This window comes from Triticum urartu, chromosome 7A (assembly GCF_056163025.1).
Source record: "Triticum urartu cultivar PI428250 chromosome 7A, HENAU_Tu73, whole genome shotgun sequence".
Taxonomy (NCBI): domain Eukaryota; kingdom Viridiplantae; phylum Streptophyta; class Magnoliopsida; order Poales; family Poaceae; genus Triticum; species Triticum urartu.
The window spans coordinates 10,338,836-10,410,924 of NC_141879.1; the positions used below are offsets into that span (position 1 = coordinate 10,338,836).

At 43.4% G+C, this 72,089-nt stretch overlaps 5 protein-coding genes and 2 pseudogenes across 7 annotated transcripts in view; 4 read left to right on the forward strand and 3 right to left on the reverse strand.

Moving 5' to 3' along the window:
• Positions 1–917, forward strand: part of LOC147956871 (uncharacterized) — a 1,617-nt gene extending 700 nt beyond the window's left edge. The window contains exon 1 of the mRNA XM_087531497.1: positions 1–917. This exon is cut by the window's left edge and continues 700 nt beyond it. Coding sequence (XP_087387623.1) covers positions 1–917 — 917 coding nt within the window.
• A 16,858-nt stretch (positions 918–17,775) lies between these two features.
• Positions 17,776–22,486, reverse strand: LOC125524905 (putative disease resistance protein RGA4; annotated as a pseudogene). The gene is made up of 3 exons (XR_015610244.1): positions 22,258–22,486; positions 22,057–22,142; positions 17,776–21,695 (listed from the first exon to the last, which is right to left on the reverse strand). The product of XR_015610244.1 is annotated as a putative disease resistance protein RGA4 (transcript).
• A 10,504-nt stretch (positions 22,487–32,990) lies between these two features.
• LOC125518086 (uncharacterized) lies at positions 32,991–41,718 on the reverse strand (annotated as a pseudogene). The gene is made up of 7 exons (XR_015609664.1): positions 41,437–41,718; positions 40,757–40,998; positions 40,415–40,648; positions 34,842–34,993; positions 33,826–34,308; positions 33,633–33,733; positions 32,991–33,553 (listed from the first exon to the last, which is right to left on the reverse strand). The product of XR_015609664.1 is annotated as an uncharacterized LOC125518086 (transcript).
• Positions 34,833–40,392, forward strand: LOC125525077 (uncharacterized). The gene is made up of 2 exons (XM_087535019.1): positions 34,833–36,063; positions 40,025–40,392. The coding sequence occupies exons 1-2, from the start codon at positions 34,893–34,895 to the stop codon at positions 40,048–40,050; spliced, it is 1,197 nt and encodes a 398-aa protein (XP_087391145.1). The 5' UTR covers positions 34,833–34,892; the 3' UTR covers positions 40,051–40,392.
• Positions 41,719–47,224: 5,506 nt separating the features above from the next.
• LOC147956872 (uncharacterized) lies at positions 47,225–48,454 on the reverse strand. Its single transcript, XM_087531501.1, has one exon. It carries the CDS (start codon positions 48,452–48,454, stop codon positions 47,225–47,227), a length of 1,230 nt encoding a protein of 409 aa, XP_087387627.1.
• A 657-nt stretch (positions 48,455–49,111) lies between these two features.
• Positions 49,112–49,480, forward strand: LOC147956873 (ethylene-responsive transcription factor ERF109-like). Its single transcript, XM_087531502.1, has one exon. It carries the CDS (start codon positions 49,112–49,114, stop codon positions 49,478–49,480), a length of 369 nt encoding a protein of 122 aa, XP_087387628.1.
• Positions 49,481–69,833: 20,353 nt separating this feature from the next.
• Positions 69,834–70,449, forward strand: LOC147956874 (uncharacterized). Its single transcript, XM_087537232.1, has 2 exons — positions 69,834–70,295; positions 70,403–70,449. The coding sequence occupies exons 1-2, from the start codon at positions 69,875–69,877 to the stop codon at positions 70,447–70,449; spliced, it is 468 nt and encodes a 155-aa protein (XP_087393358.1). The 5' UTR covers positions 69,834–69,874.
• Positions 70,450–72,089: the final 1,640 nt, after the last annotated feature.

Here is a 72,089-nt window from a genome sequence, read left to right on the forward strand (position 1 = left end):
GTGTCAGGAACTTGTTGTTCCAAGGGATATGGACAATTCTCAAGAAAGCCTTCCCACCACCACAAGAAATATTAGCTGACAAGGTGACCGGCAAGGTGTCCGCTTATCCATCCGGTGACAGTCCTCCACTTCCACCGCCTGTTGAGGCTCGTAAGGCGTTCGTCAATCCAGAGGCGGGCCAAGCGAGACAGTCGGAATTAGGCGACGCTCTTGATATCGGCCCTGAGTTCCAAGAGGTAGTCCTCAGGTGGCACATCGCAACCGACATCTTCCTCTTGTGCAGGCAAAGCTCAACAGCATCCGGCAGCTGCAACTCCTACAAATATGTCAAGGCCATACAAGGGCTATCAAATTATATGATGTTCCTCGTCGCCGTACGCCCCGGCATGGTACCGGGCCTTTACCTTCGCAGCATGCACGATGCAACAAGAGAGGCATTAGACAAAATTTGCTGTCGAGACCATGCCATGCCTGATCACCAACGAACTTGCACTTCTAGTCCAAGAGATGAGATGGAGTTTGCAGAAATCCTTAAAGCCATGAAACCGATAGAAGGCTCTACGCCACTTATTCTATCGGAGGGAAGGCTCTATGCCAAGTTAATGCTCAGTCGGGTGAACCCCAATGAGATGGATCCGGATGACAAGACGGATATTACGAAGGCCCTTGATCTACTTAAGAATTTAATGCCCGAATTGTGGTGGTTGGAGAAGGACACAGTGGGAGATTGGTCGCTGCCGATGGATAACATGTTGAAACAAATCTTGGGTGGATGGGTGCGTTTGCTCCTACATGCGTCCACACGGTGCAGCCGTGGTTCCCATGCCAAGCAGCTTGGCCGTGGCGGAGACCTCACCACTGTTGTGTGGATGCTCGCTGAACATGCCGGCCTATTTCGCATCCCGCCAGACAACTAATGGTGATCAGCTAGCAAGCTATTTATAGCCACCCCTGCATGCTACCTATGTGTGTGACCAGTTTAATTGTTGCTTCTTTTGCTTGGGAATGTATCTTACGTGTTCTTGTGAGAATTGGCCGTATGTAATGGTATTTGGTTGTTGGCCGTATGTAATGGTATTTGGTTGTATGGAACATGAACATTTTGGATTAATAATACAAAAAATGAAACTAAAAAAACCATATGATTTATTGTATATGATTACTGTGTTGTTATAAAATATTTATTGAATGTAAATAGCAGTATCGAGTGAAACCACATGCTAACAGAAATAGAATGAAACTTGTGAACTGACCAGTTCCCATTATATTATTGCCTGCAAAAACATAATGGAAACTGCTGAAATGGCATGTCTGCATGTTAAGAGAAATGGATTATTATTGATCGCCTCTTTAGTTATATAGGATTACACCAGTCTAGCTATTTATTACAAAAAGTTAGCAATCTCCTTCCCTTCCCTATACCTAGTCACTACAATTAGACTCTGCTTTGGAGGCCGTCTTTCTCTATTGTAATAGGCATATTCGCAGGATAGCTATAGTGGGTGGGTAGGTGGTGCATGCTCTTAATTATTTAAGCAACCTTTTCAAAAGTGAAAGTTAATTCTGATTAAGTACGAGGATGATGAAGACTGTTGTAGCATCAAGCCTAGGTAATAACCTTGTGGCACCTAACCAGGGGCGGAGCTTTGTTGGGGCCCGCCCAGGTTTTTTACACTTTTGATTTTACCTATGCATCGAAGGAAAGCCCACCTTCAGCCTAGTAAGGATACGATCGATCCAAAGCACTCGAGGTCTCTCGCTCGCAAGTCCCAGCTTTCTCGCAAGCAGCCGCTCCTGCTGTTTCTCACGGCCGCATCAGGCAGGAGACAGAGACATCGGCCAATCAAGCAACCACTCCATCTAATTTCCCTGTAATTACGATTCAGCAAGAGATCACAGCTAATCTAATTTGTTTTCCCAAATTCTGAGTTCAACGACGTAGTTAGATACAGACTGTCCATATGCTTATTTTGTCCATGATATAGTCCTGGTTGTTCCACTCAACTGAGGGACATGGATTAGATGCAAATAGTACTACACTGTACATCTAATTTTCCTGCAATTGCTTCATTAGATATCCTGATCTTCCACTCAGTTGTTCTTTGCATTTTACATGTCACAGCATATGTTGGGTAGCCATAAGCAATGGTAAACAAGCTCACTCACACGGTCACACCTAGAGAAGAATTGATTTGGTTTTCAAAAGAAAAAAAGATCATTTCAAAATTCAATTGATATATACATATATTCTCACTCCACCTGTATTAGAGACTAAATGCATATATATGACCCAGAATTTCAAAAAAAAATCGGTGCTCTCCCTTTGTCTGGCCCGTCCAACATTTTCTTTGAAGCTCCGCCACTGCACCTAACCTTCATGATACGCAGGCCCGTCGATGAGGGGGGCCAAAGTGGCCGACCGCACAGGGCCCCCAAATCTTGGGGCCTCCGACTGGAGAAAAAAACGGAGTTGAACCACCTGTTACAGCCTGAACCCTAGCGCCGTGACCCTTCCCAGTCCTCTGACCACGCATATTGCGCCGCCTCTGGCCATCTTGCATACTCGCCTGCGACAAATTCGACAACTGCTGGTCTGTTGCATACCGAGTTACCGACGCCAGCGGCCGCTCACCCTCTGTCTAGCCCCGCCTAGTATCTGCTCCGCGCTAGTGCCAATCGCATGGTTTCCGGCAGTGCTCCCCATCCTCTACACGGCCGCTGCAGCCGTGGTGCTGCTGCCACTGGGTCCTGACCATACCTAGCCACGCCCAAAACTGGCAGTGAGTCCAAATCTGAGAAACGTCGGCACTGCTCGCAGCCTCGGCCACTGACCAGTGAGTAATTTCTTTGATTGAGACAGGCAAACAACAATACAAGATGTATTTGAACTGACATGATGTATGTGTTCATTTCAAGATTAGTGAATTTGAACATTTAACTGATATTGAATTGAAAAAGAACTGTATGCGTGTATGGATTAAATGCAAAATGATGCATATTTATATCAATTTTATTTGCTATTGCAGAAAAATAAGAAACAAATATATTTTCACCGGTTGCATGCAACAATAGTAAAGAGGAGTGTCTACAAATATGTCATATGGGAGGAATGGATAAAGCAAACTATTGATTTGGTATTCTCTTGTATCTCTTATTACAATTTGTTTTTTTTTGTCATGTTTTATATGTTTCTTTGATCATTGAGTATTGAGTTTAAATTCTCTATATATTGTGGGGTTGAGATAATTTTTGTATGCTTTCACATGAGGTATTTCCTGGATAGCTATGAGGTATTTTCTGGATAGTTCTTCAGTATACAAAATTTCAAAATTTATGACCCCATTTTGCATTTCGTCCCGGGCCCCCAAATTCCTGGAAACGGCCCTGATGATACGTACGCATGCAGGTTCCGATAAATTTGAGGCAAGGACACAAATTCATGTATAGGACCTACCCGATGCAAAGCAACCTGCAAACAACAACTAGGGACCACCAAGTGTTACCAAGGTGAGAGAAGTATAGAAGAGACTACAGCTTTGCCGACATGCATTTTACTATACTACCCCTAAATACACTAATGCCCTCTAGGACGGGTTAGTCATTTCCTAGAAAATACCTTGAGAATATGCCCTGGGTCTTGTGCGGTATTGAACCACTTGGTGTGACGCGCAAACTTCTCGCTGATGCAAAGCACATTCCTAAGCTGGAGTTGGCGGCATTCCACAAGGTCGAGTAGTGTTTTCCCAAGGTACAGAGTTGGCAAAACTTCACGAAGTGTTGTGTCGGCATCCCTAGGGTGCGGAGTTTGCATTGGCAAAACTTCAGAAAATGCTTAAATTGGGACTTCTCTGAGGTGCCATACTTCACGAATTTCTCGACTCGGTGTGTTCCCAAGGTGTGGAAGTTGGCGGCTCTTCAGGAAGTGTAGAGTTGATGCTTTCCCTGGGTCCGGAGTTGGTGGCTCTTTAGATGCTGAAGTGGCATAGCACAACATTTCCACCCACAACCGTGAGATGACTCCCAACGCCATCCCCAATGTGGCCCCTCCTCGCACCTGTGCAGCAATGTTTTCGCAATTGTACTAGGGGTCATAAATTTTGAAATTACCTCATAGCTCGATGTCCAAAAACTAGATGGTGCCTTGACTCAACAACATACAAACACTAGTACATGGTACGTGCCATTCACGTGTGGATTTAGGGATTATTAGTGAAGAGAATGGAAAAACCTGGATCTATCTATAACAGAAGGTAATAGCTATTTAATTACAACACATATTAAGCTTTCACTTTATTTGTATTTGTAATCTGATAACCAGGCGGACCAATGATTTGAAAAAAAGAAGCTAATAAACCTGCACATACTCTTTATTGCAGTGGCAGTCTGTCAGCGAAGGATGTGCACACCGTGAATCCCTCCACTGTGGGCCGTCTGATCACTCCATCTAACGGTCTATATGTGGCCACACAGTCCTCTATCTAAACCAATTGAGTGTGAGCCGTCGGATTACAAAGATCCAACGGCCGGCCTATATCCCTTCATATTGGAGTATAGATATGGCACTGAGTAGACCCTAGACTTTGTCCATCTCTAGAGCATATCAAGTTGGACTGGGTTCCTCTACACAGTTTACACCGGATCAGTGAACTTAATGTATTGGATTAATCCTTGTGTTGAAAGGCCTCCAGTGATGTCCAATACCCATGGCTGAAGAGATGTAGGACGTCTGCCATAGAATGCCTCTTAAAAACATAGGTAAACTGTACTAGGGTCTTCTTTTCGAGGATGTTACCATGCTAGCGGTTGCATTATATACATCTTCTTCTAGCTTGGACAATCGCACCTTATATGCCTTCACTCCTTACAATAATAGCAGCATTGCCCCCCCCCCCCCCCCCCCCCCTCCCCCCTTTCTTTTTTATTCTCCCTCTTCCCAATTTTGGTTTTACTATACCATCAGGCCCACACCTTCACTGATTCCAACAACCACTGCAACACTTTCTTGTTACATTGATCGTATGCTAACAGTTCCACAATAACCTTGCTTACTGTGACAATAGTATTGAGGTACACTAGTAGAAAACGGACCTATTGTCACGGTTCATAAGGGCCTTTTGTCCCGGTTCCTGAACCGGGACTAAAGGGTCGTTACTAATGCCCTGACCCTTTAGTCCCGGTTCAAACCAGAACCGGGACAGATGGGCCTCCACGTGGCCTGCGCCCTGAGCCCAGGCAGGAGGGCCTTTGGTCCCGGTTGGTGGCACCAACCGGGACCAATAGGCATCCATGCGTCAGCATTTCTGTGGCTGGAGTTTTTGTTTTTGTTTTTTTTGAAGGGGGATGGTTGGGGGTTTTGGGGGGTTAATTTAGGTATTTCATATATTGTGTTAGCTAGCTAATTAATAGAGATAAGTGTCTTCTCTTATGTTCGTGCTTGGTGCACGCTACGTACTATACATATGTATAGAGAGGACTAGACACGCTAGCTAGCTAGTAAGCAAAGGAAGGAAACAGAAGATCGTCATGAACATATATGCATACAGAGAGAAGTGATATCGACCACCTCTCCTTCTCCGAGAGATTGGTCGAATAACAAGTTCTCGTATATCTATCCGACACTACCGGCTACATATATACAATAATTATCTCTTACAAATATAATCTCCTAAACTACGGACGCATGGTCCAAATAGTATTCTCCGTCTTCAGCGATCACGTGGTCAAGAAAGAATGCCGCCAATTCCTCTTGAATTGCTCGCATGCGATTTGGTGCTAGGAGTTCATCCCGCATCCGAAACATCTAATTTGAAGAAGGGGGTCAATACATACATATATATATATATATATATATATATATATATATATATATATATATATATGAATGAATGAAACTCAACACAAATGATGGCAATAAAATAAAATTGTGAATATTGTTATTTACGCACTTCATATTGTTCGTCAGAGTAGCCCCGCTCACAGGTCGTGTGGCGGATGGACTCACAAATGTAGTATCCACAGAAATTATTCCCTTGTTCCTGCCACAACCACTTTACAAAAAATAGAGGTCAATCAAACAGATAAGCAAGAATGCCAAATGGTATTGATGAAACTAGCGCTTGAATCAATAGCTAGGAGATGCGCGGAACATGCTACGTACTATAGTACTTACTTTCGGGTGTCTAAATTCCAGCTTCTTCGACAGTCCCGGAGCTTTTTTGGTGAATTTTCTCCAAACTCTGCCAGACAAAGAAAACAATTACTTGATATCAGAAATGAACAAAGTTGCTGATATGGTGGATAATGATCGATTTAACTTACTTCTCGAGTATTTGAGTCATGTCCGCATACTCCTGGGGATCTTTTCGTTTAGAGTCCAAGACAGTTACTACTCCCTGCTCAAGCCTAATCTGTAGGAGAATATAGTGGTACCTGCGCATGCATGCATAACTCATCAATTACATTACTATAACCTAGACTAATATACAAGGGAAACCGAATATGCACAAGACAGTAACACTCACTTGAAGTTGTAAGGAAAGAGTATTATATCTTTGTTTTCATTTATTTTGAATGATCGTAGCAAGTTGGCCTCGGTATTTGCGGCATGAAATTTAACCTCAGTTGCATCTATGAGATATTTGTTAATGAACCCAATATCACCGACTTGTCTTTTCTTCAATTCGACGGTCTTCAATCTGCATAATATAGTGAGGATAATTATAAATATATGCAATAAAAGAGTTGAGCTATATAGAGAGACTTAATGACAGAAATAGTACTACTTACAGACAGTAGCAGGTGACCGTTGCTTTATCGAGGGCCAATTGATTGAAAAACTGATAGAACTCCTCAAATGGAATAGGCAACAGATCAATTCCAACGAGGTCAGGCTCCTTTTTAACTCTCACATACAAAGTACTCCTCCCCCCAGACTCTCTGCAGATTTTCAAGTACCAATCATGCAATCCTCGCATCATCGTTGATAGAGATCTTTCATCTTTGACGAGAGACTTCCCGTACTCGTATCTGTGTATCTGCACGTCCATGAAATCATAAGGTACATCGTCGGGCAGGTAATCTCCAAGATTGCTATAACCGGGCACCATCTTCGGATCGACGATGTCGCTAGGCACCTTGAGCGGGGGGCACGATTGATTCCCTTGTTCGCCGAGCTGGGCAATTTGTTTCCCAGCTCGTCGTTCTTTCATCCTTTGATCACTGACTGTACTTCCCGACCGCTCCACTTCGACAAATGCCTTTCCAATAATGTGCTCATAGTTGCCTTTCGGCGGAGACTTGGGTGGTTTTGTCAGGGCAGCCAGGGTGCGCTTCGCTTTCACCGGATCTACCTTCTCCTCCGGAGGTGGATGTCTATGTGCTTTCAACCCTTCAAACCAGTCCTTCACTTCGGTTCGCGCGATCTTCGCGTTCTCCTCCGGGGTCATCTCGTATGGTAACTTCTCTGGAGTCTTCAGAGAAGGACCGAATCTGTATTTCCTCCCGCCTCTGGCTGTACTGCTAGACGCCGGCAGAGCAGACGGAGTGGTTGTCTTCTTTACTTGCTTACGAGGCAGAGGAGAAGGACTACGATGCGCCGGAGCAGCCGGGGCGGCGGAGGGTCTCTTCCGCCCTTGCTGACGAGGCGGAGAAGGAGGAGGCTGGCTGCTCGGGCGCGCCGGCGCAGGCGGAGAAGGAGGCGGAGTGCCGCCACGCACCGAAGAAGGAGCCGGGCGAGTGCCCTGATCATCACTCGTCGGAGGAGGAGGCGGAGTGCCCTGACTCGCCGGAGGAGGAGGAGGAGGAGGAGGCGGAGGCATACAGTTCGGAAGGTTGATGAGCTCCTTCCGCCATAGGCATGGAGTCTTCAGAGCAGAACCCAGCCGATTCTCCCCTTCACCGGTAGGGTGGTCAAGCGGGAGGTCCTCAAATCCCTCTGTTATTTCATCCACCATCACCCCTAGCATATCCTTCTGGAATCGTCCGGCAGTGAGAAGTTGCGCCGGGTTCAGTAGGATAAACAGAGCCAACAGCCGCCTTGACCTTCATATTAATCCATTGCGTCATAAGGTGGCAATTTTGAGATTCCGTGATAGCATCCACGGGATAGCTGGTAGGAGCCGTCAAGACATGCTCCGGCTGAAGCAGCTCGGTGGAAGCCACGCTGCTTCTCCGCTGAGATGGCGGGGTAGCTTCGGGGGAAGCTTCGACAGTTCGTTTGCTGCAATTTGCTTCTCGTTCCTCTATCCCTTGTACCCTTGCTTTAAGCGCCTGCAGTTCGGTCTGCTGCACTTTCTTCCTCCTCTCCTGGCATTTGTAACCGCCTGCGTCCGGAAACCCAGCCTTCCACGGAATGGAGCCTGGCGTGCCTCGTGTCCGTCCAGGGTGCTCAGGATTCCCGAGGGCCATTGTGAGCTTGTCGTTCTCTCTGTCTGGAACGAACGTCCCTTGCTGCGCTGCATCGATATAGTGCTGAAGCCTCGTGACTGGTATTTCCAATTGATCGTCCGTCCAAATGCACTTCCCTGTTACAGGGTCCAAGGTTCCGCCAGCCCCGAAGAACCAAGTCCGGCAACGGTCTGGCCAGTTCATTGTGTCTGGTTCGATCCCTTTTTCAACCAGATCATTCTCAGCATTGGCCCACTTAGGCCGGGCTACGAGGTAGCCACCTGACCCCGTGCGATGGCGAAGCTTCTTCTTCGCAGCATTTTTCTTGTTTGTCGCCGACATCTTCTTACTCTTTTCCGATGTCTTGTGGGCCACAAATGCGGGCCAGTGATCTCTGATCTTCTCATATCTGCCCTTGAATTCTGGTGTCTCTTTTTTATCGACAAACCTATTCAGCTCTTTCTTCCACCTCCTGAATAGGTCTGCCATCCTCTTAAGAGCAAAAGACTTGATTAATTCCTCTTTAACTGGCTTCTCCGGATCATCCTCTGGCGGTAGGGTGAAATTTGACTTCAGCTCAGTCCAAAGATCATTTTTCTGCATATCATTGACATGAGACACCTCAGGGTCTTCTGTAGCCGGCTTTAACCATTGCTGGATGCTAATCGGGATCTTGTCCCTAACCAGAACCCCGCACTGAGCAACAAATGCGTTCTTTGTTTGGATGGGTTCAATCGGTTGGCCGTCGGGCGCGATTGCTATGATCTCAAACCTTTCATCCGAGCTCAACTTTTTCTTCGGGCCTCGTCTCTTTACCGAAGTTGTGCTCGATCCGGAGGGCTAGAAAAAAGAACAAAGACTTAATTAATATGTGTACATACCAAAACAATGAATGCATCAATTAGCTAGTCAGCACAGGCTTAACTAATATATATACCTGGCCGGACTCGGTTCGGTCACCGGAGCCGTCATCACGGTCTCCTTCTTGCACCGGCATTGGGTCACCGGAGCCGTCCTCACGTTCTCCTTCTTGCACCGGCATTAGGTCACCGGAGCCAACTTCTTCACCCTCTCCTTCCAGACCATCGGTGTCGTTGAGCCACAACGAGCAGACGGCATCACTTCCAAGTGCGATTATGTCCCTCAACAACACTTCTTTTGCTTCGTCTCGGGCCGTGTCCATAGTTTCTACAAATATTTACAACATGGCAATTATTATTCAAACATGACAGATGGATATATTAGTGGCAAACATAGAACTAGCTAGCTAATCACAGTAAGGAATCATATTAATTAGTGGCCTCGACACTGCTTCTCTAGGGTTTGGGGTGGCCTCGACAACGCTTCAATGGTTTGGGGTGGCCTCGAGAGAGTTTGTCGGGTAGGGGCGCGGCGGGAGGGGGTAGGAGACCAACATCGTTTTTTCTAGGGTTTGGGTGTCCTCGAGAGTTTTGGTCGAGCGAGAGGGTCGGGGGGGGGGGGTGCTCCCGCGGTATAAGTTATCATAGTCGAGAGGGGGTATATATATCGACCGCCCCTCATGTCGAAGTTATCCGGGAGGGGGTAATATCGACAACGACGACATACATACACGGGAAAATAATGTTATCGGGGAGGGGGTATATCGACCCCCCCCCACGTGTTGAAGTTATCGGGAGGGGGTTATATCGAGAACGATGACATACGTACATGGGAAAATAATATTATCGGGGAGGGGGTATATCGACCCCCCCTCGTGTTGAAGTTATCGGGAGGGGTATATCGACGACGACAGACCCGATAAAATATAAGAAAACGAAGAAGAAATAAAAAGAGGAGAAAAAGAAAGGAATAGAGGAGAAGATCGAAGAAAAAAAAAGGAGAAGAAGAAAGGAATAGAGGAGAAGAAGAAAAAATAGAAATTTTTTCTATTTTTTCTTCTTCTCCTCTATTCCTTTCTTCTTCTCCTCTTCTTTTTCTTCTTTTTTCCTCTTCTTATTTATTTCTCCTCTTCTTCCTCTCCTCTTCTTCTTTCTTCCCCTTCTTATTTTCTTCTTTCATATCCTTCTTTTTCTTCTAAATTTTAACATATTCTAAATTTTCTTCTAACTTTCTATATATGAACAAAAAACTATCTATTAACAAAAAACTTTATATATATATATATGAACAAAATTTCTATGAACAAAAAAATTAAACTAACATACACATATACATTATACATTTTATATATATATGAACATTATACATACACATATACATTATACAAAATTTCTATGAACATATACATACATATAGCCACATACATACACATATACATTATATATATATATGAAAAAAATTAAACTAAAAAAATGAAGGGCAGGGGCGGCGCGGCGCGCGGCGGGGCGGCGTGCGGCGGCAGCGAAGGGCAGGGGCGGCTTGCGGCGGCCGCGCAGGGCAGGGGCGGCACGAGGCGGCAGCGAAGGGTAGGGGCGGCGGCGCGATGGCAGCGCGCGGCGGCGACGGCGGCCAGTATAGGGGGAGGAGCAGGGGAACGGGGCGGCGCTCACCGCGAGGTGGCGTCGGCGACGAGGAAGGCTCGGGGACGGTGGAGGCGCGCTCGGGGGCGAGGGCAGGGGCGCGCGGGCTCGGGGACGACGTCGGCGACGGCGACGGAGACGGCGACGGCGAGGCACGGGCGACAGTGACGGCGCGGTCGGGGGCGACGGCAGGGGCGGCGGACGGCGTCGGGGCAGCCTGGCGGCGTCGGCGTCGGGGCGGCAACTGCGAGAGATGAGAGTGAAATTTCCTAAGTATGGACTTATATAGCAAAGCCTTTAGTCCCGGTTCGTGGCACAAACCGGGACTAAAGGAGGGCATTAGTCCCGGTTAGTGCCACCAACCGGGACCAAAGGCCGCCGCTTCCCGCCCTTTGGGCTGCTGAAAAAGGCCTTTGGTCCCGGTTGGTGGCACCAACCGGGACTAAAGGGGGGCATTGGTCCCGGTTGGTGCCACGAACCGGGACCAATGCCCCCCTATGGTCCCGGTTCGTGCGTCTAACCGGGACCAATGGCCTGCGCCGCGATGCGGTGCGGTGCTGTGGGATTTTTAGTCCCACCTCGCTAGCTGAAGAGCTCACGCACCTGTTTATAAGCACTGCTCTGTGTTCTCTTTCGAACTCCTCTGAACTGCAGGCTTACGGGCCTAATGGCACACCGCAATGCCTGTGGGCCTACTGGGCCTGCTGCGGGCCTGAATCCTGGCACATGGTTGGGTTTCTAGTCGTATTCAGGCCGTGCTGGCCCAGTAGGTGGCATTTTTTTTTCTTTTTGCTATTTATTTTTTTCATTTCTAGTTAGAACTAAATACTTATAGTTTTTTAGTGATTTCTTTTTTCTTTTAGGTCACAAAAATTATAAACTTTCTGTTAGTGCCATTAGTTTTAAAATTTGAATAGTTTAAATTTGAATTTTTTAAAATTTGTGTGAATCACTAGTTTATGAATAACTTTACTATAAAAATTGATTTTTGAGTCATTCTTTTTCCTGCTATTTAATATTACTGTGTTTTATCATTATACTCAATTTGGTAATTCTAGTTAGTCATAACAAATATTATAGGCATTTTTTTTGCTATTTATTTTTTCATTTCTACTTACAACTAAATACTTATAGTTTTTTAGTGATTTCTTTTTTCTTTTAGGTCACAAAAATTATAAACTTTCTGTTAGTGCCATTAGTTTTAAAATTTGAATAGTTTAAATTTGAATTTTTTAAAATTTGTGTGAATCACAAGTTTGTGATTAACTTTACTAAAAAATAAACATAGATGCACCTATAGAGAAAATTCGACCTAAATTCATAATCAATTTCTATGAATTTCAGAGAAATTCATTATGAATTTAGGTCAAATTTCCTGTATAGGGGCATCTATTTTCACTTTGAGAGGAGCTCAACAAGGCAGAAAGGGACGGGCTTATAAACCGGTGTGGGCGCCCTTCGGTTGCCGAGGTGGGACTAAACTCTGGGTGCCACGAAGGCCAACCCTTTAGTCCTGGTTTGTGGCACAAACCGGGACTAATGGTCTTAGGTACACATCAATGTCGTTGTCGGGTTGCTTAGGGCCTTGGATGAGAACTGGCATCATAATGAACTTCCGCTTCATGCACATCCAAGGAGGAAGATTATACATACATAGAGTCACGGGTCAGGTGCTGTGATTGCTGCTCTACTCCCCGAAAGGATTAATGCCATCCGCGCTTAAAGCAAACCATGCGTTCCTTGGGTCCTTTGCAAACTCATCCTAGTACTTTCTCTCGATTTTTCTCCACTGCGACCCGTCAGCGGGTGCTCTCAACTTTCCGTCTTTCTTACGGTCCTCACTGTGCCATCGTATCGACTTGGCATGCTCTCCGTTTCTGAACAGACGTTTCAACCGTGGTATTATAGGAGCATATCACATCACCTTCGCAGGAACCCTCTTCCTGGGGGCTTGCCGTGAACATCACCAGGGTCATCTCGTCTGATCTTATACCGCAATGCACCGCATACCGGGCATGCGTTCAGATCCTTGTATGCACCGCGGTACAGGATGCAGTCATTAGGGCATGCATGTATCTTCTCCACCTCCAATCCTAGAGGGCATACGACCTTCTTTGCTGCGTATGTACTGTCGGGCAATTCGTTATCCTTTGGAAGCTTCTTCTTCAATATTTTCAGTAGCTTCTCAAATCCTTTGTCAGGCACAGCATTCTCTGCCTTCCACTGCAGCAATTCCAGTACGGTACCGAGCTTTGTGTTGCCATCTTCGCAATTGGGGTACAACCCTTTTTTGTGATCCTCTAACATGCGATCGAACTTCAGCTTCTTCTTTTGACTTTCGCATTGCGTCCTTTCATCGACAATGACCCGGCGAAGATCATCATCATCGGGCATATCGTCTGGTTCCTCTTGATCTTCAGCAGCTTCACCCGTTGCAGCATCATTTGGCACATCGTCTGGTTCCTCTTGATCTTCACCAGCTCTCCCCGTTGCAGCATCACCGTATTCAGGGGGCACATAGTTGTCATCGTACTCTTCTTCTTCGCCGTCTTCCATCATAACCCCTATTTCTCCATGCCTCGTCCAAACATTATAGTGTGGCATGAAACCCTTGTAAAGCAGGTGTGTGGCTCGGGCATTCCATCGAACACCTTGTGTCCATAGGAGGTGAGCTAGAGCACCACCAAGCCCTCTCCCCCTCGGCCAGAAAAAACAGAGCAGTGTGCTCTGCTCTTGCGCGAGGGGGTATATATAGGCACCCCCATTGGTCCCGGTTGGTGGCATGAACCGGGACTAAAGGGGAGCCTTTGGTCCCGGTTCAAGCCACCAATCGGGACCAATAGTGGTGGGCCAGGAGCGAGGCCCATTGGTCCCGGTTCGTCCCACCAACCGGGACCAAAGGTCCAGACGAACCGGGACCAATGGCCCACGTGGCCCGGCCGGCCCCCTGGGCTCACGAACCGGGTCCAATGCCCCCATTGGTCCCGGTTCTGGACTGAACCGGGACTAATGGGCTGACCCGGCCTGGACCTTTGCCCCCTTTTCTACTAGTGGTAATTCATAGTACACTACAACCTGACATATTTATCAAGGCGTTGATGGCTACAACACCTATAGTTGGTAACAAATTGTTGCCCCCCATATGCAAGGGTTTATAGAAACCGGTAAGTTGCCCATTAGGTGGATTACTAATGTATAAATCCTTGGAGATAGTGCCAAGTTATCCTCTCCCTCGAGTGGCACTTGAATAGAATAAAGGAGCCACTTGTGTCTCCAATAGTCCTAGTGTGGTTGTTGATCACATTAATCTTGATAGTTGCAATAGATAATGAGTAGATAATGGTATAGAAAGTATTTTATTTATTTTTGGAATAAATAGTATATGAGACTAGTAGTGCAAGTACACATGTGATCTTAGAGGTTTTCTTATAGAGAAAATTGGATCTGGGTTCATAGTTTTGCTAGTTGCATCTCTTGTATTCACGATGTCACATAATATAAGCATATGCATGTGAAATGAATAATCATACAATCATCGTATGATATAGCATCAGTTGGGATCATGTTATATATGCGGCACATCCATAAATCCAAAACACCAACATCTATTACAAATAATGTTATATACTCCACACAAAGTGACCAGAACCCCATCTGCATGCAAGTAATCTATACCTCTATATACCTAATAATAAAGGAAGGCGTGTTTCTCCGATTTTTTGGTTCGTCCACCATATAGAATTATTTTTGCCCGTGATGAATACATGTCCGACGTGGTACTAAAATAATGACGTGTCCTATTTTAAATTTTTGTCCATCCACACACTAGGTTGAAAGATAGCGCTTCGTAAATTTCATCATGATTTGTTTTTTACATGTCCAAAGTGGTACTAAAATAATGTATATGTCCTTTTTAATTTTTCTTCTGTCCACACGCTAGGTTGAAAGATAACACTTCGTAAATTTCGTCACGATTTGCGTCTGGGTGGATCAAACTCAGGACCTCGCCTCCCACCCATAAGGTGGCCACCAGTTTTTTTTAAACACCTGTAGTTTTATTCATACTCATAACAATTAAAAGTACACATATTTGTATCTAAAATTCAGGAAAATACAAAGTAACTCCTCTGATTAAGAATTACAATGAAATCTCTTGGAAACACCTTTTCATGGTATCAATCTTTGTTGGAAGAAATACTATAAAGACTTCGGTAAAGAGGCAACGATTGGACTGGAGCAACAGTGTTGTCACTCTTTCATCCGCGTGAACATTATCAATAATGGTTTTTGAAAGCGCATTGATTCACCCATTCAAAATGATGAGAAGCCTTGATTGATGAGCGTACTTGGGCCGGGGATGGTCCCCTTGAAGTGTAAGCCGTCGGATCATAATATCTTCACCATGATGTCCATGAAAGATTTCAACTCCACAAAGAATCAAACCGTATTCAATATCATTTTTTTGTTATTAGTTGCCCATAATAATCCTATTCCATTTGGTTGTGAGTTGTCACTAAGTACCTTGTTCCGATAGTAGTGGTATCAGAATGGTAAATTTGACACGGTGATCACTGTTTAATTATATGTTTGGCTACACCTAAGATAGACAATGTTGCACTCTAGAAATCTCTATCAAGTTATCATTGCATTATTATAATATGAAACAATAAGGTGTCTAGCTATGTAGTCAGTGGATACATAGGCTGTACAAAGCCAGGGAAACCGTCCAGCCACACAGACATAGCAAGTGCCTTTCAGACTGTAACCAAGGGCCCCCGGATTAGGCTAGCAACAACAGTTTCAAAACTCTGAGATAGTAGCAGCTGTATAAGCAACAACAAAGCATTCTTCGGGTATTGGTAATTCGGCCCCTAGCAAGATTAGCTGCACTCTTCATGGCATTAACAACACATGCCTTGGGATAAGTCCTTGAGCCAGCTTCTGCGGTTTCCCAGCTGCCATCATCCATGATCCATCAGTGTATCCCATAATTTGCTCCAGATTGTTCATACACATTTCACTGACAACACCAGCAAAACAGAGCATGGCATAAAAAGGCGAAACAGCAAAACAACAGTTATCTGCTAGAGTAGGAGTAGGTGCGCACATCAGTCATGATGAATTGATACTGTCTCGAGAAACCATCATCATATATAGTACATCGCACAAGCCAATACAATTGAAGTGTTCATTCATAGTACATGAGAAAAATAAACAGAGTAGGGAACGACCATTTTTATCCTCTCAAGAATCTGAATGCGTGACCTTCCATACAAATAAACAGAGCAGGGAATCAGCAGTTTTATCCTCTCAAGAATCTGAATGTGCGACCTTGAAGACAAATTAACAGAGCAGAGAATCATATGCTTCAGGTATTTACTTTTTTCCCCTTTGTATTAAAATCGTGTAGTGTTACAGTAAACTGGAATAGCAATATTCAAATGAAATATATTTTTATATCAGTGTCCAATCATGTATTGTTCAAGTTCTTGTCAGTTTCTAGCTCCTCGAAGTTCAGCAATAGTGATTGGAGCAACGTGGAGAGTTAGATCTATGTGTCTATTGCAAAAAGAAGTATTCTCTGAAACTTTAGTCCTATACTCACACTATGCTCTGCTTATTACAGTACGAACTTGCGGCAAACAGAGTATGTTTACAAATTCAACTGTGTTTCATTCGCAGAGAACCCTTGAGGAACTGATCGGAGTTAGGAGATGCCGGCGGCCGCGGCAACGAGGTACGTCCACAGGAAGCACCGAGGAACTTAAGTACAACGGCTGCCCCATAGCCCCGATATTCATGGCGGGTGGCAGAGCGGACTGCATTATAATGGCGTAGCACGGTACAGCGGGTCTGCGAGGTTGGAACTTGACGCCCTGCGTTGCGCACCATGGTACCGGCTTCGCCACACACGTATGCACACGATCGACGCGTGCTGCAGCACCAACTTCCATACCGCTGCAGATCGAATGATCAGGTTGAGTAGAGTCAAATGTATTCTGTCACGAGATGATCTGTCTAAATAGTGATTGTGTCCAACTAATGGTGGCAGCACCCTACCGTGTGTCAGGATTCCTCCCAGGATGAAGGTGATGAAGGGGGTCGTGTCGTGCCATTGCTGCCATGGAAAGAGATCAAACACAGGACACGGTGTAACTGAATCAGGTGTTTCTAGTGACATACATGCATGTGTTACCCTTGAATTTCCAGGAGCAAAAGGCACAAGCTGAAGAAGCGCCAAAAGATTTTCAGGAGCTGTCCAACAAAGTAGTCAGAGGTGAGAGGTGAGTCTTGCAGGTTCCCAGATGCAGTCATCCATCACTTTCTCACACAAAAATGTTCAGAATTATTCATAGACATTTCTTAAAAAGGGAAACCAGCGAGATAACAGTTATCTGCTAGAGTGCACGCATAAAAGGTGCCATCTGTATTAAATGCAACATCAAATTGTACACACACACACACACACACACACACACAATTAAAGTGCTCATTCATAATACATGAGATAAATAAACAGAGCAGGGAATGGTCATTTTTATATTCCAACTGGCCAGCCAGCCACTTTCACAATAACATCGACAAATTAAGGGCATAGGAATAATTAAGCAACTAGAAAGACCAGCGGAGACCAAAGCACATCATCATCTTCCTCAACTGACATTATCATGTGAATTAGGAGACAGTGTCGCACTGTAAGGTGAGCCAGCATCAGGCTCTACACCTCATAACAGGTTGCTGGAGGCACACATCTTGGGCCTGCTGTTAATTTGTGGTAAACACATGAACGAAACTTTGAATTTAATAGAGTACTTGAAACTTAAAAAACATCAATGAAAGATGGCCAACGGGGGCTAATTTACCTTTCTGTTTATTTGTAGGCGGAATTCTAAATCACACTTTAATTTATGTACTTCCAGCGGATATGAGCGATCTTTGCCCAGTTTTCTCCATCAGGTGCTCGGCAGCTCTCTTTCAAGAGTTCCGAACAACCCTCCATGTGTATCTTCTGGAGGGAGGATGGCAGATCTGGTAAAGATGATATGTTGGGGCATTCACATATGTAGAGATTCTTCAGACTGGAGAAGCACTTCAAATTTGTTGGCAAGGAAATCATTTGACAGCCAGAGAATTCCAGGACCTTGACAGATGTGAAATTTGTGGATTCTTTGAGTGAGACGAATGGCTCTTTGCATCCTAGAAGAGTGAGAGATTCTGGAACTGTGAAATCTTCAGCCGAGAGCATATTGTTCATTATTACAGGACTGCTAACAGTGAGGAATCCTTGGATTCGAAGCTGTAAGATACACTCAGGGGTGAGTTTCGGAACATCAATCAAATATACGTTGCGAAGTTGCAGACAAGACAATCCTTCGACCGTACATAAATCTGGCAATTTCTGCAATGAGAATGATTTAACAGAGGTGAGACTATCAACAGACAAGCATGCAGTGCTTCTGCAACAGCTTATGTCAAAATCATACATGTGTGGCCAGTCAGTACCGAGGAAGTCAGCTGTAAGCACACAACCGTATATACAGAGCCTCTCAAGGGATAATGGCAAGCATTCTGCTCCACATGCCAACTCTAAAGAAGGGCAGGAAATCAATGTAACAATTGAAAGAGAGGTAGCAGCTTGTAAGCCCCCTAATGACCTGAGACACCAGCAATATCTGATGGATAACTCCTTAAGTTCTGTCAAATGTTGGAGCACCTCTTCGGAAGGAAGTGTAGTTAAAGTCATAAGATCTTTTAAGTCCAACATTGTCAGTGAAACCAAGCCATCAAGGCAAGCAGCTAAAGCTCCATCTGTAACACTGCATGAGGAAAGAATAAGTTGACAAAGTCCTGATGGTGGAACCAACGGCATCCCACTTCTCCTTCCATAGATGAGTCTCATCCTTTGCTGGTGACAGCATATCCATGCCTTGATTATATCCTCTTTTACCAATACTTTATATTTCTCCCTTTTTAGAGCAGATCCAAGGTTTTGAACTTGTGACACATCAGCATGCATCAATGTCATCTGCTGCTCCAGAAATGAATGCTCCCATGAGATTACTCTCCTAATATCTGATCCTGAATCAACCGCCCAGATTAAACAAAGTTGTGATGCCAAGTGGTCCATCTTCATGAAATTCTCTCTCAGATCATCCTGTTCCATCTCATCATTGGAAATAAATACAAGCAGTGGGCATTTGTCTACTCGTAACATTTGAAGACCTGGTGGAAGACAAGGTAATGTCTTCAGGTTTGGCACATCGCCGAGGACAAGTGAAGTGCAATTCCCAAACATCTCAATATTAGATGGTAGACTTTGTAATGCACTGCAATGCTCGAAGCTTAAAGATTCCAAGTTCTCAAAATATGAATTATCAAGTAACCAGCCTGGATATTTTGAAGATTTGTAACCTTCAATTTTAAGATCTCCAAGTTGAGGTGGTGGCATCAAACCTTCTAGAATCTCCAAATGTGAACTATCTTCTCCATTTGTTTTATTCTTGCAACTCCAGGCAAGTCGCAAGATGCGAAGATGCCTTTTCTGATGCAGCTTTGATTCTAAGGCTTCATCCTTCCCAGTGACATTCTCAAGATTGGTGACATGTAAACTGTCACGAATCTCATTCATGTCCATCAGCTGTTGCAACTCATATCCCTTTTTCTTTTGCACAGAAAATTCCTCAAATTGTTGAAGCAAAGTTAGCTTGCCAATGTTAGGAATTTGAGGCAGTCTCGCACTGTTCAAGCCGCCTATTCTTTCACCAACCCGTTTAAGATGCGTTAACTTCCTTAAATTGCAGAGTTTCTTGGGGAAACTCTCGACTTTGGCACTAAACAGCAGTAACTGCAAGTGGTAAAGAGTACACAGTGATTTTGGCAATTCAGAAATCAGTGTACTTATGATGTTCAAATACCGAAGGTGCTTCAACTCACCAACAGATTCTGGCAACTTATTACTGTTGTAAGATTTCAAACATAGTACACGCAACTTCTTTAAATTCCGTAGTATCTGATTAAAAAGATCACTGACATCATCCATCAGGGGGTATATGCAGATAACAGTGCGTAAATGATGTAGCTTGCAGATACTTTGCTTGTGTTGCTTCATACTTTCAACACAAAAAGATATGTGTCGAACAGTAGATGGTATTTCTGTCACCTTATCATCTTCCAATCTGAAGTAGTCATTTTTAGAGAGTGATTCTGCCAGATCATGAAGGAGATCATGCATAACATAGTACGTGGGAAAGATATCAGGGAATTCATTGTAATCGGGTTGAAAGAATGATACAGAGATCATCTCCTTGAAGCAATCCTTTCCAATATCTTCCACACTCTTGTTTCGGTTGCATGAATCAACAAGGCCCTCTGCCATCCAAAGATAAACCAACTCCTCAGTGTCATATATATGGCCTTTTGGAAACAAGCTGCAATAGAGGAAGCACCTCTGCAGACGTGGATCTAAGTTCTCATAACTCCACAATAGAGCTCTCATGGGCTCACTTAACTTTTCAATGTTTATAGTTAAAGCATGCTTCCATACAGTGATGTCTGTTTTTCCTTTCAACTGGGAACCCACAACTTTTGCCGCCAAAGGAGATTGTCCAAGCCTCTTTGCAATCTTCTCTGCAAAATCTTCGAGCCTTTCACACGGTAGTGGATTTCTGATTTGTGGTCCAGAGAATGCATGGTGTTTGAAGAGTGCCAAGAAGTGAGCATCCTCCATGTTTTCCAGAGGACAAACTTCACAACAGAGAGTGGCTGGAAATGTATCCCGTCAAGAAGTTACCAAAACTTTGCTTCCTGTCTGTTGGGAAACTAGAGGAGCTAACAGTTGATCCCATTCTCTCTCACTGCTAGCTTCAAACCAAATATCATCCAACACAAGCAGGAATTTCTTTGATTCTTGCAGTATGTCTATCAACTTGCGCTGCAGAGTATCAAGGTTATCAATGCGTGGGCATTCCCCCTGAGAGGCAGCCTCGATGATCTCTCGTGTATGACGGCGGACATCAAGTTTGAGTGAGATGCTTACCCACATTGTCACATCAAAATATTCTTTTACCCTCTTGTCATTGTAAACAAGTTGTGCTAATGTAGACTTTCCCATGCCTCCAGCTCCAACAATGGCCAAACCTGAGTACATAGTATATGATCCCGATCTATTATATGATCGGTAGTGGCAGTTGTCTTGGTAAGAAGATCTATTATATGATCCCGATCCTTGTCACGACCAATCACTTTCAAAGGCGGTAGTGATGTGGTCTCAGGAACAGCAGCTGATGATATGATGGGTCTCTCTGCATTATAACCAGATGGTAAGCAGAGCAGTTCACGGAAGTCCTTGGCTTTCGCCAGGGTAGCCTTCAGTTCATTCAGCTGTTGAATCAGCTTTCTGTTCTCAGAGCTCAGATTGGACAACCTGCTTGATGCAGCATGCAGAGGCTTCATAAAAGTGCTTTTGATGGAAGCATTGGCTGACAAGGAATATTTCCCCTTTGCTTGGAGCTTAAGGAGGTTGTACTCATGCTCGTTCAGCAAGTCTTCGGCCAGATAGAATGCTTGTCCAACTTGGGCCTGTGGTTTCCCTTATCTGCTGCTTCAATCAATAGCTCGAACTGCGGCAAGACTGTGGTCTCCAGTTCATGGAGCTCACGCGCCATGTCCACTCCAAGATATGTTGAAGCATTAGCATGGAGCTTCTTCAAGACCGGCAATGCAGCCAATCTTAAGCCAGCTATAGCTAAGGCCACTTCCGCCATCGGATTGTAATTGTAGGACTGTTCCTCTTCTGCCGAGGGCACTATTCTGAAAGAGAGTTTAAGAGGTTGTTTATAGAGGACAGTAAGAGAACAAATTCTATCCATAAAGATACATAATGATGAAACACCTAGTATGGAGATGACCAAGTAAAATGGGAAAATAGGAGCGAAAGCTATAAAGAAAAATTTCCCCTCTTCTCCTTGTTTTTTCTTGGTGTGGACTGTGGAATGGCTTGAATAAATCTAAAGACGAGCACTGGAATTGTTGGACGTGATTGATGAAAAACATGTTGGAGTGCAAAATGAGGAGATAAATTAGTCGACTGCAATGGAGATAGGGAAACCTACTGGCAGATTCGTAGACAATGGAACAAACTAAGAATACTACTTTTAGCATGGGAAATTACCTGAATAAATGATAGACGAGCAATGAAAGTGCTTCTAGATTGGAGGTAGTAGAAACAACCAGTGAATATAACAGTGGATAGAAAACCTGTTGGAGTAGAAAATCACGGACTAAATTAGCCGGTTGCAGCAACAGAGAAAATAAACAGAACCCTACATCCAGATTTGATGAGGAAAACAGAGGAGCATAGTGGTGAGCTTACACAGTTCAAGGAATGAGGGACAGCTTTGTAGGAGCGATGAGTCAAGGTTCAGCGAGAGGCAGATAGTAGGTGTGATCCAGCTACTTGAGAGGATGCTGAAATTCCCACCAAGCAGCTCAGCGAGGCAATAGTAGGTCAGATCCAGCTACCTGCCCATTTTTAAAGCTTAGGTGACTGGACTTGCTAATAAATTAACCAGTAACCAATGTGGACATAGCTCACTGATCGATAATTTAAGTACATAAAGTAAGCTAGGCATTATAAGATATCATGCAATAGAATATTCTGCATCAAAAGCTTCAGATCAGTAGTAGAGGGCTCTGCACATACAACTCCATCGTGTAACAGTCCATAGTTGGCGAACCGGTGTGTGCTTCTCATTTTGTTCTCCTCCTAGTACTTCCTGGACTAGCATTTTTTTCTTGCCATCGACAAGCAGCTATTGTATCGATCTCATGTCTGACAATTGTGGACAATAACACTTTCCTGTCCTTCCCTGCTTTGCCCACCAAATTACTGCCTGTCCTGCACTGCACACCGAGAAGCAGAAAACAGGAAACCATGCCTCTTTAAGTCAAATACACCATAATATAACCAATATATCAGAAATTTCTTTACAGCGAGAATATGATATGCCAGAAGCAAATTCGGGTATCACTAATTGGTGGTATAAGCTAAGCAGGGACAGCGTCTGTTTGCGGGAATCCATCGATAACGTGAATAGATCTGCTAATTAACGCAGGCGAGAACGAATAAACCCACTGGGGCAAGGACAAGGCGGGTGAGAAGTAGATCTTGTCTATCACATGGGAGATATATGCCCAACGAGGCAGGAATAATAGATCTGATCCAGCTACTTGCCCTTTTAAAAGGTTCAGCTGATCTGGACTTGCTAATAAACTAACCAAAGTGGAGACAGCTCACTAAACGATAATTAAAGTACATGAAGTAGGCTAGACGCATCTTTTCACATTTTGAGACATCACAAAGTAGAGTATTCTGTATGAAAAGCTTCAGCAGTGGACACATAAATCTATGCAATCAGAACACTAGTAGAGGACTCCGCAAATACAGCACCTACGCCGCTGTGTGACTAAATACAAATGGCCAGTTTGTAACCCCTGAAGCATCACGAGTTAGAATCGCGTTCTTCTCCTTAGCATGCATGTGTGCGGAAGTGGAGAACTATTCTCATGGTGGTGGTCTGGTGGACATGGTGCTTGCCCATCAAAATCATTTTTTCTTTCCATCACCATTGCTGGCCCTCGTGGTTTCCATGAACCACCCACACAGATCTGAAAGCTGTGTCCAAGAATAAAATATGACCCCATTGGTGTCCAACCTGCAGGGAAAAATCATCACAAAATAGAATTGCAAAGAATTAACATATTTCCTTCAATTGCATTCGTACAGCCTAATTACTTTTGAATTACTGTAGAAATGTATGTGCAGAATCTGACGGAGTGCATTCTTGTAGGTCTTGAACTGGTGTATATCACTAAATACTCATCATTGATATAACAACCATCTTTGAAAAGAATGTGCATACCTTTCAGCCAGCACACATCTCTTGATTCATATGGCAGATAGTCTTGGCTGCCTTTCCAAACTTGTTAGCGCTCTTCCATGGTTTCCAATGTAGGCACACAGTCCAAGTTGAAAATTCATATAAAATCCTGCAGCGGCAGGTTGATTGGGCAAGCTTTTTTTAGACCGCTGTAAACGGAACCAGCAAAATGGGCAAGGCTATGGCTAGCACCATTCTGATCAGGCACGACTTTCAGAATGACAAAATCCCTTTCACCTGACATTGTTAACAAACTAATGCCTCTAACTCAATCTGCATACCAAGGCCGATCTAGTTGAGCAGAACCGAAATTACAAATTGCTTTGGCGCAGGCTGGTCCAAGAATGACAAGGAGAGTAGGAGACTCGTTCATCCGACATCCAGATCTTCCTGGACCTGTTGAAAATCTGTAGCCCCTTGAGATTCTGTGCCTCCTCAGCATGCATATCATATCCGTCGTAACTCCTCCACTATCTGAATTTTCAGGAAACACAGTTGATGGCTGTCACTGATGGTCAAATAAAAGTGTTTGCCTTCTCTGTTATGCCTTATGCTCACACGCCCTAGCTCGGATGCAGTATGGTTCACCTTTGGATATCTCCACTGCATAAGTTTTTAGTAAAAAAAACATTTGCGACTGTCGATGCCTGAAATTCACGTATTGGTATACATAGTGGATTTCGCAGATTCGGTGGCGAGGTCCAGTAATTAATTGGACCGAGCTCTAGTAACAACAACACTGAGCATACATGGAACGAACAAGGAAAGCAGAGAAGGAAACTAAATGAATGATGATCAGCAGGCAACTCAGATTCAGAACTATAAATTAGTCCTATGGCGGACTGAGCTTCGCCGGTTTTAGAGAATCGCAGAGAAACTGAAGCTATTGTGGACTGAGGTCCAGTAATTTTGCTGCCTAAGATCTACACTGAAGGAGAGGAGATGTGCAAGGAAAAAAAAAGTGCACCTTGTTCGCTGTGTGGAACAGCTCGGCTCACGCGGTGGCTCAGGCTCGCACAGGCTCAAATGGTGGCCCGCCGTGGCGGCCTCTACGACCAGCCGCGGCCGGCGGAGGCCACCCAACATGAGCGCCGGCGAGGACTGCATCCCGACCACCACCACCATCGTAGATTGGCGGCGCATATGAGAACGGCGTGTAGATGGCCTAATTACTTTTGTACAGCCTAATTACTTTTGAATTACTATAGAAGTGTACATGCAGGATTTGACAGAGTGCTTGCCTCTACTTCTTCCAAAAAAATGTAGCAAATTTCTAGCTGTATATCATAAAATATATAGTACTCATCACTGATATATCAGTTGAGTTATCTGCATGACACCAAGAAACGTCTCCCGTTTCTACACCTTATCAAATCTCTTACTGCTGTTCCGTGGTCTCCAATGTAGCCAGACAGTCCACCCTTGGTGACTACAATAAGAACCTGATGAACTAGCGTGTGTGCTTCTCATTTTCTTCTTCTCCTAGTGCTTACCTGTCCAGCATTCCTTTGGTTTGGTATCCATTTTGTGAATTCCTTTGGTTTGGTTTGGTGCGTTTGGTCTGCATCTAGTGTATCGATCTCAACTCTGAAAAATGTGGACAATAGTACATTCCTATCATTCCTTGCTTTACACACTGAATTACTGGCTATCCAGCACACCTAGAAGCAGTGAACAGGAAACCATGCCTCTGTAAGTCAAGCCACCATATATAATCCAGATATCAAAAATTCCTTTACAGCGATAATATAATATGCCAGAAAGCAAATTTGCATACCATTAATTGGTGGTATAAACTAAGCAGGGACAGTGTACGTTTTCAGGAATCCCGGCTACGCAATTCATGCACGGGAGAACATCAACAGATCTACTAATTAATGCAGGCAAGAACGAATAAACCCACTGGGGCAAGGACAAGGTGGGTGGGAAGTGGTTATTATCTACTCCCTTCATCCCAAAATGAGTGTATCAAGCTTAGTACACCTTTGTACTAAGTTAGTGCAAAGTTGAGACGCTTATTTTGTGACGGAGGGAATATCACTTGGGAAAGACGCCAGCTGGTCAACGAGGCAATAGTACATCTGATCTAGCTACTTGCCCTTTTTTATGTTCAGCTGACTGCAGTTGCTAATAAACCAACTAGTAACCAATGTGGAGACAGCTCACTGATCGATAATTAAAGAACATAAAGTAGGCTGCTAGATGCATCTTTTCACATTTTAAGATATCACATAACTCTAGAGGACTGCGCAAATAAAACGACCAGTTTGTAACCCCTGAAGCATCACGAGTTAGAATGTCGTTCCTCTCCTTACCATGCGTGCAGGAGTGGAGAACTATCATCATGGTGGTGGTCTGGTGGGCATGGTGCTAGCTTGTCAAAATCTTTTTTCTCTCTCTCATCACCATTGCTGACTCCCATACTTTCCATGAATCATCCTTGCAAACCTGAAAACTATGTCCAAGAATAAAATACGACCCCATTGATGTTCAACCTGCAGGGAAATCATCACAAAATAGAATTGCAAATCAGTAACAGATTTCCTTCAATTGCATTCATATATTACGTAGCAAAAAGGAAGAGATTTTGTACAGCGTAACAACTTTCGAATTACTGTAGAAGTGCACTGGCGCACATCAGTAAATACTCATCACCTGACAACCACAGCTAACTCCAGTAAATTCCCTAGCCAGCAAACATGGCTGTAATGGGAACAACCAAAATAGGCGAGGCTATGGCTAGCACCATTCTGATCAGGCACGACTTTCAGAATGGGAAAATCCGTTTCATCTTGTGGAAAGTATAGGATGGTTGAATATTGTGTTGTTGTATATTGATCTGACTCTCGTAAGGGTATATATAGAAGTACAATAGGGACAGAGACTTGGAGTACAATGCAAGATATTATTTAAACCAATCTTATGTCTAGTTGTGATTATCTCTACACAATTATATTTCTAACATTCCCCTCAGTCGTAACGGGAGTGAAGTGGACGATTGCGACTGAATTTGAAGTCTTGCGCTTCGATCGTCTTCTCCGCTACACCATCATCTACTGCGTCTTTGATGGGTCGGCACCTAGGGCGGTGACTGCGTCCCCTTCTGATGCCTTCCTTGTCTCTTCTCTCTTCCCTCCCGCAGTCACAGCGGGAGTGGCGTGAACGCTGGTGACGACGCGGACGCTGTTTACTGGAGTTGTTGCCGATATGTTGTTGTAGACCAAGCCATTAATGTTGATGTCGAGGTAGCCGATCATGGTGTTGTAGCCGTGGTCGAGGTAGTCGTGGTCGATGATGTAGTCGTCGTGGATGATAAAGCCGCACAAAGCCGAAGGCGCAAAAAAAAGCGCTATGACGGAGCTGCAGACGTGGACGATACACCTTGCGGATGTCAGAGGGTGTTGTCGGCGATGAGTCCGCCGGTTTTGCCAAGACCGGGGGAAGTCCATCGAGCACACATCGGTTTTGCCAGAACCGTGTGGCTGTGTAGGGTCGTCAGTGTAGTGATGCCGTGTCGATGCAGTCATGCCGTCGTGGATGACACGGTCGATGCCGTCGTCGAGGTCGCGTCTTGCAGAAAAGTCTGTCAGAGAACGCTAGGTGTCCATCTTGAGGACGAGGCGGCGGTGGTGTTTTGACGAAAATGTTGGTGAAGACCACGTTGATGAAGACCTTGGCGATGACGTTGCAGCGATGTGTCGATGATGATGCGTCGTTTGAAGGCGTCCCTCCATGGCGACGAAGTGTCAATGTCCTGCCGTGTCAAAGAAGCATAGTTTTAAATAGCGCGCTAAGCATCTTAGCGGCGGACCTTTTCCAAATGCTATAGCGTGCTATTTAAAATGTTTGTTCATTTGTTTGGATCAAAGTCTCTTAGCGCAAGACTTTTTGTAAACGCTATAGCGGGCTATTTAAAACAATGCAAAGAAGTATGTTGGCTCGTAGCCTGGCGTAGTCGTACAGGTTGATGTCGTTCGGCTCGACGCAAAGGCATCAGTGTAGCCGTGCAGTACAGATCGGCGACGGCGGTCGATGCAGCCAAGGAGAAGATGATGTAGCTCAGCTCGATCAATGAAAGAGTGGATCGTCCTCAGTGCGGGTGCAGGTCGGCGGCTCGGTGTAGATGAGGCAGGTCGTGCACGTCTTTGCTCATGTCCCGCGAGGGCTGGAGTCGAGCAGACCTGTTACGTGTCGCTGAAGCTCTCGGATGTGGCTCTGGAGATCATGGTCGCATATGGGTATGTGGGACGTGCATGGTTACGTGGCCCACGATCTGGTTGAAGCTAGTTGTGGAGTCAAACCTGACAATAGTTTGGACTGAAACTCAAGTTTCAGTTCAGTTTTCATATGGTCTGCCTTTGGATGGACGAAACGGGCTAAGCTCCTAAACTAATTTGGTTCGGTCTGGGCTTTACCCATTATTGGACTGGTTTGGTCTGGTCTGGACAGAGACCGGTCAGTCTCAAACAGCTTCGACCCATAGACGCAGACCAAATAGAGCAACTGGGTTAGGGGTCGCTGAGCCATCGCTGCTGTCGGCTGGATTTCTGGCCATCGCCTTCATCTCCCTCCGCTTCCATCCTCGACCGCAATGGAGTCCCCCGTCGTCCGTGCATGCTGCGTGGTCGTATCTCGTCTAGTCGTATCTGGCTATGCGAGGAAAGACGGCGACCGTGCCGTCGATTGGAGGGGTCTCCGACCTATTCCTTGGGATGTGAGGTTCACCACGGCCAGGCTGGTCTAATCGGCACACCGGCGAGGCTCGGCGTGGTGATTGATCGCGCAAACGAGAAATCACACTGGCCGCTCGTGCTCTGGCCGCCGCGAAGCTCTGAGGTGAACTGTTAGCACCATCGTGCCCCCACGCCAGTCCGCGCCGTGCCGCCTCTAAGTGCCACGCCCTACACGCGCGCGGACCATCCTCTGCCATTGCTGCAGCCCGCAAGGGCGTACGCCAGAGTGCGCAGTTAGGGGAGCTGCTGCCACAGCTCGTCTCAGTGTGCAAGGTGCGTCCATGGCCAGCGGTTTTTCACGGGGCGCTAGAGGTCGTACCAGTTCGATGACCGGAGGTCCGTAAGCTGTAGCTTCGTCGTTGTACTATCAGCTTTCATTGCCCACGTGCGTATGGTATGTGCACATTCAGGGAGAAGATGCATCGATAGGTATCCACGTGAGTATATGCACATGTCCATAGTTTGAAACTGTAGGCTGAAACTGTATTTGTGGAATGGACTGGATTGGTTTGGCTTGAAAACACGAGCAGTTTGGTTTGGTTTGGATTATATCAGATATAGTTTGGATTGGTTTGGTTTGGATTATATCAGATATAGTTTGGATTGGTTTGGTTTGGCCGGTGAACTCGTGGATCCACGGTTTGGACTGGATTTGGATTGGATTAAAAACTATTCTCAGGTTTATGTGCGTTTATCTCTTGGCATTTTAATCCCATCGTTTATATTTGGTAAAAAAAAGGGGTAGATCCCCCCAAAAAAGTTTAAAATGGTTATTAAAAAAATCTTTTTTTAAAAGGCAATAAGAATATATATTGACTGTTGTACAATTTTAGGTTTCAAAGCTGATTGACTGGTCTACTCGCACGTAAAGTTTTGTGAATAAATGATACTCGTGGTAATCTTTGTGAAAACAACAATATCAGACCTCCAAATTGCTTCAAACATGTTTTTATAGCACTAATTTTGTCTTTTTTTGCTGAGAAAACAATGGATACCATTTCTTCGCCAAACATCACACATGTGTAGAACATCCAACCATGTTTGTTACTCAAAAGTTTAGAATTGTTTAATTTGTATTACTATGTTTCTAATTTTATTGTTTATATAAGGTGTGTGTGGACCCATGTTCCAAAAGTATATGTCCTAGTATCTACGCCAATCTAACACAATGAAACCAATTGAACACCAATACATGAAGTAAAGTGACCCTTATTCCTTGATGCCCTACCTATCGTGCATGGCTCGACATCTATTCTAGGAATTGGTTGTAGGTTGTACCTTCTCCCTAAAAATCTTGGCGCCCTGGCTCAGTACCGGTTTCAGACCTCTCACGGTGGATAGTAATCATAGTGAATGATACACTTCAGTTATTACTAACCCATGACTCAATACCGGTTTCAGACCTCTCACGGTGGATAGTAATCATAGTGAATGATACACTTCAGTTATTACTAACCCATGACTCAATACCGGCTTCAGACCTCTCACTGTGTTCTCGTTACTGCCAGCATCCCTTGTTATTTTAACAATACATGGGATCAGGAAAATAGGATCATCAACAATACATGAGCTAGTGTTAGAGGCGAAACTAGGGATCTGCTTGGTGTTCATTATTCTACACATGCAACTGAGTTTTCCTCTTAATCTCATATTCACGAACCATTGAATTTCTAGCATAGAAATAGACACTTTAATAATGAACACAGAAACATATTAACACATTTACTGTTGCCTTTAGGCATATTTCTAACAGTTGATGGTGTGGGTGATGATGAAGCACTAGTAGAAAACAGGGCTTTGGTCACAGCGCAATATACACATTAGTCCCGGGACTAATGTGAGCATTAGTCCCGGTTCGAGCGGCTAAAGGCATTAGTCCCGGTTCAAATGGGCCTTGGGCATCGCACCCTTTATTCCCGGTTCATATCTCGAACCGGGACTAAAGGGGACTAAAGGGTGCGATGCCCTTTTGTCCCGGTTCGTGTCTTAAACCGGGACTAAAGGGCCCATTTCTCAAACTCTACCCCCCCCCCCCCCCCGGTATCGTCATTTCAGTTTTGAAAAAAACAAAAAAAAATGATAAGAACTTCAAAAAATAAAATCCTTCGAAATGTAGTTATATTACTACATCTACTAGTTAGGAAAATTTAAAAACTTAAATTTAGACATGTTTTGCAAAAAAGTGTCATGAAAAAGTAAAACGGCTATAACTTTTGCATACGATGTCGAAAAAAACCGTATAATATATCAAAATGTTCAGCACGAAAATCCGCATTTGATTTTGACTGCCTACGGCCTGTTTGCAAATTTTTAGAATCCTCAAATTCTAAAAGGAAAAAAGATATGCTCAAATTTTAGTTTTTTTTGAATTTTGGTTAAATCTCGTCAAACTATGGCCAAACTACGTATTCAAGAAGTATTAGTGTTACTACATAATTATTCAAGAATATTAGTGTTACTAAATAATTATTTCATTTTTTTGAATTTTGGTCAAATCTGGTCAAACTATGGTCAAACTACTTATTTAGGAAATATTAGTGTTACTAAATAATTACTGGTTTTTAGAATAATAGTTTCAAACTCAAACAGTGAAACGTGTGACTTCATGCTCAAGCTAAACTCCTGAGGGTTAATAGTATTTGATATCTTACTATTGTCAGGAAAACAACAAGTGCAGACTTGGAAACGAGGGGGGAATAGAACCCGGAAGTTAAGCGTGCTTAGGCTGGAGTAGTGAGAGGACGGGTGACCGGCCGAGAAGTTAGATGATTTGGAATGATGAGGAGTGATTAGAGATTACAAATTAAATTGAGCAGTGATGAGGAGTGATTAGAAATATAGCAGCCACGTGGAGGGCCTTTAGTCCCGGTTGGTATAAACCGGGACTAAAAGGGGAGGCCTTTAGTACCGATCCTTTAGTCCCGGTTCCAGAACCGGGACTAAAGGCCCTCTAGAACCGAGACAAATGACCATTTTTTTCTACTAGTGAAGATGGTGGATCTTGATGTCATGGTATCGGTGCTCGAGTTGATGTCATGGTGGATGCCCTTCTATCGAATCCCTTTAGAATGTGAGGTTTCTAGCATTGTTTCATGAGGAGGAGCCTCTCTGTTCGTCATCCTTCAGATCTGATTACACAGGGTGGAAATAACAGGGTGCGACTATGGGTATGAACGTGTGCGCTTGTACAATTGGTTGTCTATTCTCAGCGCCAAATAGGAATTGCCTATTCTCAGCATTCCGACGCCGTAGGTTCGAAGAATGTTCACAAATACGAAAAATGTTCGCTGGTTAAAAAGGTATTCATCAACTCAAAAAGTGTTCAACAGAACACAAAAAATCTTCTGAGTTCCAAAAATTATTCTCAAATTTTTTTTAAAAAATTCCAGGTTCAAAACAATTGTTCACGTGCTTCAAAAAATGTATGCAATTTCAAAAATGTTTATTTTGAAAGTGTTTACAAATTTGAAAACAATGTTCAAGAGTTTTAAAAATATTCACGATTTAAAAAATGACATGTGTATACAAAATGTTCATGATTTCAAAAAATGTTGAGTATTAAAAAAATGTTCATGATTTCGAAAGATGTTGCCAAATTTGAAATGTGTTTGCAAATTGGAAAATAAAAATATACTAAAATAGAAAATGATAAAAGGAAGAAGAAAGACAAAGGAAAAGGAAAACAGAAAAGAAATATAAAAACGAAAAGGAAAAAAGATAAAGAAAATATGTAAAAATTCAAAAATCAAAAGAAAAAAAAGATGGTTCAGGAAGGTTCTTGAACGTTCCCAAACCCGGTGGAGATGAAATCCAAAAAAGGCTGGCATACTAATACCCAGTGCGTGAGGGGGGTAAGCGTCAGGTCTCTCGCTGGCGACCTGCGCGGCAAATAGGAATCGTCATGGGTGCAGCTACAGGGAGACGTGGCAACATCACGGAGGAAGCTCACTATAATAGTCGGAGAACTTAAATTTGCAGCTAAAAATGCGCAGAGCTTCAGATGAGTAAAAATGTGAGTGTGTTGAATCGATCCTGATATTAAATCGCCCACAAGACACCAAACATAAGACTATGCAAAAGCAATCTCTAACAAAACTACGGAATTGGGATTTCCCTTTTTCTTTTAGCTGCTTCAATGTATAAGTAACAACCTTGAACACATGGTTGATTAAAACTTGGACGTTGTCTTTAAACTCATGCGTGCAGGAAAGGCAGGACAAGAAGTCTCCTAAATGATCTCTAAAGTACCACAATATGGCAAAGTTTGCATCTTGGATGGTATGTCCAAAATTTAACTTTTTATGTGGCACTATGCCATGATAACACAGGAACAAGAAAATGCCTCAAAATGATCATTAGTAAGCATACCTAATTCCAATTTGATGTGAAAGGAAATTCCGACAAAAAATGTAAACCATGACATTTCCTCATCATAATATGAATGTGTGCAGTATGAAAAAATGGCATTGTAAAAATCACGATTAAAACAACATTGGCAACGTTACAATGTGAGTGTGCTAAATCGTTATATTAATTGGGTCCGCAAGGACAAAAACAAGAGAAATGAAAAGATGTTTGGGCTGCTCGATGGCAGCAGGTGGCAAGCATAGACGAGCCGGCATGACCAACCATCAAGTAATGGTGCCATTCCTTTGGATATCCGTCAACTTAGCGGAATAGCCAACCATCATTATGCTTTCTTCCTCATGCTCTGTATGAACAACCAATTTCACCAGCTTTTGCCCGAACTAACACTTAACTGGATAAACCTTTAAGATCATATGGAGATGCTTCTTTTGAGCCTAGGCCGCCAAACTCGCCGGGTGATGGCTTTTCTTCATAAAGATCTGGCACTTCTTCAGCGTACTGCGACTCTTCTTCCTCGTACTCCGACTCTTCTGTAGAATCCTCTAGGTTTGGGATTGGTTCATAATATAATATGTACTGGTACCTTTCCCACTTTGCAGGGTGCGTGGAAAAACTATCTTTATCGAAACTGCAAAAGAAAGTCATTTTTCTTTTAGCCGCTTCAATATACATTTAACAAGCATGAAACATAGTTGATTAAAACATACATGTTAACTGTAAACTCATGTGTGCAGGAAAGACGGCACAGGAAGTCCCCTAAATGCTCATTAAAGTACCACCATATGGCAATATCTGCATCTTGTATGGTCTGTGGAAAATATACAATTAAATTCCAGATAGCACTATGCCATAATAACACAAGAACATGAAGAAAATGCCTCAAAGAAGTAGTGGCCATACCAGATTTTGATTAGGTTGTGAAAGGAAATTCCGGCAAAAGGTAAACCATGACCATTCGTTCTCATGATATGAAGTCCCCCTCAGGGGCCATAGCCACCACTTATAGAAGTATACCGGATTGAAGTCACGATCGCATTCAGCGATCCAGCCCCAGGTATATGGAGATTGTAGAACGGGTTCCATTGAATCATCGTACTGAAACTGATGTATCTATGCACTTCCGATATAAATCCTTGTCGACTGGTGGATGACATCATGCAAGGGTGATTTCTGATGAATGCCTTGAATGTTTGAGATGACTCAGCACCTGATGGCATTTCCCTCATAGTTTTCAGCAAATGGGCAACGTAAGCTATCTTTGCTTGTGAATAATCCAGTTTCATCATGCACACTTTTTCAAGTACTTTACCCAAAGCTTTAATGTCATCCTTATATCCACTCGGGGTGAAATCCACAGCAAGCGCATGCAACCTCCAATTCCTCCTTCAGGTAACTTTCAGACACATCCTGCTGTTGGGTTTGGAGCAGTTCAGTTTGGTCAGATGGGCAATGATGCTTTGGGTAGTTATCAGTATTCTGGAACTAGCAACTCACCTAATCAACAAGGACAGGGGTATGGTTATACTGGTTTCAATTCAAATCAATCTGGTACTAGCGCTGGGCCTGCAAGTATTGGGAGCAGATCACAGATGACATGCTATAAATGTGAGAATACTGGTCATGCTGTTAAGGATTGTCAGACTGTGTTATTTTGCGTCAACTGCACCAAGGATTCACACCTCTCGCGCAAGTGCTCTTTCCTGTCACAACCTAAGCCTGTTGCCAGTCTGGTTGGTAGTGCTGCTGATGGTTTACAGATGTTCTCAGCAAGGACCGGAAAGAAGCCGGAGCCAGATAAAAACAAGCAGGCCATAGCTATTATTACTGTGAAAAATGCAAGCCTGACTGCGTTACAGCTTGTTAACTCTCTCAGCATGATGTTCCAGTAGGGATGGGAGTGGCAGGCTAAGCCTTACCTCAGAGACAGCTTTTTAGTCAAATTCCCTTCCGTGAATAAAATCGATGAAATGAAGGCGTACAATTTCTTTGGTCTGATTGGAACAACAGCTAATATCAAAGTAGACAGATGGACCAACTCTTCAACTGCAGCTTTCAAACTGTATGTTTGCTGGGTTAGAATAACAGGGGTTCCCGAGACACTGGAGCACTATCAAGGTTTTTGTGAAGCTGGCTCTCTCATTGGTTCAGTTCTGGAACTGGACATGGAGCTCTATAGGCAATGTGGAGTTCTCAGGGCTAAGATTGGAGTTATGGATCCTAGGAAAATACCATCTAGCGCTCCCCTGAATGAAAGTGGTTTTATCTTCAACATATACTTTGAACTGGAAGACATAGTGGAGGAGGGTGGTCCTATGGAGGGTGGTATCTTGGTTAGCTATCCTAGTGGTCCTGATTCATCTCATAACGCTACAGAGAAAAGACCGAGAGAGCAAAGTAACAATGAGGAGGTGGGATGTAGCAAATCTCCCAAACATGGTACTGGGGCTGGAAAGTCGGATAAAGGAAACACTTCAGTTTCATCAGAGGTTGTGATTCCGAGTCAATACGAACTTGATAAGAACATGGTTGCTGAAAATGAGGTGAGGCAAAAATTACTTGACAAAAAGCAGGATGCTGAAAGAGTTCTCTCTGGTGTGGAGCAGGTTAATGCTGAGTTTGCTAATAGCGCTGCTATGTTGGAAGATTTCACAGAAGTGCCTGACAGCCAAAAGGAAGAAGAGTTTGATTGCACTCAAGACCTAGATAACTTTGCTAGGAGGCTTGGGATTAGCACTCAAAAAGTTAAAGAAATCAATGCCAATGTTGAGAGGGAGATGATTGCGGAGGAAAATGAGAATCTGCTACTAGCACAAGATAAGGAAAATAGGAGCCCTTCTCTCATTAGCTCCACTCAGACCGTGACCGCTCCCGAGAGAGAAGTGAATCAGAAGCAAACTCCCTTCTCTCACAAAGTTGACGTATGTTTACAATACCCCTTACAAGACCTGTGTGGTGTCGATGCAGTCAACAAGCAGAAAATGAGGGAGGCTGAAGCTAGAGTTCAAAAAGCAAAAGATAAGGCGGCGCTTGATGAAGCTGCTAGGAGAAGGAGTGAAAGGCATAAGAATAAAGATGAGGGGCAGACTATGGACAAAGCTACCGAAATGGCAAAGAAAAAAAATCTGGAAATGGCACCAGGTACTAATACACCTACTGTTTTAAATACAATGCCTAGTTTCATTTCTCACATCACGCGATGTATTGGTGTTAGTCTAGGTAAAACTCCTGAGGAAATAGATTGTACTATTTCTATGATCAAGAGTTTAGAGAAAAGCAGAAGTGACTTGTTCTTTGCTAATAAGAGAAAAGAAAATGCTAGAAACATGGATTTAGAATCAAAACTAGAGAGTTTTGATCCAGATGATATTAGAAATTTATTATCCGACTCAGATTCTGATGCTGAGGAGGATGAGGAGCTTAGAGATGAATTAGTGTTATTATCTTCGTTGTATAAATCAAGAAATAGAAAGACTGGCACTGGTGGATTCAGTGTTAAGCCTAAGGTTAGATGTGATGTAACAAATGTTACACAAAATTGATCGTTTTTATGGCGGGTCTATTTTGGAATGCAAGAGGGCTGGGTGAGCCTGAAAAGAGAAGATTTCTGAGGGAATCTATCTCGGAGCATAGTTTAGAGTTTATATGTGTGCAAGAAACAAAAAAGAAGGACTTTGATGACTCTTGGTTGGCTGGAGTAAGTGGAAGATTTAATTATATTTGGCTATGGCAGCCCTCTAAAGGTGCTTCTGGAGGGCTGCTTATGGGGGTTCAGGAAGATCTATTTGAGGTAGACGTCTGTATTACAGGGACATACATGACCAGAATGGTTATTATGGATAAAAGATCAGGATTCAAGTGGAATCTGATCAATGTCTATGGAGCTGCTCATGTGAGGAATAAGGAGGAGTTCCTGGTGGAGCTAGTTCAAGCTCTGGGGTACAATAAATTGCCTTGTGTTTTTGGGGGCGATTTTAACTTAATTAGGAGAATTAACGAGAGAAACAAAATTAAAAAGCTTCCAAAATGGTCTTTTTATTTTAATTCTATTATTGAGCATTGGGGCTTAAAAGAATTAGATTTGTCGGGGAGGAGCTATACTTGGTCGAATAATCAGGAGGATCCGCTTTTTGCTAAGTTGGATAGAATTTTAGTTAGCTCTCTTTGGGAGCAGCAATTTCCTTTGGTAACTGTCAGAACCTTGGTGAGAGGGGTTTCCGACCATGCAGCGCTTCTATTACATACAGGGATTAAGTCTACTATTAATCGCAAGCCTTTTAAATTTGAGCTATGCTGGCTGTCTAGAGAAGAGCTCCCTGATATTGTTAATAAAGTCTGGAGTTCCACTGTACGTAGAGGTAGTAGTCTTGATTGGTGGCAGGATTTCATGCGAAAATTAAGGAGAACCCTTAAAGGGTGGAACCTTAATGTAGAGGGTAGATATAGGAGAGATAGAGATGAGATTGCCAATAAGCTTGACTTTTTGGATAAGAAAAGTGAGCTCTCTGGAGTTTCAGAAGCTGACTATGTTTTGAGAAATAAGTTGCAGAATGATTTGAATAAGATCCTTAGGGAAGAGGAGATTAAGTGGTACCAGAGGTCTAAAGAAAAAGATATTAAGGAGGGTGATGGTAATACGAAATACTTCATGATTAAGGCTAGCGGTAGGAAGCGTAGGAGTAAAATTTTCAGATTCATCCAGGATGAGGGGATCATCCAAGGGGATGAGCAGCTCCTTAAATATGCGACTGATTTTTATAAGAAGCTCTTTGGGCCTGTTGAATTGCTTCCCATCTCCTTAAACATTCCTCTAACTGATATGCTTTCCGATGAGGACAAAAGTAAGTTGGCTAGTAAATTTACTTTGGATGAGATAAAAACAGCAGTTTTTTCTATGAGGCATAATAGAGCAGCCTGTCCCGATGGTATGCCTATTGAATTCTTCCAAACCTTTTGGCACCTCATTTGCAATGATTTGCTGAGTCTCTTTCAAGATTTTTATGATGATATGATTGATATTTCTAGGCTAAACTATGGGGTAGTTACATTGTTAGCTAAGGGTCAAGGGGCGGATAGGATTCAGATGTATAGACCTATATGCATGCTCAATGTCCCGTTTAAAATCTTTACCAAAGTCTTAAACAATAGAGCTATGGCTACTGCTCACAAGACGATTTCTAAGGTGCAATCTGCGTTTATCAAAGGACGTTATATTTTAGATAATGTCGCTGTTCTACATGAGACGCTTCACTCACTTCATAAGTCTAAATGCGCTGCTGTTATTTTTAACGTTGATTTTGAGAAAGCTTATGATAAAATTAATTGGGACTTTATGCTTAGTACGCTGAAAATGAAGGGGTTTCCTGATAAATTTATTCGTTGGACGAAAGCGGTTATTCATAATGGGAAAGTAGCTATTACTTTAAATGACTTGATTGGCCCCTATTTTGTTACTAGGAAAGGATTGAGGCAAGGGGACCCGTTCTCCCCCCTATTGTTTAACCTTGCTGCTGATGTTCTTGCTACCCTGGTTCAAAGGGCGCAAGAACAAGGATTTATTAAAGGAATTCTGCCTAGATTGTACGAGGGTGGTCTTACTGTCTTACAATACGCTGATGATACGATTTTCTGCTTTGAAGATGACTTAGAAGGGGCTAGAAACCTTAAAGTCATTCTATGCGTGTTTGAGCACTTGACGGGTTTGAAAATCAATTTCTTAAAAAGTGAAATCCATTGCTTTGGTGCCGCTTTGTTGAAACAAGAAGAATATGCTCAGATTTTCACTTGTGCAGTCGGGGACTTCCCCTTTACTTATTTAGGCCTTCCTTTATATTTTAAAAAGTTGCATAATGCGCATTGGAAACCAGCAGAAGAGAAAATTGAGAAGAAGGCAGCAACCTGGCAAGGGGGTTTGCTTTCAATGGGTGATAGGATTACACTCGCTGAGACTTGTATGAGTAATGTTCCTAGCCATTTGCTTTCTTTTTTAAAACTACCTAAAGGTGTAGGCAAGAGAATGGACTTTGTTCGTGCTCGTATGGTTTGGCAAGAAAGCGATGGAGTGAGAAAGTATCACTTAGTCAAGTGGGTGGACGTATGCCAACCTAGAGACCAGGGGGGTCTGGGGATTACTAATTTGGAGATTAAAAACATCAGCCTCTTATGTAAGTGGTTATGGAGATTAGAGAATGAGGAAGGGGATTGGCAGGAAATGATTAGAGCCAAATATTTGAGTAGGAAAACTCTGGTTCAATGTGAAGCATCTCGGGGTAATTCCCATTTTTGGAATGGGTTGTTGAGTATAAAGGATATCTTCTATTCTTGCTGTCAAAGGGTGGTGGGTGATGGTTGTAAGACGAGATTTTGGGAGGACACATGGCTGGGGAGAAAGCCACTTTGTCAACTTTTCCCCCGCTTGTATAATTTAACTTTCTGTCAACATGTTACTGTTGCTAAAGTCTTTAACCAGGATTTTGATTGTATTAGATTTAGGAGATGTCTTTGTGGAGAAACTCTTAAAATGTGGAATGAATTACTTGATATGTGTAGTCAGGTTACTCTGTCGGAGGAGCCTGACAGAGTTAAATGGCTTTTAACTAAATCTGGATCCTTCTCGGTTAAGTCGCTTTATCATTACCTTATAGCTAGAGTTGTTGCTTTTCCTTTTAAACTTCTTTGGAGGATGAGAATACCTCTAAAAGTAAAAGCGTTTATATGGTTAGTGATCAAAGGGAGGATCCTAACCAAGGATAACTTATCTAGACGAGGGTGGAAAGGACCAAATTTCTGCGAGTTTTGTGGCGTTTCTGAGAGCATTGATCATCTATTCTTTTCGTGCTCTTGTGCTAGGTTTTTATGGAATGTGATATGTGGTACACTAGGTAACCCGAAAATACCTTTATCTTTCTTTGATCTTTGTCAAAACTGGATACCATCCTATTCTGGAAAAGATAGGGCTATTGTTTCTATTGGTGCTGCTGCTTTGATATGGACAATTTGGAAAACAAGGAACAAATCCTGTTTTCAACGTGTTTTCCTTTCAAATCCTATCAATGTAATATTTACCCTGTGTTCTTTGTTGGATTCATGGATGATTCTACAGAGAAAAGGTGTGCAAAAAATGCTTAGGGAGGTTTCCAAGAGGCTATCTCGGGTAGCAAATGAAGTCTACAGAAGAACATATGGGTGGAATCCTTCTGCGCTAAGACTGGGTTTTGTGTCTACCTGAAATTGGGCGGTTCTGTAGTATGTTCTGGTTTTAGATTTGCCTATTGCTTTGGCTGATGTGCAATCTGTAAAAAGATATTTAAAAGTCTGTTCTCTCTCCGGTAGTGGGTGATTTGGCATCCTATAGATATGGTTATATGTCTAGGATGTAGGTTGCTTATCAGTTGATGAGGTGATGCATCAGGTCTGATGGAAAAAAGTGGTGTGGTGGTTGTATCTAGACTTCTATTTTCTTAATGAAAATGGGGGCCATGTGGCCCTTTTATCGGAAAAAAAAATCAATCATGTAAGTATCTGTCGATGGTACGTATATGATATTGTTACAATCAAATTTACCAGCAAAACACTTGTTCCCTGTGTGATACAAGGATACCATTTCAAACAATTTTTGAAATGTCTGTCTCCCCAGCTTACTTAACACAGATGTTAATCCCTTTGTCTCGAGCCATTCATTTTTGGACGGCAGTTCATTCATCCGGTCCAAAAAGGACATATAGTCCTGTTGAAGATAGGGCCTATAAGAATTCTTATTTAAATATATCATAGACCAACTATATATGATTCTCCAACATATATAATAGCTATGTGCAGTCATGTATCTACTTACTTTCCAGGGCCACCACCATGAATCGCAGCGAATGTTGTAATTGTAGAGCCGGGGACAACACCTTCAAGTGATTCTTCCAAGAGCAATCTTCTTTGTTTAACCTCATCCCAACAATGAGCCACGAACTTGAATAGAATATAGTTGCCTTGCGAGAATGCCGAATATACGGCCGATTCTAGGGTAGATTCACGAGTTACTTGAACAGATATGAGTTGCCCACCAATACGAACGAATAACTAGAACTACATACGACACAAATAAATAAATAAAACTTAAATGGATATGTATGAACAAACCAAAGTATATGAAAAACCGAAGGGCCCCTGGGCTAGAAGCCTAGACTGAGAAGTTGCAATGAAAAAACGGTAAAAAGAAATTAAAATAGGCAACTAAGCAGTTAACGCCATGAAACATGCGTAACTTTTTCATATCTATTGATCCCATGGCCACATCAAGATGATACAACTCAGCGCTGAGCTCACTCACTGTCCTTTGCAAAGGGATCAATTAGCAGCTCGCAGAGAAATTAAGGGCAAATTAACTAGCTAGCTAGACTAGAAGAGTTGTGCTGGCAAAAAGTTTGACATGTTGCTGCACCTTGCTCTGCTCATCCATACTACTCCTACTAATTAACCACAGCCAAATCTATCAGCCCACACACAAAACCAATCATTCAGTACCTGTGAAGAAGAAGGCGTGCCGGAGTCAACGCACTCCGTCATGTCCGCTCCGACCAGCTCCCACGGCGCCCCAACCAGGGCGGACTTTCTTCCCTTTCTCTGAGCAGAGAAGAATCCACCCATTTTTCCTCTCTCAAGAGAAATAATTCCAGACTCTTCTTCAGCTCCTCCTTAAGCTGTCGATCAGTAATTCCAAAGAACAAAAACCGGAGGAAAAAGGTCCACGCTTGGTGTGTAAATTAATATTCCCATAAGCCGGCCATCTGCCATGGGGGCCATGAAAGCTGCAGCTTAATTTCTCTTTGGCACTCAGCTTTCCCGCGAGTTTATTAATAACCAGTAAAGTGGACCTGGTAAGTATTTTGCGTTGGAGACCTTATCCAATCCAAGATTGCTTACAAATTGATGTGTGGAAAAAGATATACAATTGCAACGTGCTGAAATTCAACAACGGAGTACTTTGGTACACATACTGCTGCATTTTTTTTTTGACGTGCACATATCCTGCTGCTAGTTGTTCTTTGTCTCCATAATGAAATCCATTAAAGATAGAAACCATTGACCAAACAGAAACAAGAAGTATACATCCTGTGAATAGGACTTGGTCATCCTACGTACCTCAAATATTCTAAATGTATATATCTCCACTCTTATAAAAATAGAGTTGGTGATGATGGTGTGCCCGCCATCCTGCAATATAGGCCGTTCGATTTATATCTGACGGATAGGAAGGAAACTATGACAATTTTGTAAAAAGATACCCACACCCCTCTCCATATTTGCAAATAAGGCCTTCCCTCGTTTATCATTTTCTCCCACAAGATAAACTACTCATACAAATGCATCTTGATGTTCCGTGCAACGTATGGGCATCTTGCTAGTTATTAAAAACACTTAACGTAAACCATTTGAAAAGCATTAATCAAGTATTTGAAAAATGTAAAATGTGTATAGAAAAAATGTTTCTCATATATAAAGAAAACAATATCGGAACTTTGATCATGTATATAGAAAATGTTAATAAAAACTGTTCCTGGTGTATACAGAAAATATACATTGTGTCTGAGAAAACACTGTTGCCATTAAAGAAGTTAAGTGGGTAGTTGAAAAAATTTAACCATGTATTTAAAAAAGCGTTCAAAATTTGTATTTGAGAAAATATGTACATTGTGTATTTGAAAAATGTTGAACGTGTGTCAACAAATATGTTTCACATGTACACTTAAAATGTACATTGCGTACCGAACAAAGTAGACATGTGCTGAAGAAAAGAAATAACTGATGAAAACCAACAAAGAAAAATGAAGAAAACCAACGAATACCCGAAGAAACAAATAAAACTAGAAAACAGTCAATGAAGATAAATGCAAAAGAATGGAAACAATGAAAACGGAAAAAGTAACAAAGGAAAATAAAAATGAAAAAAAATAAACCCAAAGAAAAACATAGAAATTTAGAAAGAAAAGGAAAAACACGTGAAACTGAAAAAGAAACAAAGAAACCAGAGAAATCATAAGAAAAACAAAGGAAACCAACAATAAAACAAAGAAAAAATGAAGGAACTAACGAAATCAGAAAAAGAAACAAAGGAAACCAAATAAAATAGAAAAAACCAAAGAAAACCACTGCAAAACAGTGAAAACTAGTGAAAACTGAGAAACAAACAAAGAAAAATGAACAAAACCAGATGAAAACCAAAAAAGAAGAAAAGAAAACCAAAGAGAAAAAGCTAGTGAAAACCAAGAAAGAAATAAAGAAAACCAACAAGAAATGAAGAAAAAAGAAATCCATTAAAGATAGAAACCATTGACCAAACAGAAATAAGAAGTATACATCCTGTGAATAGGACTTGTTCATCCTACGTACCTCAAATATTCTGAATGTATATATCCCCACTCTTATAAAAACATAGTTGGTGATGATGGTGTGCCCGCCATCCTACAATATAGGCCGTTCGATTTATATCTGACGGATAGGAGGGAAACTATGACAATTTTGTAAAAAGATACCCACACCCCTCTCCATATTTGCAAATAAGGCCTTCCCTCGTTTATCATTTTCTCCCATAAGATAAACTACTCATACAAATGCATCTTGATGTTCCGTGCAACGTATGGGCATCTTGCTAGTTATTAAAAACACTTAAAGTAAACCATTTGAAAAGCATTAATCAAGTATTTGAAAAATGTAAAATGTGTATAGAAAAAATGTTTCTCATATATAAAGAAAACAATATCGGAACTTTGATCATGTATATAGAAAATGTTAATAAAAACGGTTCCTGGTGTATACAGAAAATATACATTGTGTCTGAGAAAACATTGTTGCCATTAAAGAAGTTAAGTGGGTAGTTAAAAAAATTTAACCATGTATTTAAAAAAGTGTTCAAAATTTGTATTTGAGAAAATATGTACATTGTGTATTTGAAAAATGTTGAATGTGTGTCAACAAATATGTTTCACATGTACACTTAAAATGTACATTGCGTACCGAACAAAGTAGACATGTGCTGAAGAAAAGAAATAACTGATGAAAACCAACAAAGAAAAATGAAGAAAACCAACGAATACCCGAAGAAACAAATAAAACCAGAAAACAACCAATGAAGATAAATGCAAAAGAATGGAAACAATGAAAACGGAAAAAGTAACAAAGGAAAATAAAAATGAAAAAATAAACCCAAAGAAAAACATAGAAATTTAGAAAGAAAAGGAAAAACACGTGAAACTGAAAAAGAAACAAAGAAACCAGAGAAATCATAAGAAAAACAAAGGAAACCAACAATAAAACAAAGAAAAAATGAAGGAACTAACGAAATCAGAAAAAGAAACAAAGGAAACCAAATAAAATAGAAAAAACCAAAGAAAACCACTGCAAAAGAGTGAAAACTGAGAAACAAACAAAGAAAAATGAACAAAACCAGATGAAAACCAAAAAAGAAACAAAGAAGACCAAAGAGAAAAAGCTAGTGAAAACCAAGAAAGAAATAAAGAAAACCAACAAGAAATGAAGAAAAAAGAAAACAAATCATTGAAAACTGATAAGGAAACAAAGAAACCAACATAAAACAGACAAAAACAGTGAAGAAATAAAAATACCAAAAAGAAAAAAGTATCATGAAGAAAAAAGTATCATGACCGACTGACAGGCGCGGAGCCAAATTAACAGCCTGGTCTCTCGGCCTCAAACAACTGGCAATGACAACTAATGTTTGAGAAAATGTTGTCGATGAAATGTGGACAGGGACTAGCAGGAGATCCCAAACGGTACCAAAGTTGTTGGCTGGTAAGTCTTGCCGGTTCTGAAGTTCCTAGATGCAGCCATCCATTGCAGCCGAGCCACCAATGTCCTGATTGTTCATACACAATTTCAGTGATAGCACCACCAAAAGATGATTGCAGTTATCTGCTAGCTACGACTAATCAAACCGGTGCTCATTTTCTCTCGTAACTAACACAGGCCTTGCCAAAACTTCATAATATATATACAACTAAAGTGCTCATTCATCATACATGAGATAGATAAGCTGAGCAATCTAACCTGCCGGTAGCTACTGAACCAACAGTATGAACATTAATTCACACGTACCTCCAGAAGATATTCAATCTAACATGATGAAAATTCCTGATGATCTGAAGCTACACATAGAAGTGTACAACAGAGCAGGGAAGGAGCAACTAGAAAGACCAGCTCAGACATCGAATGCCAATCATAAATTCGCATGAGCAGCTGTAAATAAAAATGAACAGATCTGAAGCAGCAGACCCAACAAAAGTTTCATCATGCAAGAAAACTGGCCGTGGCACATGGAACACTGCATCAGGATTCAGGTATGAAACCCAAGTACTGCAATACATCACATAACTAGTTACCGGGGTGAATCGTAAAACAGAACTTCAGTTACATGGTGTGTAAGAGCACACAAGAGATAAATATTACAAACTTTACGAACATAGTATTACGTAGTCCAAGAGAGGGTAGCAGAACAATACAACAATAAAAAGATGCATATTAGACACTACTTTCGGCAATTGTTCCATCAATGAATAATAGCAAGAACAAAAAGATAACTCGCAACACAAGTACAGAGTCCACCGTTAGTGATAGTGGCACCAGAGCACAGGAGGTGGTGGAGAGCGAGAGGGCAATGCAGCACCAGCCTGTCAGAGCATCTCCAAGAGCGCAACAGGTGGCAGCAAGGTACGTCCGCATGAAGGTCACCACGGCAGCGGCAGCTACGCCACGGTTCCAGTGTTCATCGGAGGCGGCAGCACCAGCATGAAATGCATCATCAGCAGTTCAGCACGTACCGGTACAGCGGATCGACATGGGGCAGAGAACACGATGCCATGTGCCGTGCACACCACGGTGATCCTGACCACCAGAACCGATCGCACACAATCGCCATGATCACCGTGCACTTCAGCACCGACTGTGTCCATCGTAGATCAAATGATCATTTCTAGTTCTTCAGACAAATGTTCTCCATGATGGCATGATCTGTCAAAATAGTAACTGTGTCCATTCCATGGGTGGCAGCACCCTGCCTTGTGTCAGGTTTCCTCCCAGGATGTCGCGCCATTGCTGCAATGCAAATATCTCAAACACAGGACACTGAGTGGGTGAATAGAGACTGAAAATCTCTGTCAGAAACGCAGGACTCCAGAAATTATGGTGTGCAGGTAGAAAGACAAAGATCAGTTGGTTCTTATCTCATCCCATCAATTCGAGATGATCCTTGATGACCAGCGACTTGAGCCATGACACTTTCTCCCAAAAAAATCCAATCATCTGCCAGGATGCATGTAGGTAACACCAAATTCAGTCAAAAACCCTTTCCTTTTCCCCTTTTAGTGACAAAATATTGCACTTTGTTTCCACGAGCTGGCGCACTGCCTCCTTTAGGTTCATCCAGAAAACCCTCTCGCACAGGCGGCAGGAGTGCACTTCTTTTTTGACCGAGAAGGCATGAGCAGCCTCCTGCAATTCTGTATGTGTCATTTTCTCTGAAACTCTGAACTTGTCAACAACACTTCCGTTCTGGGTCACCTCATTGTGTTCGTCATGTCGACCTGACGCACGCCGGGTGCGGGAGAGCCGTTTCCTCCTTGGCGCTCTCACCGGCATTTTATCTGTTGAGACTGTTAGGGCACTTGACGCTCTTGCACAGCATCTTGTGGTGCAACTTGCCAGACTTGTGCATCAGACAGTCAGATAGTTGTAAGTCTGATCTCCTCCCTGGCTGTCCATAATTGTTCAGACCCAAAAAAGAGCACCCCTATTTCACATTCATACAAAGGGAAAACAAAGAAATAACCATCATCTGCTACCTAGGACTAACAGTCATGATAAATTGGGTGTCACGATAACAGGGCTCATTCATAATAAATGTGATAAATAAACAGAGCAGGGAATCCTCATTTTTACATATCGCCCAAACGGCAAACAGATCGCTTTCACCATAACATCCACAAATTAAGGGCATAAAAATAATTAAGCAACTAGACAGACCAGCACAGACCAAAGCACATCATCGTCTTTCTCAACTGACACTGTCATGTGAAGTATAAGACAGGGTTGAACTGTAGTCTGTTGGATGAGCCAGTCTCTGGCACGGCACCTCCCAACAGCTTGCAGGAAACTTTGACACAAATTGAGTATCTGAAATGAAAGATGAAACAAAATTATTATATATCACGAAAGACTACATATATTGAGAGTGCAAAGGTAGCCGACCAGAGCTAACGTACCTTTCGGACTATTTGCAGGTGAGAATCCAAATATCACTTCAACTAATGTCCTTCCAGCGGATATGCGCGATCTTGGGCCAACTTTCTCCATTAGGTGCTTGACAGCTATCCTTCAAGAGGCGACAATCGCTTACACGTATGTACTGGAGGGAGGATGGCAGATCTGGTAAAGATGACATGTTGGGGCAGCCACAGATGTTGAGCCCGTCCAGATTGGAGAAGCACTTCAAATTTGTTGGCAGGGAAACCATTTGACAATCACGGAATTTCAAGTCCTTAACATATGTGAAATTTGCGGTTTCTTCCAATGAAACGAGTGGTTCCTTGCATCCACGAAGAGATAGCGCTGCTGGAACTGTGAAACCTTCAGCCGAGAGCATGTTGTTGAGTATTACAGGACTACTAACTTCGAGTGAGTCCTGGACTCGAAACTGTGAGATACACTCAAGGGTGAGTTGAGGAACATCAATCAATTCTCCACGGTGAAGTTGCAAAGAAGACAATCCTTCGAGCGTACATAAATCTGGCAAGCTATGCAGTGAGAATGATTTAACTGAGGTGAGACTACCAACAGACAAGCATGTGGCGCTTCTGCAATTCGAAATGATAATCCAATCCATGTGTGGCCAGTAAGCACAGAGGAAGTCATATGCAAGCACACACTTCTGTATACTGAGGCTCTCAAGGGATAATGGCAAACATTCTGCTCCACATGCCAACTCTAAAGAAGGGCAGCCAATAAATGCAACACTTCTAAGAGAGGTAGCAGCTCGTAAGCCCCCTAATGACCTGAGACACCAGCAACTTTCGATGTACAAGTTGACAAGTTCTGTCAAATGCTGGAGGACCTCTTCCGAAGGAAGTGTAGTTAGAGTCATAATATCTACTAAGGACAAACTTTTCAGTGAAGCCAGACAATCAAGGCAAACAGCTAAAGCTCCATCTGTAATACAGCATGAAGAAAGAGAAAGTCGACGAAGTCCTGATGGTGGAACAAGCGGCAGCCCAATGCTACTCCCATACGTGAGTCTCATCCTCTGCTTGTGACAGCATATCCATGCCTTGATGACATCCTCTTTCACCAATACCTCATCCTTCTCTCTTTCTAGAGCACTCTCAAGGTCTTGAACATGCGACACATCATCATGCATCAACGTCATCAGCTGCTTCAGAAATGAATGTTCCTTTGAGAGTACAAACCTAATATGTGATCCTGAATCCACTTCCCAAATCAAACCAAGCTGTGATGCCAAGTGGTCCGTCCCCATGATTTTCTCTCTCTGATCATGATGCTGCAGCTCATCGTTGGAAATAAATATAAGCAGTCTTGAGGCGGGCAAGAAGAGGAGCGGGCAGTGGCACTGTACTCCTGGACAAGTGGGCTTGGACACGGCAACATGCTCACGACTGATTGAGCTGAAGCAAATGATAGTTCCGGCGACCAAAAAGGACCTAGCAATAGCATTGCTGTAGCAAGACTGCAGACCACACTCACTTTTGCTGTTTTCCAATCAAATCCAACAAGCCAAATGTGAATGCACGCGCCATGTTTCCGCGTGGGTGAATGATTCGATGGCTCCAGCGGCAGTATATGGTCCTGCTAATCTTGATTGAATAGTTGGAGGTTAGAGCAACTCCAACGGGCCGGCCCAAACGGAGTTTTTGTCCGTTTGGAATGGCCGCCCGCTCGGCGTCCGTTCTTTTTTAGATTTTGGTCGACAGTGTGTCCAACGCGCCGACCCATTTCATGACCGCGCGTGCATAGATTATGCCAGCGGCCATGTCGTCGCCTTGATTTTGGCGCTCCAGCGCGCGGGAAAGGTTCGCGTGCCGGCGCTCGTTATTAAGAAGGCGCTCCCTCCACATTTTGTCCGTCGCCCACTCGTCTCGCCCCCTCTCACTAGCCTTGTTGCCTCTGCGCCACCATGTCGATGCGTCGCCTGGGCGCTTCGGATTTTCGCGGAGTTCGCGAGCGCCGCTCCGGCGTCTTCTCCTCCGAGATCTGGTTTGGCGAGAAACGCCTCATTCTCGGTACCTTCGACACCGCAGAGGAGCCAGCTCGCGCGCATGACGCGGCGGCGTGGCGCCTCCTGAGGCCTCGTCGGGAGATGAATTTTCTCGACGTGTCGAGCCAGCTGGCGCAGGATCTCGCGCCTCTCCTGCGACTTTTCACCGACAAGGATTGTCGTGACCACCGGAGGCGGCAGCGTCGCCTCGCCATCGCCGAGATGGACGTGGAAGCCATGGTGGTGTGGTGCGAACGCTTCCCGCAGGACATCGTCGACGAGCGCTAGTTCTACAAGCAAAAGAGGACGGAGAGGGAGGCGAGGAGGACGGAGCGAGCCGCCCATCGGGAGGACAAGCGTGCGCGGAAGCAGGCCGCTCAATTGAACCTGAAGCTAGGAGAAGCGTCGTCCTAGGACTCAGAGGACGAGCGGTATGCTGACGCCTACATTCAGACGTCTGAGGAGGACATTACCGAGTCAGAGTCGGAAAACGACGAATAGTTGATCTTTTCTTTTATCTGTCTATACTAGAACTATCTATGAATCCTTTTTCGATCGAAGAAAATGGCCGGCAGCATTGGCGACGAAGCAGGTGGGCGAAGGTGTGCTGTTGGATGGGGAAAGGCCAATGTGCCACCGACCAGCGGGCCCGGGGAGGAGAGAGGGCGAGCACGCGCGCATCCGCTTTGTATTCGTGCCGACGCAAATCTGGCTCAAAAATGAGCCAGGAATGAGTCGGCAGGCGGACGTGCGTTTGTTTAGGTCAGCGCGTTGGGCCGACTTTTTTATCTACGCCGACCCAAACAGATAGTGGCAGATGAAATGAGTCGCTCCATTGAAGTTAAGTTGCTCTTAAAGACATTAAGGAGGAGGAGTGAGGTCCACTGATTCTGAGCTCACGCACCAGGTCCAATCCAATCCAAATTCCAATGTAGAGTGAAAGGGAAGGGAGGAGACTAGAGGTGCACCTTTCTCGCTGCTATACATGCTCATGCTGGGGAACAGCAACAGCTCGGCCCACCCTTGTGCAGTGCAGCTTCACGGGTGCTTCACCAGGCGGTCACGCCACCCGGAGATTCAGCCGGCCGGGGGCACCCGCCATCAGCGCCCGGCGAAGCCACGGCCGTCTCGGCTCGGCGGGCATCCTGCTCGACATCCTTCCTCCTCGGCATCTCCCACATCGTCGAAAGGACTTGGCCGCCGGTGCCGATTTGCGGCGGAGACAACCAAGAACAAGAACAGGAGGTGCGTGCGTGTGACCTGGACCTGGAGAGACTAGGCACGGGTGTGGGCTGGGCTGTGGTACATCCGTGGAGTACTGGGCTAAGCCCAAGTGGGCCCACCATGTTGTGTTCTTTGTTCTGTCTCTGCCCATGCCACCGGGAATTCCCTATTTGTCACTCGTTGCGTCGAATTGTCGACCTAACCCACAGAGCTGGCGATCAAGTGACGACCTGGACCGGCCCATTAATGTGTTAGAACGTTTTCCGGCTTCAGGAAACTTCTAGAGTTTTCCAGTCAGGTTTTCTGGTTTGGGGAACCTTCTAGAAGTTTCCTTGAACCGTTTATTTCTTTTACCAATTTTCCTGCTTTTTTCTGGTACTTGGTTTTTTCCTTTTCTTTTCCTGTTAATTTTTTCTTCTTTCTTTCCTTTTCCCTTTATGTTTCTTTTTTTCCTTTATTTTTTCTTTTCAAGTATATTTTTTATAGATCATATTTCTAAAAATGTTTGGTCAATTTAAAAAATGTTCATCCTTTTAAAAGATAATCAATTCTTAAAAAAATGGTCGTGCTTTCAGAATTTTTTCATAAATTCAAATAATGTTCGCATTTTCAAAAACCGTTCGGGCATTCCAAACAATGTTCTCATTTTTAATAAATTGTTTGGAATTTTTATTTGAAAATTTTCAGAACTTTTCAAATAATGACCGGGATTTAAAAAAATGTTCCTGTTTGAAAAAATTGTTCACAAATTTCAAAAAATGTTTTTGCTTCACTTATTTCGAAAGTTATTTCTGTTTTTAAATTTTGTTCACCAATCCAAAAAATGTTAGCATTTTCAAAAAATATTCGAAGGTTTAGAAAAAAGTCTCCGTTTCAATTTTTTGTTCACCTATATAAAAAATATTCGTATTTTCCACAATCTTTCAGGATTTTCCAATTGTTCTTAGTTTAAAAAATTTGTTCTGAATCAAAAACGTTGTTCCTGTTTTCAAAATTTGTTCACCAATTCAAAATTGTTCATGTTTGCAAAGCATATTCAGGAATTTCGGAAATGTTCATGTTTTCAAAAATGTTCTGAAAATTTATAAAATGTTCGTGTTTTAAATAAATTGTCTATAATTTCAGAAGATAATCCATTATTCAAGTTTTGTTTACAAATTCGATTTTTTCACATTTTCGAAAAAAAATTTGAAGTTCAAATTTCTTCAGAGTTTTAAAAGATGATGAGAAATTTTATATTCATTCGCGTTTGTTAAAAAATATTCATAACTTGATATTTTTCCAATTTTTTAAGTAATGGTTATTTTACACCGGTAAATGTAATAATTTATATTTCAATCTGCTTGTTATGTCAACAAGGTTTAGTAGGGGGACTGGTTAGCATGATTCATTCACAAGCAGTAGGTTTGAAGTTTGAATCCTGGCTTGTGCGAAGCAATAGTTTTGCACTTTTTTTTTTGCCCGACAGCTCGGTTTGTTAAACTCGAAATGGGCCGGCCCAGTCGGGCGCGCCTTATGCAAATGAATGTCTGCTTGCCGCAGAATGCGGCGAATAGGATCTCCCATGCCACCAATCTTTTTCTTTCGACTAAACAATACTCGTGGATTGCAACATGATATAAATATTCTTTTTTAGGGTATGTGATATAAATATTCTAGTACGTCGGCTGGGTAAATAAATGATCATCAAATTCTATCCATGAACTAGATTATATTTTGATCCGAAGTTTGTTAAGTAAATTAAAATGGAACCGGTTCAGAAGGTAAGTAAATTAAGTTGATTTATTATCATATAAAAAAGGTTGAACGAAGGGTGATGAGAAGAAAGATGAAATGGGAATCTTACGTTCTTTCTAAGTAGTAGAGATAAAGATTATCTGTCTATAATAATGCAATTATGTAAATAAATGATTATCAAATTCTGTCAATGAACTAGCTTATATTTTGATCCGAAGTTTGGTAAGTAAGTTAAAGTGGAAATGGTTCAGAAGGTAAGTAAATTAAGTTGATTTATTATCATATAAGGAAGGTTGGACGAAGAGATGGTGGGAAGAAAGGTGAAATGGAAACCTTACGTTCTTTTTTTTTGAGCATCAGTACAGACACAAGCGCTCATATACACGCGCATACACTCACCCCTATGAACGCACACACGCATACCCTACCCCTATGAGCACCTCCGAGAGACTGAGCCGGCATGTCATCTTGAGATTTACGAAGTCACCGTAGGCGCCTCGTCGTCGACGGGAACGTCTCCTCCCACTGAAAGCGCATCGCCGGAAATCCTGAAATAAATCTAGGAATAATGCGAGCACCAGGATTTGAACCCTGGTGGGTTGGGGATACCCTTATGTTCTTTTAAAATAGTAGAGATAGAGATAAAAATAAATATCATTCTTTTTTTCATCTTCTTTTTCAGCTGGTCATCTTTTTTTTGCGGATATTTCAGTTGGCCATGTCACCCACGGAGGCAACTTACTACTAGGAAAATGCTTATAGGTAGACATTTAGCAGTAGCGTTGGTTAGAGACCCCACACTACTGCTATTTAGCAATAGCGCCGGCCAGAACCAACGCTACAAGCGTACGTTAGCAGTAGCGCTGTATTTCACGGCCAGCGCTACTGCTAATGGGCCACGCTCTCGGCCCCCTGTTGCAGCTTTAGCTATAGCGCTGGGCCTCCTCCCCCACGCTGCCGCTAGGCCCACCTCTGCTTCCTCTCCCTTGCCGGCCCGCGCGCGCACCCCTCTCCCCTCACTCACACTCACACGCTCACACCAGATCGAATCCCTCCCCCGATTCGGCCGCCGCCCTCGCGTCCTACTCCGGCCGCCCTCCCCGCGCGGGCCCCTCTTCCTCCGTTGGCCACCGTTCCCCGCGTCGGCCCTCCTCCCATGCCGGCCCCCCTGCGCGCACCGGCCATCCTCCCCCGCCGGTCGCCCTCCCCCCCCCCCCCCCCCCCCCCCCGCGTGCGCCGGCCCTCCTCCACCGAGAGGTACTCCTCCCTCCTTCCTCCTCCTCCCTCCCTCCCTAGTTATAGTTATTAGAGAGTAGTTAATTATTTTGAATCCTAGTTAAAAAATGTAGGTTCTTAGAATAATGTAGGTGTTTTAGATGAATTTGTAGGTGTTTTAGTTAAATTTGTAGGTGTTTTAGTTAAAAATGTAGGTTTTTAGAATAATTTAGGTTATGCATGATCGAACCCTTGCTTGGACAGATTAGGTATGAACCCTAGGTTTTAAAGTTAGGATAGAAATTTAGCTAGGTTTTTAATTACGTGTAGTTAATAGAATTTAGGTGTTTTAAGTGTATTTAAAAGAGTTTTAGGTGTTTTAGGTGTAGTTAACAGAATTTTAGGTGTTTTAGTTGTTTTAGGTGTAGTTAACAGAATGTATTTTTTTAGTTAAAGCAATTGTTGTTATTTTTTTAGTTAAAGCAATTTTTCCTGTTAATATGCAAATTTGCAGTGGACATGTCATGCATATTTTGAACATGTCACATTTTGGACATGTCATATTTTTCCGAGTGGCCTATGTTTTGCCAGAAATGTCAATTCGTTTACGTTCTGGCAAATTTCAGGCGCTTGATATGTCCTGTTTTTAGCAAAGGTCATGCCAAATTTTGCTAAGTGTTTATTAATTTTGTTTTCATAATTAAACATTTTGTTCTCGACGTCGACGATGCCTATCCCGCATCCTCGTCGTCGACTCGGCGGAGGACTCCTGGTTGAGCCGAGGGGCCATGTCTGGGACTGGGCTCCGCCGGGCTAGTACTGGGTTGTGCTACCTTCTGGTGAGCGCAGCTTAGTGAGGAGCCAGCCCGTCATCGACCCGGAGCTTCTTTGGTGGCGGTCACGTGGGCCTGCATCGGTGGAGAGGCTTGAGTCCCCCGCGCAGGTGGTACAGCACCGTGTCATGGAGGAGAACGCGCACGTCCAGCGCTACTTGGTTGGGTTGGCGAACAGCCGGTTCTCCAATACCTGGCAGATTCTTTGGGGATCTCACCGGAGCTATGATCCGGTGATGGTTCATTCTCTTTGGGTGTCCACCGCGGCCCACTGAACCTAGAGGAGCTATTATTCGAGATGTATTAGTGATATTATATGATGATCTTTGCTACAAACTACTATATATGTATTCGATGATGGATTATTAATTACCTATTAGTTATTTGCTTATTGAATGCAAAAGATGAGCGCGGTTTGTGCTACAAATTACTATATATGTATTCATGATGGATTATAAGATGATCTTTGCTACACACTACAAATTTTAGGTGTTTTATTTGTTATATGATGATCTTTGCTACAAACTACTATATATGTATTCGATGATGGATTATTAATTACCTATTAGGAAATGTCTGACGACGAAAGGGAATTCGCTATGTGCAACTACTGCGAAGATGAGCGTGGTCTGTGCGACATGCCTCACTTGGTAGAAAGTCGGCGCTTCAGCATCAAGCTCCAAGAGACCTTCGTGTTGGAAATATGCCCTAAAGGCAATAATAAATTGGTTATTATTATATTTCCTTGTTCATGATAATCGTTTATTATCCATGCTAGAATTGTATTGATAGGAAACTCAGATACATGTGGGGATACATAGACAACACCATGTCCCTAGTAAGCCTCTAGTTGACTAGCTCGTTGATCAATAGATGGTTACGGTTTCCTGACCATGGACATTGGATGTCGTTGATAACGGGTTCACGTCATTAGGAGAATGATGTGATGGACAAGACCCAATCCTAAGCCTAGCACAAGATCGTGTAGTTCGTTTGCTAAAGCTTTTCTAATGTCAAGTATCATTTCCTTAGACCATGAGATTGTGCAACTCCCGGATACCATAGGAGTGCTTTGGGTGTGCCAAACGTCACAACGTAACTGGGTGCACTAGTAGAAAAGGGGGCTTTGGTCCAGGCCGGGTAAGCCCATTAGTCCCGGTTCAGTCCAGAACCGGGACCAATGGGTGCATTTATCCCGGTTCGTGCGGCTAAGGCATTAGTCCCGGTTCACCTGGGCCCTTTAGTCCCGGTTCGTGCCATGAACCGGGACTAAAGGGTGCGATGCCCATTGGTCCCGGTTGGTGGCACCAACTGGTACTAAAGGTTAGATCTTTAGTCCCGGTTGGTGCCACCAACCGGGACTAATGGGCTTTGAGGCATTAGTACCGGTTCATGGCACGAACCGGTACTAAAGGTCCCATTTTCAAACTCCCCCCCCCCCCCCCCCCCGTGGACCGCCTAGAAAATGATGGAAATGTCAATAAAAATAAAATAAAATAAGTTTCCCATGTGATATGTGGTCTAGTTGTTGGGAAAATTTACAAATATGAATTTCGACTTTATTTACAAAATCTCTCTGGAATTTGTAAAATGGGCATAACTTTTGCATACGAACTCGGATTAAAAAGTTTTTTATATGAAAAATCATCTACTAGAAAAGTTGCATCAATTGATTCATAATCAAGTGATTCCAAAAGCCCATCAGCATGGAGTTTCTTCATGCGCTTTACACCAATATGACCTAAACGGCAGTGCCACAAATAAGTTGCACTATCATTATTAATTTTGCATCTTTTGGTTTCAATATTATGATTATGTGTATCACTATGATCGAGATCCAATGAACTATTTTCATTGGGTGTGTAACCATATAAGGTTTTATTCCTGTAAACAGAACAACAATTTATTCTCTTACTTAAATGAATAACTGTATTACAATAAACATGGTCAAATCATATTCATGCTCAACGCAAACACCAAATAACACTTATTTAGGTTCAACACTAATCCCGAAATTATAGGGAGTGTGCGATGATGATCATATCAATCTTGGAACCACTTCCAACACACATCGTCACTTCACCCTTAACTAGTCTCTGTTTATTCTGCAACTCCCGTTTCGAGTTACTAATCTTAGCAACTGAACTAGTATCAAATACTGAGGGGTTGCTATAAACACTAGTAAAGTACACATCAATAACATGTATATCAAATATACTTATGTTCACTTTGCCATCCTTCTTATCCGCCAATCACTTGGGGTAGTTCCGCTTCCAGTGACCAGTCCCTTTGCAGTAGAAGCACTTAGTCTCAGGCTTAGGACCAGACTTGGGCTTCTTCACTTGAGCAACAACTTGCTTGCTGTTCTTCTTGAAGTTCCCCTTCTTCCCTCTGCCCTTTTCTTGAAACTAGTGGTCTTATCTACCATGAACACTTGATGTTTTTCTCGATTTCTACCTTCGTCAATTTCCGCATTACGAAGAGCTTGGGAATCGTTTCCGTTATCCCTTGCATATCATAGTTCATCACGAAGTTCTACTAACTTGGTGATGGTGACTAGAGAATTCTGTCAATCACTATCTTATCTGGAAGATTAACTCCCACTTGATTCAAGCGATTGTAGTACTCAGACAATCTGAGCACATGCTCACTAGTTGAGCGATTCTCCTCCATCTTTTAGCTATAGAACTTGTTGGAGACTCCATATCTCTCAACTCGGGTATTTGCTTGAAATATTAACTTCAACTCCTGGAACATCTCATATGCTCCATGACGTTCAAAACGTCTTTGAAGTCCCGATTCTAAGCCATTAAGCATGGTGCACTAAACTATCAAGTAGTCATCATATTGAGCTAGCCAAACGTTCATAACGTCTGCATCTGCTCCTGCAATAGGTCCGTCACCTAGCGGTGCATCAAGGACATAATTCTTCTGTGCAGCAATGAGGATAAACCTCAGATCATGGATCCAATCTGCATCATTGCTACTAACATCTTTCAACACAATTTTCTCTAGGAACATATCAAAATAAACACAGGGAAGCAACAACGCGAGCTATTGATCTACAACATAATTTGCAAAATACTACCAGGACTAAGTTCATGATAAATTTAAGTTCAATTTAATCATATTACTTAAGAACTCCCACTTAGATAGACATCCCTCTAATCCTCTAAGTGATCACGTGATCCAAATCAACTAAACCATGTCCGATCATCACGTGAGATGGAGTAGTTTCATTGGTGAACATCACTATGTTGATCATATCTACTATATGATTCACGCTCGACCTTTCGGTCTCCGTGTTCCGAGGCCATATCTGTATATGCTTGGCTCGTCAAGTATAACCTAAGTATTCTGCGTGTGCAACTGTTTTGCACCCGTTGTATTTGAACGTAGAGCCTATCACACCCGATCATCACGTGGTGTCTCAGCACGAAGAACTTTCACAACGGTGCATACTCAGGGAGAACACTTCTTGATAATTAGTGAGAGATCATCTTAAAATGCTACCGTCAATCAAAGCAAGATAAGATGCATAAAAGATAAACATCATATGCAATCAATATAAGTGATATGATATGGCCATCATCATCTTGTGCTTGTGATCTCCATCTTCGAAGCACCATCGTGATCACCATCGTCACCGGCGCGACACCTTGGTCACCATCGTAGCATCATTGTCGTCTCGCCAATCTTATGCTTCCACGACTATCGCTGCCGCTTAGTGATAAAGTAAAGCATTACAGCGCAATTGCATTGCATACAATAAAGCGACAACCATATGGCTCCTGCCAGTTGCCAATAACTTGGTTACAAAACATGCTCATCTCATACAATAAAATTTAGCATCATGTCTTGACCATATCACATCACAACATGCCCTGCAAAAACAAGTTAGACGTCCTCTACTTTGTTGTTGCAAGTTTTACGTGGCTGCTACGGGCTTAAGCAAGAACCAATCTTACCTACGCATCAAAACCACAACGATAGTTTGTCAAGTTGGTGCTGTTTTAATCTTCGCAAGGACCGGGCGTAGCCACACTCGGTTCAACTAAATTTGGAGAAACTGTCACCCGCTAGCCACCTTTGTGCAAAGCACGTCGGGAGAACCGGTCTCGCGTAAGCGTACGCGTAATGTCGGTCCGGGCCGCATCGTCCAACAATACCGCCGAACCAAAGTATGACATGCTGGTAAGCAGTATGACTTATATCGCCCACAACTCACTTGTGTTCTACTCATGCAAATAACATCAACACATAAAACCTAGGCTCGGATGCCACTGTTGGGGAACATAGTAATTTCAAAATTTCCTACGCACACGCAAGATCATGGTGATGCATAGCAACGAGAGGGGAGAGTGTTGTCTATGTACCCTCATAGACCGACAGCGGAAGCGTTAGCACAACACGGTTGATGTAGTCGTACGTCTTCACGGCCCGACCGATCAAGCACCGAAACTATGGCACCTCTGAGTTTTAGCACACGTTCAGCTCGATGACGATCCCCGGACTCTGATCCAGCAAAGTGTCGGGGAAGAGTTCCGTCAGCACGACGGCGTGGTGACGATCTTGATGTACTACCGTCGCAGGGCTTCGCCTAAGCACCGCTACAATATTATCGAGGATTATGGTGGAAGGGGGCACCGCACACGGCTAAGAATATGATCACGTGGATCAACTTGTGTCTAGAGGTGCCCCCCTGCCCCCGTATATAAAGGAGCAAGGGAGGAGGAGGCCGGCCCTAGGAGGGGGCGCGCCAAGTGTGGAGTCCTAGTAGGATTCCACCTCCCATATGGAATAGGAAAAGAGGAAGGGAAAAGGAGAAGGAAGGAAGGGGGCGCCCCCCTTCCCTAGTCCAATTCGGACCAGACCAAGGGGAGGGGTGCGGCCACCCTTGAGGCCCTTTTTCTTCTTTCCCGTATGGCCCAATAAGGCCCAATACGTATTCCCGTAACTCTCCGGTACTCCGAAAAATAACCGAATCATTCGGAACCTTTCCGATGTCCGAATATAGTCGTCCAATATATCGATCTTTACGTCTCAACCATTTCGAGACTCCTCGTCATGTCCCCGATCTCATCCAGGACTCCGAACTCCTTTGGTACATCAAAACTCATAAACTCATAATATAACTGTCATCGAAACCTTAAGCGTGCGGACCCTACGGGTTCGAGAACAATGTAGACATGACCGAGACACATCTCCAGTCAATAACCAATAGCGGAACCTGGATGCTCATATTGGCTCCCACATATTCTACGAAGATCTTTATCGGTCAGACCGCATAACAACATACGTTGTTCCCTTTGTCATCGGTATGTTACTTGTCCGAGATTCGATCGTCGGTATCTTAATACCTAGTTCAATCTCGTTACCGGCAAGTCTCTTTACTCGTTCCGTAATACATCATCTCACAACTAACTCATTAGTTGCAATGCTTGCAAGGCTTATGTGATGTGCATTACCGAGAGGGCCCAAAGATACCTCTCCGATAATCGGAGTGACAAATCCTAATCTCGAAATACGCCAACCCAACATGTACCTTTGGAGACACCTGTAGAGTTCCTTTATAATCACCCAGTTACGTTGTGACGTTTGGTAGCACACAAAGTGTTCCTCCGGCAAACGGGAGTTGCATAATCTCATAGTCATAGGAACATGTATAAGTCATGAAGAGAGCAATAGCAACATACAAAACGATCGGGTGCTAAGCTAATGGAATGGGTCATGTCAATCACATCATTCTTCTAATGATGTGATCCCGTTAATCAAATAACATCTCTTTTGTTCATGGTTAGGAAACATAACCATCTTCGATTAACGAGCTAGTCAAGTAGAGGCATACTAGTGACACTGTGTTTGTCTATGTATTCACACATGTATTATGTTTCCGGTTAATACAATTCTAGCATGAATAATAAACATTTATCATGATATAAGGAAATAAATAATAACTTTATTATTTCCTCTAGGGAATATTTCCTTCAAGAGTTGTCTCGGTCATGTCTGCATGGTTCCCGAACCCGTAGGGTCTACACACTTAAGGTTCGATGACGCTAGGGTTATAGGGAATAGATATATGTGGTTACCGAATGTTGTTCGGTGTCCCGGATGAGATCCCGGACGTCACGAGGAGTTCCGGAATGGTCCGGAGGTAAAGATTGATATATAGGAAGTATGGTTTTGGCCACCGGAAGTGTTCCGGGCATCACCGGTAGTGTACCAGGACCACCGGAGGGGTCCGGGGTCCACCAGGTGGGGCCACCAGCCCCGGAGGCCTACATGGGCCAATAGTGGGAAGGGACCAGCGCCTAGGTGGGCTGGGGCGCCTCCCACCAAGGCCCAAGGCGCCTCCAAGAGGGGAAGGGGGCAAACCCTAGGGCAGATGGGCCCTAAGGCCCACCCCAGGTGCGCCTCCCCCTCTCCCCCTTGTGGCCGCCACCCAGATGGGATCTGGGGGCTGCCGCCACCCCTAGGGAGGGAACCCTAGGTGGGGGCGCAGGCCCTCCCCTTCCCCCATATATACTTGAGGTTTGGGGCTGCCCAATACATGTGATTTGCTCTCCTTCTTGGCGCAGCCCTACCCCTCTCCCTCCTCGTCTCTTGCGGTGCTTGGCGAAGCCCTGCTGGAGTACCACGCTCCTCCACCACCACCACGCCGTCGTGCTGCTGCTGGATGGAGTCTTCCCCAACCTCTCCTTCTTCCCTTGCTGGATCAAGGCGTAGGAGATATCACCGGGCTGTACGTGTGTTGAACACGGAGGTGCCGTCCGTTTGGCACTAGGATCATCGTCGATTTGGATGACGACGAGTACGACTCCATCAACCCCGTTCACTTGAACGCTTCCGCTTAGCGATCTACAAGGGTATGTAGATGCACTCTCCTTCCCCTCGTTGCTAGATTACTCCATAGATTGATCTTGGTGATGCGTAGAATTTTTTTGAATTTCTTCTACATTGCCCAACACTTCGATGTTGAAACGGTACGCAACGATGACAAATGTTTTTTGTTATTTTTTGCACGACTTCTCTGCTTCTTCAACGTGTAATTTCCGTCTTTTACAATTCGACTAGCTTATCCCATGTCATGCAAGACGCTATGTCTTGGAGAAGATGGGTTTTGAAGATCATAAAAGAATGGAGACAAAGATAATTCAACTAAGGACCCATCATGGTTATGATTTCGCTATAAATCTATACAATTTTGTGAACTCATCCAATTTTGGTTGCCTGAATTGGGAAGCCCTTTGCAAGGCGTATGATTTTCATGAGGGTATGCTTCTCACCTTCGATCTTGGTGATCCTGACATCGACGAAAATGATATGACCATTTGGGCCCTTGTTGACACGCTTCCAGTTCTACCACGGTGTGAGTTTCTTAAACATATTTACTAAGTAATTTATATTGTTTATTTCAAAATATTTGACAGCTTATTTTCATTCTTCAAAAAATGTACGGAAAATGCTAGAGAGAACCTACTACTACAATGATGAAGCACAATTAACTTATAAGGAGCAAGATGGTCTTATCGCATTTTCTACTGATATTGAGAATTACAATAGCTATTATCAAACTCCTCCACATTATGGTCAATACGTGCCACTAGTGCACGTGTTGAACTATGGTAACATCAATAGAGATATCATGGTAAGATTTTCTACTATTACGACATCCGTGCATCTTTTGCATAAATTCTTCTAAAACTAAACTATATTGCTAACTACAAAGTTATTACTATGTGTTTGAACAGAAAATCCCGATGGATTGTGTGCCTCATCTGATGTTGACGAGAGGTCGCGTTAATGTTATGAGCTTACGACCACCATGGCCAGGTCAGCCGCAGTATCCACATCACTCCTGTCCATACCGGATTTCTAAAAGCGAGGAAGCCATGATAATAGATGATTTCAAAAAATGTTTGAACCATCGTAGAGAGCTACTTGGAAGCAACATTGTGCGTAGGCCAAGACTTGGAGACAAGATGATCTCCGTTCTTTATTATGGAGAGTCAATTTTCCTTAATGCAGCGTCAATGCCTATCTTGTTTTATGATATTTTACCTAAGAGAGGGTAGAGTAGGTCCTATGAGAGGAGTAGGTCGTAGATAGAATGTGTTATTATGTGCTACAATGTGTTAGAGTTGATGATGATGAGGAGGAGTTGTGATTATGACTAGTGACCAACCTGTTATATGATGTCTCATTGACGAACATTGTTTGATGGTGATGACAAGTGGTAATGAATATGCTATTTAAATAGACTAGTTCATGATGAGTTATTATTGTATAAAAGATATATCTGTTTAAACATGTACAACGCCAAAATGCTAAAAAAAAGCATAAATGTTAGCAGTAGCACGGGCCTGAAAACGCGCTACTAGTACTTGAACTTACCAGTAGCGCTGGCCTAAAAACGCGCTACTGCTACAAAATAGCTGTAGCGCCGTAGCAGTAGCGCTGGTGCCCGCGTTACTGGTAGCTCAAAAACCAGCACTACCGGTAAGCATTTTCCTAATAGTGACTTGCTGTTGGAGAACTTGCAAATCACGCCAACTAGTTTAGGAGCGGGGGCATTCAATCTCTGCTGTAGAAGAAGTCAAGACGATGCTGCGGACACGGCAGGAAGCAAAGGTAACCTGGGCACAAGGACTACTACGAATAAATGAACGTGGTGATCTAAAAAAAAGGGTTTAGGGGCGGGGTCGTTCAATCTATGCCCGGAGAATTACAAGAATTATTCCCTGAGGTTTTTCCCCATGTTCATGCTTCCTAGCTCAAAGTCGAAGTGCACTAATACAGAAGCGTGCACATCATGTCATCTACTGATGTAAAGAAGCGTGTAACGGCCTTCAGATCTGTTCTGCCGGCCAATCACTTCATCCAGGAGTAGCTACTTCTTCTCATATGTAACAAAAAAAAATTTGGCCAATAGGCAAAAGGCTTGCATATCATTGCATTGATAGGTAGAAGTAGTAGCAAGAGCAATTACAGGAACCTCTGACGAGCACGAACACGCGGCGCGGCGTGAGTCAGGAGGTTAGAGCGTACAACAGAAAGGGGTGTACGCGTCCTCAAACCAGAATAACTACTCCTCGAGCAAAATGTTGCAAAGTCCTAAGGCGCCCGCAAGGGCCCAGCCACGAGCTTCCTCCATGATCGTCGCCAAGGTCCTGGAAATGGACGGCAGGGCGGCATCAAAGACGCACGCGTTGCGCTGCTTAGTTAATTTAGTTTAGGTTTAGTTTAGTTTAGGTAGGTTTAGTTTACTTTACTTTAGGTTAAGTTTCTGGTTTATTTTGAACATGTGAAATTTGTTGTTATTGTTTTAGTTCAAGCATTTATTTCCGCTTCGACATCGATGATGCCTATCCCGCATTCTCGTCGTCGACTCGATGGAGGAGGCCCGTTTGATCAGAGGGGCCATGTCCGAGATTGGGCTCCGCTGGGCTGATACTGGGAGGTTCTACCTTCCAGGGGGCGCAGATTGGTGAGGAGCCAGCCCGTCGTTGACCCGAACCTTCTTTGGTGGCGGTCGCGTGAGCCGGTGACGGCGCCGAGGCTTTCGGACACCGCGGAGGTGGTACGTCACTGTGTCAGCAGGCATGACGAGCATGTCCGTCGCTACATGGTTGCGTTGGAGGGCAGATTCGACAATACCTGGCAGGTTCTACAGAGATCTCATTGGAGCTATGATCCAGTGATGGTTCTTTCTCTTTGGGTGTCCACCGCCCGCGCCAAGGCCCGTCGTTCGCTACGGTTCTAGCTGTATTAGCGATGCTATATGTATAATACTATTCGAGATATATTAGTGATAATATTCGACGATGTACGGACGCAAGAGATGATGAAGTTTTGCTTATTGAATGCATGCTAATTTAGTTCACCCGGGGACGAGGGGGTTAGGGGGTTCCTCGGTGTCGATGGTACCCTAAATAGCAAGTATCGTCAGTGCGAGATACATGTGGCCATCGGTGTCAAATACTACATCCACGTCCCACAAGTGACACAGGTGTCCTTTGTCCCGCAACAACAGTTCTCGGCGTTGATGGCGGTCAAACACCATTGCGAATTTGTCTGGCGGCCTCTGAGATGATGATTGGAAGCTAAGTGTTGAAACTTGAAATATCCAAACTGACTCAAGTCGGTCTAGTTGTTTGAAATTTCAAAACTTGGCTTTAATCCTCATCGTAGAGGCAGCCAGACAAATTTTCCAAGGTGTTCGACCATCATCGGCCACCAGAACTATTGTTGCGGGACGCCGGGCGCCGGCGTTACTTGTGAGACATGGATCTAGTGTTCAACGCCGAGCGCCTCATGTATCTTGCACCGATGATACATGCTATTTAGGGTTCTATCGACGCCGAGGAACCCCTAACCCTCTCGTCCTGTTGTAAATATTTAGTTAGGTTGACGGAAAAAACAATATTGCTATGAAACTCATCTTTTGATTTAAATATGCAGTTTTTTCGCCGCTGCGAGGGTCTAGTGTTCGACGAGCTCCGCCCCTGCGTTCATGGGTTAGCACAAATGACATCTTCTCCCCCCTGATTTGCTCTGTTCCGATCTTCGTGCCGATGAAACTTGCTAGCTATAGATGTCTTCAATTATCAGTATGCGTGACCACTATGTGTCTCCCGTTCGAAAGGGTTACATCTATAAATATGCATGCATTTGCATATTTATAACCGTGATCCTTTCGAATTGTCCAACGTTATCCATGGACAACCTGAATATGTGTAGATTGGGTTCATTTTCCATGTGCTTTGCTCCGGATCCGATGCAGAATTTCGTCAGTGCCTCCCTGTTGTTCTCCGGGTACGCATCCTCTCTGCTTATTGCCGAGACGTGTATCAGGACAACAGCGGGGAGGTGCTACCGAAATTTAGCGTTGGATCTGGAGCAGAGCATGGGAAAACGAACCCAATCTGCACATACTCGGGTGGGATTAGGACATATCTTTACCTATTAGCGTCTAGGTTGCATGGACGTAATAAAAGTGACAAACTCCATTAACTGATGAATGTATACATGCTGATATATATATATATATATATATATATATATATATATATATATATATATATATAGTGTTATTATTATCAACCAGGGTGCAGAATAAGTTATTCTTCATCCGAGGTAATCTTACGATCATTTCATAATTAAATTACATTTCGAATTCAAATAGTTACATTCCTATTGATTCACTACGTAAAATTTGATATAAGAAAATAAAATATAGGTCATAAGACAAGAAAATTTGCAGTTTATGTGTATTTTAGACTATGTTTTTATGTTTGTAATTTTACATAACATAAAATATTTTTTACGGCGATTATATATTTTCTTACGGTCCCTTTTTGCGTCGGAAATAAGACAAAACTTACGAAACGTAAATTTACGGTGCATTGATGGTAAAATAGAGGGCGGTGAAGAATAACTATACCTCACCCAGGGTGACGAATAGCGCGACCAACCGGTCCGACCAAGCTGACCGTGCGTCGAGCAACGCCCGAGCCTATCCTCGCTCTGGATCGGGTGGATGGAGATGTTAGATGGGCTGGCTGGCCCATATCGGACAACGATTCAGGAGGCTCCCAAAATTGTTATAGGAGCAGCAGCCCACCACGATAGCGCTCGTTCGTAGCGACGGATGTTAGGCTACGGGGTTCACAGGAAATCAAACGACGGAAAACAGCCAAACCTAGAGATCCAACGGTCACAAAGGCTAATGGCCTGAGATGGCTGGGAAAGTGCACAGTTTTAATGTCTTTAAATATATATATATATACATATATATATATCTTATGTGTCCAGTAGCTAGGCAAGATGATTGATCATGCGTGGATGTACACCGGTCACACTAGTCAAACAAACATGACGATTGAATGGTTAACAAAAACCAAGGGATTTCTGAGAGCCGTGTTTGCAAATGGCCAGAGGACAACATGGTGCACCTGCGCCGGGTGCAACAGTTGGCACAAGAGGTCAGAGGATAAAATAGGCAAACACCTGCATAAGTGGGGTTTTACGCCAGATTATACGGTGTGGACATTTCATGGCGAGTCTACCCAACGTGCCAGAGCTGAGGTGCTTCGTCATCGCACCGACGAGCATGGTACCGGGATGCAAGACATGGTGCAAGACTTTGATAATGCTCAGGACTCGGACGGTGAGATGGAGGAATCTGCAAAGGCCTTCAATGAAATGTTGGAGTCTTCAAAACGTCATCTCCATGAGCACACCGGACTTTGTCAGCTGGATGCTATCTCACAAATAATGGCTCTGAAGGCGCAATTCAACTTGGGCAGAGAATGCTATGACGCAATTATGAAAAACCGACGATTGTTGATCTAGTCAGGATAGTTTTTTTTAAATGATGGAAAAATTTGATCATGTATAAAAAAAGTTAATAAATCATCTGAAAAAATGTTGAACAAGTAATTGAAAAATGTTAATCAAGCATTTAGAAAATGTTAAATGCATATAGAAAAAATGTTGATCATGTATTAGAAAATGAAGAAATTTTTTGATCAGGGATATAACAAATTTAATCAAGAATTTTAAAAAAATGTTGGACAAGTGATGGAAAAATATTAATCAAGCATTTGTATAATTTCAAATGTGCATAGAAAAAATGTTGAACATGTATTAAAAACGATAATCTTTTTATTTGAAAACTGTTAATCAAGAATTTAAAAAAATCTAAAAAATATACAAAAAATGTTCACCATGTATTCAAATGTTAATATTGTATTTCACCCACATAAAATGTTAATTTGTATTTAAAAAATGTGTATAGAAAAAATGTTGACCATGTATTTAAAAAAAGTTAATCTTGATTAAAAATAATGTTAGAAGTGTACAAAAAATATAGAATAATAAACAACATAACAGAGACCGAAAAAAAAAGAAACACAAAAAATGCAAAACACAAAGAAACAAAGTGCACAAAAAATCCCAAAGAATGTGGGCTCGAATTGGCTCAAGTAGGACACGCCCCCTACTACTTTACCATGAACGGACCTGAATTCCCGGTTTGCCTAAGCAAACTTGTCGACCAATACCGAGAGAGAGAGAGCGTGCTTTGTTAGGTTGTGAGCTTCATAACTCGAGCTCCTTCGTCCCTGTAAACATTGTGACGTCTGAATAAATAAAGCTTTGCAGGTTGTCTTAAAAAATATATGAATGGACCTGAATGGAGTGGCTAGCAGCGCCCGTGATCTCCCTGGAGACCTGGGATAGATCTCTGCTTTCCTATGCTATTTTTACTTGCTATGCGTGACTGAATGGGCCCGCCCAAGACAACGGGGAGGGAAAACCTTGAGCTAGAGGTGCTAATGTGCGTGCCATTGGGGAGGATTTTACTGTTTTCCTCTAAGCAATACGTGCATACTTTTGAGGGTGCATACTTCGTTGCATGGCCAGCTGAGCCCCGGCGCTGGCTCTGCCCCTGGCCTGGGGGTGCGTCACATTTGCGAATGAAAAATGAAATCTCTTCCATCGGGTGCAATTTCAATATTTCATCCTACCCCGCGTGAGGTCGTAGACACTGTGAGACCTGTATATGCGCCGTCCCATTTTGTCATTTTTGTTAGGTTGATCTCTCTCCTGTTCGAACCCAACGGGTCAAACGGGCCCTTGACTCACGCCCTGATCGGGAACACCCAATTAAACCATGGTTGGTGGGGCCCTATGACCCGCGCTATATAAACAGAGGTGGGGGCCGGGGTATGACTTACGAGGTTAATCGCTGCCACAATCCCATCGACACTCCCTTCCGATCTAGGGTTAGCGCGGCGCTCACGGGAAGCTCCACCACCGCCGCCATCTCTCTGCCATCACCGGCCCCTACTTCACCATGGCCGGCGCTGGATCGAGTTCATCTGCACCAGCAGAAGGGAGGTGTACCGGATCTAATCTAGCCTAGTGATCCAAGAGTCTATCAATGGTATCAGACAAGGCTAGGATCTAGATTGGTTTCGGTACAAAGAACAAACAGAGAAAGAAAAGCCCCCCCCCCCCCATGAACCCTAACCCTAAAAGAACAAGAGGGGCAAAGGGCAAAGAAATCGCACCGCCGCAAGGCCGCGCCGTTCCTCTCGATTCGGACGCGCATCGGCAAGCCGAGGCGTCCGGAAGAAGAACCACCGAAGCAAACAATTGCTCGCCGGAAAAGAAAAGAAAAAGACAGGGGGGATTAACACTGCGGCCAAATCCCTCGACGGCGGCGCGCTCACCGCTAGGGAGGACGCGCGGCTGGCAAGGAGGATAGCCACGACGCGATCTGGCCGCGCTCCTCTTCCTCTCGCTGAAAAGGGAAGGGGGGCCCTCGACGAGCCTCTCTCTCTCTCTCTCTCTCTCTCTCGCGGAAACGGAGTGGGAAGGCGGAAGGGGATGGCTCGTCGGGGTGCCGCCCCGGCTCGCCGCGCGGCATTGCTCGAGGAGCTGTCACCGAGCGAGCGGGCGAGAGCGCCGCGAGCGATGTTGGAATGACGCTAGGGTTCGGGAGGTGAGGCCGATGTTGGCTGGTTTTGACCCAGCGAAAGCCACGCCTGACCATTGGATTTGATCGGACGGCAACAAACGAAACCCTAGCGTTGGGGTGGGCTTTTGGGGCCGAAAGAAAGGGGGCCTCTGGTCAGTCGGACCAAGCCGCAGCGACCCTCACCTGCGCTGGGCCGTGGCCAGTCGGGCGGACGCAGCCTCGCGGGCGCAGCTGCGCGCGATGGGCTGAGGCCTGCTGCCGCGCGCGCTCTGCTGCAGCTAATTTTTTATTTTTCAGAGAATAGAAAATTTTCAGGAAAAGAAATGTTCATGAATTTTTACAAAGGAAATTAAAAAAGTTCATGATTTGTTATTGGGTCAAAGAAAAGTTTTTGTAAATAATAAAAAGTTCATGAATTTTTATTCATGTTTTTCCGCTGCGTAAATAATTAATAGTGCTCTTTAACAAAAGTTTCGATAGAATTAAATTTTTAAGAGCATGTTAAAGTGATTATTAAAATGAATATGATTATGTTATTTTTATGACCAACGTTGTTAATAACATGATCATGTTTTATTATTGAAAATTTAAAGGTGCATTTATTTCTAACTTTTGCCCAACGGTAATATAGATTTAATTGCATAGACAATTATATGTTTAATTTGACCAACGTTAGATTAATGCATATGATTGTTATATTGATGTCACTTAAATTGTGATTTCAGGAGGCTTTCACTTGATGAGTTGCCTAAAAGATGTCCCAACACTCAGAGGTGACAATCACACTGAGTGGAGGAAGAAAATTGAACTGGCATTTGTTTGTGCTGATCTGGACTGGGTTCTGGATGAACCACAACCGGTCAGACCTACATAGCCAGTAAGAGAGACCACTGATGACGATGCTGTGTGGACTAAAAAGAGGGGGATTATGCTCCTTTGGAGATGTCCTACATTATAGAAAACCAAAATTGGGTCAATGCAAACAAAAAATGCATGACCTTTATAAACAATACAATTGAGAGCACCATTGTGGGCTCCATTGCAGAGTGCACTTCTGCATGGGAGTTGCTTTCAAAGATAAAGAGCCAGTTCACTGGCTCTTCAAAGATATATGCCACCCAAGTGTTAAAACAACTGGTGACAGAACACTACACATGTGGTGAAATAAGAGAGCACATCCTCAGGATGAGCAATATGGCAGCAAAGCTAAAGCCCATGGATGAGGATCTGGAGATCAAACCAAAGCTCCTGGTCCACCTGGTCATGGCTTCACTGCCAAAGGAGTTTGAAACTTTTGTTGTGAACTACAATATGTCACCTGGAACATGGGACATTGAAAAGATAATAGCAATGTGTGTCCAAGAAGAGGACAGACTAAAAGCCTCACATGGTGGTACACTCAACTATGTGAAGGGTCACAAGAAAAAGAACTACAATCGAAACAACAAAAGTTCTCCTTCAAAGCCACAAGGAAAAGCTCCCTATCAGCATCAGCATCAGCAACAGCCTTTCCAAGTGGACAAAGACACTTGTCTCCACTGTAAACAGACCGGACACTACAAGAAAGACTGCCCTGTTTGGCTGAAGTCCTTAATGGCAAAGCAAGGTAACAACATTGTTTCCTTAGTTAATGAATCCTTGTACACACAGTTTTCGAAATCTACTTGGTGGATTGACTCAGGGGAAACTGTTCATGTTGCAAATTGTTTACAGGGATTCCATTTGATCCGGACTACGCTAAGAAGAGAAAGAGGCATTGAAGTAGCCAATGGAATTCAAGTGGAAGTTGAAGCTGTCGGCGACATCTCCTTGGAGTTAGCTGATGGATTCAAGCTTCTACTTAGAGATGTTCTTTATGTTCCTTCATGTAATAGAAGCTTAATTAGCGTTTCATGTTTGGACAAAGAAAATTATGAGTGTTATTTTGGACATGGCAAGTGTGCCATATGGTATAATAATGCTTATGTGGGTGATGCTTTACTACACGATGAGCTTTATTTGTTATCACTTCGTGAAAAAGTGCATTCTGTATGCAATGTGAATGAACATGTTTCCGCTTCGAATAAAGAACAAAAGAAAAGAAAGAGAACATTCGACTCATCGAAATTATGGCACTGTCGCTTGGGCCATATTTCGAAGGGGGGAATAGAAAGATTAGTCAAAAGTGAAATTCTTCCTCCGTTAGAATTCTCAGACTTAGAACAATGCGTAGATTGCATTAAAGGAAAGTATATAAAACGAATCAAAAAAGGTGCAATCCATAGCACAAGCACACTAGAAATCATCCACACTAACATTTGTGGACCATTTCCGGTGAAAAGTGTGGATGGATATGACTCGTTCATAACATTTACAGATGATCACTCTCGCTATGGTTATATTTATCCAAACAAAGAAATATCTGAAGCATTGGATAAATTTAAAATATTCAAAGCTGAAGTTGAAAATTAGCATGATAAAAGAATAAAGATAGTAAGGTCCGACCGTGGGGGGGAGTACTACGGTCGGCACACTCCATATGGCCAAGTCCCTGGACCTTTTGCGAAGTTCTTGTAGGAGACTGGCATAGTAGCCCAGTATTCAATGTCGGGCGAGCCTCAGCAAAATGGAGTAGCTAAAAGGTGCAACCGTGCACTTATGGATATGGTGCGCAGCATGATGAGTTATTACAACTTGCCATTGGGATTATGGATGGAGGCGCTTAAAACCGCCATTCACATTTTCAATAGAGTACCAAGAAAGTCGGTGCCCAAAACACCGTACGAGCTATGGATAGGAAGGGTGCCCTCCCTACAACACTTCAGGGTGTGGGGGTGCCCTGCTGAGGCCAAAATGTTTAATCCAAACATTGCAAAGTTAGATCCCAAAACAGTAAGTTGCCACTTCATTGGCTATCCAGACATATCAAAAGGTTTTCGTTTCTACTGCCCAGACAGATATACAAAGTTTGTAGAAACGAGACATGCAGTCTTCTTAGAGGACGAAATGATGAGGGGGAGCTTGGTAGCTCAGAAAATTGATCTTGAGGAGAAGAGGGTGCATGCACCTAATCCGATGATTCAGGAGCCATTTTTCTCACTAGCAGTTGCAACTCCACCCATGACAACCATGGGGGTAGACCCGGAACCTGTCCGTCAGGAGCCGACTAAACCCGTTGTTGAGCATGAAAGGGAGGTGCAACAGCAAATTTTAGAAGAAGTGCCAGAAGTTGAGGCACATAATGTGCCAGAAACTGAGGCCCTTAGAAGGTCTAAAAGACCAAGAAAGGCAGCTATTTCTACTGACTTTAAAGTTTATAACACAGAAATGGTTCATATGGAAAAAGATCCCACCTCGTATGAAGAAGCCATGAGAAGCTCTCATTCATCGAAGTGGATGAAGGCAATGGAAGACGAGATGA

Coding starts and splice junctions, on each gene's coding strand:
- LOC125525077 (XM_087535019.1), top strand. CDS start 34,893: ATGAAGGCGTACAATTTCTTTGGTCTGATTGGAACAACAGCTAATATC. Junction 36,064..40,024: donor AAATCTGGAAATGGCACCAG/GTACTAATACAC, acceptor ATGATTCTACAG/AGAAAAGGTGTGCAAAAAAT.
- LOC147956872 (XM_087531501.1), bottom strand. CDS start 48,454: ATGGGGACGGACCACTTGGCATCACAGCTTGGTTTGATTTGGGAAGTG.
- LOC147956873 (XM_087531502.1), top strand. CDS start 49,112: ATGTCGATGCGTCGCCTGGGCGCTTCGGATTTTCGCGGAGTTCGCGAG.
- LOC147956874 (XM_087537232.1), top strand. CDS start 69,875: ATGAGCAATATGGCAGCAAAGCTAAAGCCCATGGATGAGGATCTGGAG. Junction 70,296..70,402: donor GTCCTTAATGGCAAAGCAAG/GTAACAACATTG, acceptor AATTGTTTACAG/GGATTCCATTTGATCCGGAC.